This window comes from Sus scrofa, chromosome 2 (assembly GCF_000003025.6).
Source record: "Sus scrofa isolate TJ Tabasco breed Duroc chromosome 2, Sscrofa11.1, whole genome shotgun sequence".
Classification (NCBI taxonomy): Eukaryota; Metazoa; Chordata; class Mammalia; order Artiodactyla; family Suidae; genus Sus; species Sus scrofa.
This window is the reverse complement of record NC_010444.4, coordinates 73,961,554-74,032,445: the sequence shown is the minus strand read 5'-3', so window position 1 is coordinate 74,032,445 and position 70,892 is coordinate 73,961,554. Positions and strand designations below refer to the sequence as shown.

Here is a 70,892-nt window from a genome sequence, read left to right as displayed (position 1 = left end):
TTCACCGCATCAGTTTACCCTTCCTTCCACAATTTCTCTGTAGCTGGTGCTGCTGTTCAATAACATTTTGTCCACAGCAGAACTTCTTTCACAATTGGAGTCAATCCTCTCAAACCCTCTCCTGCTTTATCAACTAAGTTCATGTAACATCCTAAATCCTTTGTTGTCATTTCAATAGTCTCCAAAGCTTCTTCCCCAGGAGTCGATTCCATCTCCTGAAACCACTCTCTCTGCTCATCCATAACAAGCAACCCTTCATCTATTAAAGTTTTATCCTGACAGGGCAGCAGCTCAGTCCTCTCTTCGGGCTTCTCTTCTAATTCTAGTTCTCTTACACTTGCCACCACATCTGCAGTTCTTCCTTCACCAAAGTCTTGAGCCCCTTAGAGTTCATCCAGGACGCTTTGGAGCCGACTTCTTCCAAATTTCTATGAAGGTTGATATTTTGACCTCTTCTCATGAACGACGAATGGTCTTAATGGCGTCTAGAACAGTGACTCCTTTCTGAAAGGTGTTCAATGGACTTGGCCCAGCTCCATCGGAGGAACCACTGTCTATGGCAGCTATCGCCTTACACAATGTATTTCTTAAAGAATAAGACCTGAAAGTTGTAATTGACTCCTCGATCTGTGGGCGGCAGCTTGGCTCTTGTGTTACCGAGTTCATACTGCTCACGACCGGACAGGCCAATAAATCCAGAGAGGAGGTGTTGGGGCAAGAAATAGCGACATTATTTGGAAAGCCAGTGCACGGAGAAGATGGTGGATTAGCGTCCCAAAGAACCACCTTCTCCAGTTAGAACACAGGCTGCTTTTATCCTAGGAGGGGAGGGGGTAAGTTCCGGTTCCGGGTTCTTGTTAATTTCTTCCTCCCTGCAGCCACTCACAGGTGGGCCTGGTCAGGAGGGTTCCTGCCAGTTAACAAAGGTGTTTTAGCTTAACACTCATTACATGGGAAGCAGGGTTCCCAGAGATGGGTCATTATGTGCAATTTAAGCAACATAACTTTAGTGATTAACTTGGACTAGAATACAAAGCATCTTCCATATTAGTGTGTTAACAGGCATGAAAACGACATGAATCTCGTTGTCTATCTCCACCAGAGGGCTTGGGTGACCAGGTGCATTGTCAGTGAGCAGGAATATCTTGAGAAGAACCTTATTTTCTGAGTTGTCAGTCACAACAGGGGACTTGAAATATTCAGTAAACTGGGAGTTCCCTTCCTGGCTCAGCGGTTAATAAATGTGACTAGGATCCATGAGGATGCGGGTTTGATCCCTGGCCTCGCTCAGTGGGTTAAGAATCCAGCATTGCCATGTGCTGTGGTGTAAGTCACAGACACTGCTAGGATCTCATGTTGCTGTGGCTCTGGCGTAGGCTAGCAGCTACAGCTCTGATTGGACCCCTAGCCTGGGAACCTCCGTATGCCTCAGGTACAGTTCTAAAAAGAAAAGAAAAAAAAAAAAAAAAGAAATAAAAAATTCAGTAAACTGGAGTTCCTCCTGTGGCTCAGTGGTAATGAACCCAACTATTATCCATGAGGATGCAGGTTTGATCCCTGGCCCCACTCAGTGGGTTAGGGATCCAGCATTGCTGTGGCTGTGGCATAGCCCAGCAGCTGTAGCTCTGATTGGACCCCCGACCCAAGAACTTCCATATGTTGCAGGTGCAGCCCTGAAAAGACCAAGGAAAAAAGTAAGAAATATTAAGTTAACCATGTTTTCAACAGATGTGCTATCATCCAGGCTCTGTTGTTCCATTTATAGAGGACAGGCAGAGTAGATTTAGCATAACTCTGAAGGGCTCTAGGATTTCAGGGATGCAAATGAGCTCTGGCTTCAACTGAAAGTCATCAGCTGCATCAGCCCTAACAAGAGAGTCAGCCTGTCCTTTGAGGCTTGGAAGCCAGGCGTTGACTTCTCCTCTCAGGCTGTGAAAGTCCTGCATGGCACCCTCTTCCAACAACAGAAGGCTCTTTCACCTTTACTGAAACTCTGTTTAGTGGAGCCACCTTCCTGGATGCTCTGAGCTGGATCTTCTGGATAAACTGCTGCAGCTCCCACAGCAGCCCTCGCTCCTTCCCCTGCTCCTTTCTCCTAGGGAGACGGCTTCCTTCATTCAACCTCATGATCCAGCCTCTGCCAGCTTCTCACTTTTCTTTTTTTTTTTTTAAGGGCTGCACCACGGCTTTTCCCAGGCTAGGGGTCCAATCAGAGCTGTAGCTGCCGGCCTACATCACAGCCACAGCAATGACACCAGATCCGAGCTGCATCTGCGACCTATACCACAGCTCACGGCAACACCGTATCTTTAACCCACTGAGTGAGGCCAGGAATCGAACCCACAACCTCATAGTTCCTAGTCAGATTTGTTTCCACTGCGCCAAGATGGGAACGCCTATTTCAAGCTTTTGATTCAAAGTAAAAGACGTGTGCAATAAGATCCTACTGTAGAGCACAGGGAGCTATATATCCAATCTCCTGGGACAGACCAGAATGGAAAAGAATATTAGAAAAATGGATGGGAATTCCCCTCATGGTGCAGCGGAGGCAAATCCAACTGGGAACCACGGGGTTGTGGGTTCCATCCCTGGCCTCGCTCAGTGGGTTGGGGGCCTGGTGTTGCTGTGAGCTGTGGTGTGGGTCGCAGACATGGCTCAGATCTGGCGTGGCTGTGGCTGTGGCTGTGGCTGGCAGCTGTAGCTCCGATTCGACCCCCAGCCTGGGAACCTCCATGTGCCTCAGGGGTGGCCCTAAAAAAAAAAAAAAGAAAAAAGAAAAATAGATGTATGCATATGTATGACAGTCACTTTGCTGTACAGCAGAAACGGGCACAACGTTGTAAATCGGCTATACTTCAACAAAATAAATAAAAATAACGTAAAACATGTGCAACTCTTCCTTTCACTTGAACACCTAGAGGCCACTGTAGGGTTATGAATTGGCCTGACTTAATCCTGCAGTGTCTCAGGGACTAGGGAAGCCCAAGGAGAGGGAGAGAGATGGGGGAATGACCTGTAGGTGGGGCAGTCAGAAAAAAAAAAAAAAAAAAAAGCACACACAACATCTATGCATTAAGTGCACCACTTCATTTTTAATTTATTTGTTTTTGAGAGTTAGGTTTTATTTGGGGCAAAATTAGGACTGAACCCAAGCCTGGGAGACAGCATCTCAGGTAGCCCTGAGAAACTGCTCCCTAAGTGCACCTTTTTTTTTTTTTTTTTTTAGGGCTGCACTTGCAGCATATGGAGATTCCCAGTCTAGGGGTCCAATCGGAGCTGTAGCTGCCGGCCTATGCCTCAGCCACAGCCACAGCCACAGCCACGCGGGATCTGAGCTGCATCTGCAACCCACACCACAGCTCATGGCTGCTCTGGATCCTTGACCCACTGAGCAAGGCCAGGAATAGAACTCTCATCCTCATGGATGCTACTTGGGTTCGTTAACCACTGAGCCACGAAGGGAACTCCCAGTGTGCTTTTTTTTTCCCCACTAAGTGCACCATTATATATGGGAGCGGTTTGTGGTCCCCCCCCAAACAATTACAATACTGACAGCAAAGGCCACTCATCACAGGTCACCATAACAAATATAGTCATAATGAAAAATTTTGAAATTGTGGGCAATTTACCCAAATGTGACACAGAGACACAAAGTGAGCAAATGCTGTTGGAAAAATGGCACCAACGGACTTGCTCAACGCAGAGTTTCCCCAAACCTTCAATATGTAAAAAACACGGATATCTGCAAAAGGCAATAAAATGAAGCACAGAACAACATGGTGTGGTGTGCTGATTAATTTATTGAGTGCCTACTGTGTGCCAGGCACAGGGATCAGACAAAATGCATGTCCTTCCCAAGAAGGCTGATAATAATCTGTGCAATGAGTAAGTGACTTACATTTGCCTACAAGTACTAAGTGTTATGGAAAAATAGAGCAGGGGGATCTGTGGGTGCCTTAAAGAAGCCTCTATTGAGAGTGTGACACCTGAGCAAAGACGTGGAGGAGGTGAGAGAGGGAGCTATGGAGGAATCTGGAGGAAGGACATCATGCAGCTAGCACAGTCCATGCAAAGGCCCTGGGGCAGCACCATGCCTGGTGTGTTGGAGGAACAGCAAGGAAGCCAGTGCGGCTGGAGCGGAATGAGTGAGATGGAGGAGGTGAGAGCTAGGAGGCGACAGGAGCAGGTCGTGCAGGAAGACCTTGTGGGCTTTTCCCCCTGGGAGGCTGCACCCTGGAGGGCTGTGGGCAGAGGAGGGGCGGGACCTGACTCATGTGCTCACACGCGCCCTCTGGTGGCTGCGAGGAGGACAGCCCGTGGGGCGAGGTTGGGAATCTGGGGATCAGGGTGTGGGTGACCTCGCTGGTACAAGTGCAGGAGGAGAGAGCAGTGGGTGGCTTCTGGGCAGATTTTCTTTTTTTCTTTTTTTGTCTTTTTTGCTATTTCTTTGGACCGCTTCTGCGGCATATGGAGGTTCCCAGGCTAGGGGGTCTAATCGGAGCTGTAGCCACTGGCCTACGCCAGAGCCACAGCAACGCTGGATCCGAGCCGCGGCTGCAAACTACACCACAGCTCACGGCAACGCTGGATCGTTAACCCACTGAGCAAGGCCAGGGACCGAACCCGCAATCTCATGGTTCCTAGTCGGATTCGTTAACCACTGTGCCACGACAGGAACTCCAGGGCAGATTTTTCGAAAGCAGAAGCAGGAGTGTTGGCTGATAGATCAGTCGAGGGTGACTCTCAGGTTCGAGTTGAGCGATTGCCAAGATGGAGCTTCCATCAGCAAAAATGAGACGCAAGAGGGGCAGGTTAGGCGGGGAGGGTCAGACACACCGTGGTGTCCTTGAGTGTGAGACCCTCATGGATTCCCCACATGGAGACGTCAAGGGGTAGCTGAACTCCGAGTCCAGAGCTCAGGGAAGGCCCGGGCTGGAGACAGGACTGTGGACGTCATAGGGGCATAGATGGAGTTCAGTCCCTGAGAGGGGACAAGGCCCTGGCAGGTGGGGGGGGGGGACCAGAGAAGGTCTGTGAGAAGTGAGAGGGAGGGAGGGGGTGTATGGAGCCTGGGGGCCGCATGAGGATGGAGTTTTTAGGAGGAGGGGGTCTGGCCTGGTCAGAAGGCTCTGAGAGAGGGAGGAGGATAGAGAAGGGACCACTGGGCTCAAAGTTAGGGATAGCATTGACCAGGAGGGGGCTGAGGAGTCGCTAATGGGAGGGGGATGAGAGGATGAGTATCCCTGAGGACTTTGTAAATTCCATCCTGGGAGTTCCCATTGTGGCTCATCAGGTTAAGAACCCAACTAGTATCCATGAGGATGTAGTTTTTTCGTTTGTTTGTTTTTTATGGCCACGCCCGGGGCATATGGAGGTTCCCAGGCTGGGGGTCGAATCAGCTACAGCTGCCAGCCTGCACCACAGCCACAGCAATGCCAGATCTGAGTCACGTCTGCGACCTACACCACAGCTCACCGACACGCCGGATCCTTAACCCACTGAGAGAGGCCAGGGATGGAACCTGCAACCTCATGGTTCCTAGTTGGTTTCCTTTTGGCTGCACCACAACGGGAACTCCGAGGATGCGGTTTTGATGCCTGGCCTTGCTCAGTGGATTAAGGATCTGGCATTGCCCTGAGCTGTGGTGTAGATCACAGACGTGGTTCAGATTCTGAGTTGCTGTGGCTGTGGTACAGGTCGGGAGCTGTAGCTCTGATTCAATCCCTGGCCTGGGAACTTCCATATGCCACAGGTACAGCCCTTAGAAAAAAATTTTTTTTTCATTCGGGAACAAACCCTTCAGGAAAAACCTCACCCTGGCCCCCTCAGGGCTGACCCTACCTTCCAGAAGCCCCTTTATTTGCAGAGGCAGAGGAGGCAGGGGGTGGGGGTTGCTGGCTGTGCAGCCAGCAGAAACTTCCTCCTTCTAGCCCCACTGGACTTTCTGTTTCCCGAGAAGCCCCGCCTGGCCAGGGTCTGGGTCATGGTAACTCTGATCTTCAGTGTCAGAGCAATTCCTGGCAAAGACCCAGCACAGTGCCAGACCCTGACAGGAAGCAGATACTTTTAGAAGAAGCAAAAGAAACAGACACTCACTGACTCAGCAGCAGCCATCTGCAAACTTTCACACCAGCACCCAGGTGAGCAACTCCACCCATGTGTATATTTGTTCATTGATCTCACCCACCTGAGACCCTGAGCACACCTCCACCCCCAGGAATGATGCAACTGGAAAATAAGAATAAAAGTAAGGTATCTCATATTTTCCTTCTGCTGTGTAGTTGATTGCCTAATTCCTAGGCAGCCCACTGCTCTAGGCTAGAGACAGGACTAGGGGCATTTCTCATACGCCAGGTCCTAGTGGCATCTGCGACCTACACCACAGCTCACAGCAACACTGTATCCTTAACCCCCTGAGCGAGGCCAGGGATCGAATCCACAACCTCATGGTTCCTAGTCAGATTTGTTAACCACTGAGCCACAACAGGAATGCCGAGAAGAGCAATTTAAAACGGATTTTAAATAGGCTCTTCAGAGAAGATTCCACCCAGAAAGTGACATTTGAGCAGAATCCTGAAAGGAGTGAGAGGAGTGAGCTATGGCAGTATCAGGAGGAAAGACGCACCAGGCAGTGGGCAGGGGCCATGCAAAGGTCCTGGGGCAGGACTGTTCCTGGTGTGTTGGAGGAACAGAGAGGAATGCCTGTGTGGCTGGAGCAGAGGAGGAAACAACAAGTGAGGGAGGGGACAGTGGCAGGTTCTGTAGGGCCCTGTGGGTTCCTGGGAAGGACTTGGGATTTTACCTGGAGGGCTGTGGGCAGAGGAGGGGTTGGCCGGACTCAGGTGCTCACAAGAGCCCTCTAATGGCTGGTAGGGCAGACTGTGGGGTTGGAGGAGCGGCTGGACAGGCTACAGATCAGTCACACTAGTGTCTCTAGGTGATTGGGGAGGGAGAGGGACAACTTTATCCGGATCCTTCTATGGTGCCTTTTGAATTTTGAACCATGGCAATCTATTTTCTGTTCAGTAACTTTATCTTAATTTTATGTATTTATTTTGCTTTTTAGAGCCACACCCCGGCACATGGAAGTTCCCAGGTGAGGGGTCTAATTGGAGCTGTAGCTGCTGGCCTAGCCACAGCCACAGCGATGCTGGATTCAAGCCGCTTCTGTGATCTACACCACAGCTCGTGGCAAGGCCGGATTCCCAACCCACTGAATGAGGCAGGGATCGAACCCGCATCTTCATGGATACTATTTGGATCCGTTTTCGCTGCACCACAACCGGAACTCCCGGAAAATAACTCTAAATATGCCTCTGTTGATAGTGCATTTGTGTGCAGTGCTACAATGATTGTTGGGGAGGCCAGGCAGGTGATATGTGGGGGTCTGTCACCTCTTCTGTGTCTCCCGCAGCAGTGGAACAACCAGACTGCACTGGAGAATCAGATTTTGGAGATTCAAACACAACGCCTCCCTAGTTCTACCCAGGCCAAGCTGCAGCCGAGCATGCGCCGTGCGACTCTGGGCACAGCACTGCCCGCTAAGCAGAGAAAATTTCTAAAAGATCGAATCATCTCAGACATCATTCTAAGCAGGAATGATGCTTACAGAGGTATACCTACTGACCCCTGTAAATAAAACCTCTGTTATTATTCAAGTTTCAGGGTTTTTTTTTTTTTTTTTCTTTTTTTGCTGGTCTAAGACACATGGAGTTCCCTGCCCGAGCCACAGTTACGACCTACACCACAGCTCCTGCAAGCTGGATTTTTTAACCCCCTGTGCAAGCTGCTATCGAACCAGTGTCATGGCACTGCAGAGATGCCTCAGATCCTGTTGGGCCACAGTGGGGACTCCCCTCCATTTTTCTTTAAAGCTGTTGACTTCTTTAAAGTTGCCTGGAGGACACATGTGACTTCTTCCCCAGGAAACACCCCAGGCCCACAGGACATTGATGTGGGAGGGTATCTGGGAAAGTGGTGGCCACCAGGGGGCGCTGGGGCAGCCAAAATTGTGGGGGAGCCCCTGCCTCTGGGTTCATGTGGCCCCCGTGAAGTTGCCCTTCCCTAAGTGGCCTCCCCTCCAGGCCTTTGCCCATGCTGTGCCCAGCTCCAGGGACACTTCCCTGACAATGGCTCATTCCAACTTCTGCCTCTGGTGTCAGCTTACTTCCTCCTTCAGAAAGATTCTCTTCATCCTCCCAGGCTGGTCAAGGGTCCCCTCAGGCCTCTGAGGCCTCCTACATTTCATCATTGGCCTGATTGCCCCTTAACTATCTCTGTCTCTGGCACTGGACCATGAGCTCTGAGAGGACAGAACAGGGGTGTCTTGGGTCACCTGAGGGGGTGACAACTCAGTCTTCACTGTGCCCAAGGACCTGCACACAGTAGGAGCTCAATAAATGTTGGTTAGCCGAAAGGATGGAGGAATCTACATCCTCTCCATTCAGTGCCCAGTGAGCTCCATGGGGCACTGTGTCCCCAGGTCTGTGTCCCCAGCGCCCGTCACGGCCTGTACACAATAGGTGCCCACTAACTGTCAAAAGGGTTTACTGAGCAATTATTCTGTGGCACATCTTGTGCTGGCTTCCGAAAATACTGCAGTGACCAAGACAGATTGGTCCCCAACTCTCTCTGGGTGGGTAGAGTGTGGACAAGAAGCCATGAATTAACAAGTAACAAAATGAACTGGAATAGGAGCTCCTGTCGTGGCTCAGTGGTTAATGAATCTGACTAGCATTCACAACGATGCAGGTTCAATCCCTGACCTCGCTCAGTGGGTTAAGGATCCGGCATTGCCATGAGCTGTGGCGTAGGTCGCAGATGAGGCTCGGATCCCGTGTTGCTATGACTGTGATGGAGGCTGGAAGCTACAGCTCCAATTAGACCCCTGGCCTGGGAACCTCCATATGCCATGGGTGTGGCCCTGAAAAAAAAAAATGAACTGGAATATTGAAAAGAATTTTAAAAATCAAGACCATATGCACAGTCTCCATATGGGCTAGAATCCATGGAGAGAGCCCCCTGGCTCCTTCTCCTGTCCCAGAAGGCTACTTATGAGCTGTGTGACCTTAGATAAATGATGTCACCTCTCTGGGCCTCAGTTTCCTCATCTATAAACTGGGGACATTGCTTCTGGCTCCTGGGGTTGTAGATGAAATGAGCTTATCCAGCACATAAAGCCCTCAGCTCAGGGCTTTAAATATGCTGGGGTGACACAGGGACAGACCCAAGGACACTAGGGCCATTGTACAGGTGGGAAAGATGTGGCCCAGAAAAGGGCTATGACTTGTGACTATGATTGGGGGATGAAAGAGGGACTCACATTCTGAATGTGCCCACTCCTCCTCTCTCCTCTGCCTCTGCCAGGTCCAGCCCCCATCATCACTGGCCTGGACCAGTTCAGCAGACCTCCCCTGGCCCCCAGCTTCTGCCCTCACGCCCTAGTCAGCCTTCCTTGCCCCAGCCAGAGGGCGCTGGTGAGCACCTGAGTCAAGCCCCGCCCCTCTTCTGTCCACAACCCTCCAGGGCTCCCACCTCCCTGGGGGCAAAAGCCCAAGACCTACTGCACCCTCCCCTCCCTGGCGTCACCTCTTCCCTTGCTTCCCCTCCCTCTTTCTGCTCCAGCCACAGGGGCCTCCTTACTGCTCCTCTGACACACTAGGTCCAGTCCTGCCCCAGTACCTTTGCACTGCCTATTTCCTCTGCCCATAAGATCACCTTCCTTCCCAAGCTCTTCCAATCATGACCACCCCCTTCTCTTCCTCCCCATCTTGACTCTAATGCCACCTCCTCCTCAGAGAGGCCCTCTCTGGCCACCTGGGCCAGAGGCACTCCCTTCACTCGCCCTGTTTATTTCTTCCCAAGTCTCTTCACTTTCTGAAATGATCTTGCTTCCTTGTTTGATGACATATTCATCAACCATGAGTTTGATGCTCCCTCCCCTCGGCCTGAGCCTGCGATTGAAAAGAGAGCAGGGCACAGATCACAACTGTCTTTGCCCCTACTGCACCTCCAGGTCTGGGACAATCCTGGCACACAGTAGGAGCTCCATAAATGTTGGTTGACTAAACAAATGGCCTATGCCACGGCAACCGTCCAGTGAATTGCAGCCAACTCTAGCCTCCATAATCAGAAACTGGCTGTTTCCATGACATCACCCCACCCCACCCCACCAGAGAATCTGATCTCTCCAGGTTTCACTTCAAGGTGGGGAGGCCAGAACACAACAAAAATCTGAGCCAGCAGCTCAAAGAGCAAGTGGTGCACGACAGGCTGGGTGACTCACACCAGGCCTGCCCTTTGAGGAAGCTGGCAGCAGAGGAAAGGATACGTGAAGTCAATGTTCAGATCACACTGTTGAGCAAGAAGAGGCTTGCAGCTTCCTGGCTCACCTGGCTCTTCTGGGCTGGACCTTCATTCCCTCCCTTGGAAATCCAACTACTTCACGACAATCTCCCCACTTTCGATCTGTGTGACTTTGGGGACCAGAATTCACCCCTTTGGGCCTTGGTTTTCCCCATATGTAAAATGGAACCAGCAATAGAAGCTTTTCCCTGGGGAAGACAACAATACATTTATTTATTTAGTCTTTTTTTAGGGCCGCACCCAAGGCAAATGGAAGTTCCCAGGCTAGGGGTTGAATGGGAGCTGTAGCTGCTGGCCTACACCACAGCCACAGCCATAGCCACGCATGATCGCAGCCACATCTGTGACCTACACTACAGCTCACAGCAACTCGAGATCCTTAACCCACTAAACGAGGCCAGGGGTCGAACCCACGTCCTTATGGATACTAGTAGGGTTCATTACCACTGAGCCACGACGGGGAATCCCTGAAAATACATTTAGATATTTATTTATTTATTTATTTAGTCTTTTTTTGCTATTTCTTGGGCCGCTCCCTCGGCGTATGGAGGTTCCCAGGCTAGGGGTTGAATCGGAGCTGTAGCCACTGGCCTACGCCAGAGCCACAGCAACGCAGGATCCGAGCCGCGTCTGCAACCTACACCACAGCTCACGGCAACGCCGGATCGTTAACCCACTGAGCAAGGGCAGGGACTGAACCCGCAACCTCATGGTTCCTAGTCAGATTCGTTAACCACTGCGCCACGACGGGAACTCCCATTTAGATATTTAAAGCCTCCAGAATGGATAAATGGTGAGTGTTTGACAAATGTTAAAATTCTACTCTTACTCCATCCTGACCAATGAAATGAGAGCAAATGTGCACAACTATGGCTCATGTCATTCAAAGTTCTCGCTTTAGGTTTGCTTTTATGGCAATAGTAGCCCAGTTTTTATCTTGACAAAGGGCAAGGCAGAGGTCCCCCAGAGGACAACGGCACTGCTGAAGCATTCAATAAATATTTATTACAATTAAAACTCCATTCTAATACCCCCCAGCCCATTCCCCACCACCACTCTCCAAAAGGAGAGAAAGAAATGTGTAAACTCACATCCAGTTCTGGCAACCTGGAGAACCAGAAAGGCAAGAGGCCCATTTTGCACCATTTCCTGAGACCCAAAGGTCTCCCCAGCAGTGTCCTGAAAGTAGCGGATGACCCCTGTTCCACTGCCTCCTGGAGATGGGGGTGGGGGAGGGGCAAGGCTGAAGTCATCGGGTCCAGACATTTGGTCATTGCGTTTCTGGTGACTTGTCCTCGGGCGCCTGGGTCCCTCTCTGGTTCCACATGTGGTTATTGAGCCCCAGTTGTACCATTTGAGCATGGTGGATGATGAGAGGCTGCACCCCAGAGCTCTGAGGGTTCACAGGGGAGGACTGTGACGCAGCCGGAGGCTGTGGGAAGGCAGGAGGCTGAGGGAAGGCAGGAGGCTGCGGGAAGGCAGGAGGTTGCGGGAAGGCTGGTGGGGGCGTGCCTGCCAGCCACGGAGACACAGGCGGTGGCTGAAGGCCAGGCCAGGTGGGAAAGGGTGGTGGGGCTCCCAGGGGCCCCTGTTCTCCAAAAGGCGCTGGGGGTGCAGAGGGCAGCTGAGCCCCAAATGGCATGTAGCTCGCGAAAGCCATCTGAAGCTTCTCCAACTGCGTCTGGTAGGACAGGTAGCTATGGATGTAGGCTGAGCACGCCGCACCCCACGCCGCTGCCTGCTGCCGCTCACCCTCCAGGTGCTGGCTCTGCTCCCGCAGGGCCCGGGCGTCCTGTTCCTTCCTCCACTTGGCTTTGCGGGCCCGCAGCTTCTGGGGCTTGAAGGTGTTGGCCACCTTCCTAGCGAAGATCTGGGAGTGCTCGTCCAGCCACACCAGGCTACTGAGCAGACTGGACGTGCCGGGGCTGAGCTGGGCCAGGGAACTCTCCAGGGGCAGGAAGGGGATCACGCAGTCCTGCCACCCGGGCCGCGTGAGGCTGCTCATCAGAGACTGGTTTGCCTGGTGCTGGCTCAGACGGCAGTCGAAGTTGGGGGTGAGCAGCAGGATGGTGAAGGCCGAGTGGTCCAAGGCGTCCTGCAGGCAGCGCAGCTGGCCGCGCCCAGGTACCTGGAAATCCTCGCAGAAGGTGGCCCCATCGCGCACGCCCAGGGACTCCAGCTTCTCGCGCACGCGCAGAGCGATGTGTTCGTCCGCACCCGCGTGCAGAACCACAAAGTTATAGAATTTCTGTTCCGATAACTCCAGCTCGGGAGCAGGGGGACTTGGGTTGGAGACGGTCGGGGGAGCTGAAGAAAGGGTCGACGGAGAAGGAAAGGGAGGGGACGTCTGCGGTACCGATGGAGTCGGTGGGTGTGGCTGGGCTGTGGGGTAAGTGGTATCTTCTTCTGAAAGGTGGAGGGGCGGCTTCTGGTCTGTGACGTCAGGAGAGGCGTTTCTGGAGGGCGAAGGGAGAGATTTGGGGGCGGCGGGCTCTTCTGTGCACTCCACCGGGTAGTGTGTGCTGGTTTCTGGAGCTTCGGGGGCTTCAGGCAGGCTAGCGGGGCTTGCATCTGCCGCCACCTCGAGATCCCTGGGGACTGGGCTGTTTGACTGCACCGGAGAGTTGGCACCCTCCACCGATGGGGGCCAGCTCATCTCCTCGGGTTCCTGGCAGCCCATAGGGGCAGGCTCGGGGACCGGACTGGCCCGGGGCTCGTCACACAGCTTGCTGGGCCCATGGGGACTGTGGTGCAGGCTGAGGAGCGCCATGGTGGGCGACTGGCTAATTTCCAAGTTGCTGGCCAGGGAAGCCGGGCTGCCAGTGGACCTCAGGGAATGCCCTCTGCTCCAGCCAGAAAGGTCTTCGATGGGCCGCGGATGGCTGCGCGGCGGAGAGGGCAATGCTGAGGACAGCCGGGGGCAGCCCAGATCGGATCGGAGAGCCTGGACGTCCTCCATGTCCCTAAGGATGTCCCACCCGCATCGGTCCCGGGCCTCTTCCTGGAGCTCCCCCAGCTGGTGGTCGTCCCTGGAGCGGAAAGCCCGGAGGGCTGCCCCGTAGGCCTCCTCCCGCATAGAGGCGGGGCACAGTTTCTCCTCCACAAGGAGGTGGTACACCCGGGCAACGGCCCAGGACACGTCTGCTGGCTCCTCTGGGGTCTCGGTGCTGTCTACACCAGCCCACTGGCGGGCCACCAGCTGGGCCACCGCGTCCGCCTTCAGTGCCTCCAGGGAGATTCTAGCCTCTGTCTCCTGGCCCAGTTTTAGGAGCACCATGGCGTGCAGGAGGTCCGCCCCCTGGCAGCCCAGCCGCAGGGTCTTCAGCTTGTGTTTAAGATACAAGAGCTTCCCCTGGCCTGCTGCACTTAGAATGTTGAAGGCGCCAGAGAGTGACGGGCTCGTGTTGGCCATGGGCACAGGTGGGTGCAGCCTCCAGCGGCAGGAGATGCACTGAGTGATGGAGGCATGTTCCACCTGACGCCTCCCTGTGCTACAAGCCCGGCAGCCCTACCGGATCACGGTACCAGGTCTCCTGGGGGCTGCAGAGCAGACCTGTGAAGCAGAAAGACACAGTTATCACCAGAAAGGGGGTCTCCAGGAGGCAGCCCAAACCTCCCTCCGCAAAGTCACACAGCCAGTGACAGAGCTGGGATTTACAATCCGAGCTATCTGGCTCTAGAGTCTGAGGCTTGTGCTTAACCACAAGACTACACTGCCTATTAGGATGATAATAAACCCACTTATGAGATTGTTTTAGGGAATGAACTGTGTTAGCATAGGGAATGTTCTGAACCCAAAGGCTGGAAGCCAACAGGCACTCGATACATGTTTGCTCAGGAAGAGGCAGCCTTCTAGATGTCCCCAATGACCCCACATCCTGGAATTCACAGCCTTGGGTAATCCATCCAATGTTGTTCCAGAGTTCTTATGGCAGAAGTGACAGGGTTATCACTTGTGACGTTGGGTTTTAAAAGACAATGACTTCCTTATAGATGGCCAAAAAACACATGAAAAGATGTTCAACATCACTCATTATTAGAGAAATGCAAATCAAAACCACTGTGAGGGGAGTTCCCGTCGTGGCGCAGTGGTTAACGAATCCGACTAGGAACCATGAGTTTGCGGGTTCGGTCCCTGCACTTGCTCAGTGGGTTAACGATCTGGCGTTGCCGTGAGCTGTGGTGTAGGTTGCAGACACGGCTCAGATCCTGCATTGCTGTGGCTCTGGCGTAGGCCGGTGGCTACAGCTCCGATTAAAACCCCTAGCCTGGGAACCTCCATATGCCGCGGAAGCGGCCCAAAGAAATAGCAAAAAGACCAAAAAACAAAAACAAAAAAAACAAAAAAAAAACCACTGTGAGGTACTGCCTTGCACTGGTCAGAATGGCCACCATCAAAAAGTCTACAAACAATAAATGCTGGAGAGGGTGTGGAGAAAAGGGAACCCTATTACACTGTTGGTGGGAATGTAGATTGGTGCAACCACTGTGGAAAACAGTATGGAGATTCCTCAGAAAACTAAAAATAGAATTACCATTTGATCCAGCAATCCCACTCCCAGGCATTTATCCAGAAAAAACCATGACTCAAAAAGATACATGTACTCCAGTGTTCATTGCAGCACTCTATACAATAGCCAAGACCTGGAAGCAACCTAAATGTCCATCGACAGAAGACTGGATAAAGAAGATGTGGTACATATAACACAATGGAATATAACTCAGCCATTAACAGGAATTTGCAGCAACATGGTTGGACCTAGAAATTATCATGCTCAGTGAAGTTAGATACCAACATCATATGCTATCACTTACATGTGGAATCTAAAAAAAGGACACAATGAACTTGTTTGCAGAACAGATACTGACTCACAGACTTTAAAAACCTTATGGTTTCCAAAGGAGACAAGTTGGGGGTGGGGGAGGGCTGGGGGTTTGGGATGGGCTATAAAATTGGGTTGTGATGATCATTGTACAACTATAAATGTAATAAAATTGAGTAATTTTAAAAAAGCACAATGGCTTCCTTCTTGGTCACTCTCTGTCACTCTGTTGGGGCGGGGGGTAAACCACTGTTGTAAGCTGCCCTCTGAAGAGGCCCACATGGGAGAGGAACTGAGGCTTCTGGTCACCAGCCACATGGGGGCGCCATCTTGAACTCCAGCCCCAGTTGAGCTTTTAGCTGAGACAACCCTGGCTGACAGTCTGACTGCAACCTCATTAGAGACCTCCAGCCAGAACTATCCAGTGCATCTGCCCCCAGATGCCTGATATTCAGAAAGTGTGAGATAATAAATATTTATGGACTTCCTGTTGTGGCTCAGCAGTAACAAACTCAACTAGTATCCATGAGGCACACGGGTTTGATCCCTGGCCTCGCTCAGTGGGTTAAGGATCTGGCATTGCCGTGAGCTGCAGTGTAAGTCACAGAGATGACTCAGATCCTGCATTGCTGTGGGTATGGCGTAGGCTGGCAGCTGCAGCTCTAATTGACTCCCTAGCCTGGGAACTTCCATTTGCCGTGGGTGCAGTCCTAAAAAGAAAATAAATAAATACATACATGCATAAATGAGTAGTTTTGAAGCCATGAAGTTCTGGGGTAATTTGTGATGCAGCAGTAGCTGATACAGGTAGCATTTATTAATGTGATGAACCCAGCTCTACGCCTAACACTGCTGCCAAGCGCTTCAGAGGCTTCTTCTTCCTCTCTTCATTTCTCTGGCTCCCACTTCAGGCTCTTTGCCTGTGCTGTTCTCTCTGCTTGGAACACCTTATCCCCAGACCTTTGTCTGGCTGATGTTAAGGTCATCCTCAGCCCTCCAGTACAATGGTACCACCTCAGGGAGCCCTTCAAGACCACTCCAGTTCTCCATCCCAGTCTTTCTTGCCCATGTCATCCTGTTCCCCCAACAACAGAACTGGCAACGGGGTGAATTTTTCTGTGTGTTAAACTTTTCACATTTTCTTTCTGCCTCCCGACTGCCGTGGGCATCAGAGGGTGTAGGCTGAATCTTTCCCTACACTGCAGGGTTGTGGAACCATGGAACAGAAGCCTAACAATTACTTTTTTTTTTTTTTCCTTTTTCTGGCTGCCCTGCAGCATATGAAATTCCAGAGCCTGAGTGAATGCAGCTGCAGCCAACACTGGAGCCTTTAACCCACTCTGCCAGGCCAGGAATCGAACCTGCATTCTGGTGCTGCAGAGACGCCAAAGATCCCTGAGCCACAGTGAGAACTCCCCAACAATTACTTGTTGAATGAAAGACTCAATGCATGTGTGAGGCAGGCATGCATATCCTTCCAATAGTGCCAATAAGAAAAGAGCCACAGGAGTTCCCTGGCGGCTCAGTGGGTTAAGGAGCCAGCATCACTGCTTTGGCTCAGATCATTGCTGTGGTTTTGATCCCTGGCCTGGGAACTTCCACATGCCTTGGATGCAGCCAAAAAGAAGAAAGAGAAAGAAAACAGGCATGGAGAGAAGGTCTTTCCCAAGCGCACAGAACAAAGACACCAGGGTGCTCAAGGACCATCATGTTCAGACTTGGGAAAAGCACAGCCTCACGCCAGATCCTGGAGGCTGAGAACACTTTCTGTCTCTCTGCTGGGCTGGGCTGAGGTCCATTGCCTTCTCCGTCCGGGTGCCCACAGGAGACCACTGGAGCCAAGAACAGTGCTCCTTCACTGGGGATAGTTCTATCCCCCCAGGGGATGCTTGGTGACATCGGGGGATGTTTCTAGTTGTCAAGACTGTGGGGGAGTTTCCGTTGTGGCGCAGCGGAAATGAATCCGACTAGTAACCATGAGGTTGCGGGTTCGATCCCGGGCCTCACTCAGTGGGTTAAGGATCTGGCGTGGCCGTGAGCTGTGGTGTAGGTCGCAGATGCAGCTCAGATCTGGTGTTTCTGTGGTTGTGGCGTAGGCCAGCAGCTGTAGCTCCGATTCGACCCCTAGCCTAGGAACCTCCATATGCTGTGGGTGCAGCCTTAAAAAAAGCCAAAAAATAAATAAATAAATAAATTCTGTGGGGAAAGGTGCTCCGCACAGAAGTTCCTGCTGTTGGGGTAATGGGATCAACAGCATCTTGGAGGCACTGGGATGCAGGTTCGATCCCTGTCCTGGCACAATGGGGTAAGGATCCAGCGTTGCTGCAGCTGTGGCTGAGGTCACAACTACTGCTTGGATCTGATCCCTGGCCTGGGAACTCCATATGCCTCGAGGCAGCCAAAAAAGAAAAAAGAAAAAAAGAAAGTGCTTTTGGCATTGAGTGGGTGGGGGCCAGGGACACCCACAGTGCCCAGGATGGCCACCAAGAGAATGACCTGGCCCCAAACATTGCTAAGTGCTGACGTCAAGGGATCTTGGTCTAGACCACGAGCTGATTCATGTGCATCAACCTCCCATGCTGATCACATCACAGACTGCACAGGATAAATGACTCGGCGTTTTTTAAAAATTCGCTGAGCATTTGTCATGTGGCTTAGACCTAGATAGATGACTCTAGGAAGGCCAGAAGCCGAGCAGAGAGAGCCTGGGAGAGCGGGTGCCAGGGGGCGGAGGCATGAGGGGAACGTGACTGAGCAGAATGAGCAGGAGAGAAGCAGCCAAGAAGGGGCAGGGAGAGAGGCAGCTTGGGGGCAGGGGGCACATAAGGAAGTGAGCGGCTGGCTGTTTCGAAAATGGAAGCTGCCCGACATGCTGAGCTGTTGATTGTGGGGGGTGGGGGAGAATGACGGAGACCCCCCCCCAAATGGAGCTGACTTCCTAGCATGGGGAGCAGACGGTCACCAAAGACATGAGTGAAATTCATGGTCTATCACGGTGTAAGCACTCTGGAGAAACAAAAAGAAAAGGAGAGTCATGGACTCTAAGAATCATGGGTGGGTGCAGGCAGGGTTAAATGATGCGGTTTAGGAAGGCTTTGATGAGAAGAGAGATTTCAATAGGACATAAACATGGGGAGAGAGTGGGCACATCCTGAGGGATGAGAGATACAGGCCAAGGGATCAGCATATGCAAAGGCCCTGGGGAAGGATGGTGCCTGGCCTGTTGGAGGAACAGGAGAGAGGCCCATGTGTCTGAAGCAGAGGGAGTGAGCAGGGGCAGAGGAAGGAGCAGAAGGCAGGGAGGGGATGGGACAGGTTGCGCAGGATCCTGTGAACCTGGGGAGAGTGGGGGGCACAGGGGCGGGGCTGGGAGGACACCTGGGTTTTAACTAAAAACCCAGAATCACCTCTACCTGTATCAAGAAAGATACCTGTTGCCAAGAAAGAAAATGGTGAGACCACATCTGCTAATTATTTAAGAGAAGCCAGAAACACATTTTTTTCAAGAATCTGCTCAGTTGTGTCACGTTAGCAATCGATTCGAAAAAAATTTTCTGTGGCTGCGCCTGCAGCACACAAAAATTCCCAAGCCAGGGATAGAACCCATGCCACAGCGGAGACCGGAGCCACAGCAGTGACAGTGCCACTGAACTTATTAGGAGAGAGAGAATAAAACAAGCATACTCTTCCCTTTAGGAACTGGCAGTCCAGTATATTAATTTAATCTATCTACATAATACATATGTATGTCAACAAAGTGGGTATATGATTTTAGGGCCACGTCCTCGGCATATGGAGGTTCCCAGGCTAGGTGTCCAATCGGAGCTACAGCTGCCAGCCTACACCACAGCTCATGGCAATGCCGGATCCCTAATCCACTGAGTGAGGCCAGGGATCGAACTAGAAACCTCATGATTCCTAGTCAGATTAGTTTCCACTGTGCCATAATGGGAACTCCACGTTATGCCTTTTAATTGGCCCACTGGCCTTCTTGCTGTTCTTCAAACTTGCCAGGCACGGTCCTACCTCAGGGCCTTTGCACTGGCTGCTCCCTCTGCCTGGAACAGTTTCTCTCACAAGTCCTCACAGCTCACTTCTTACCATCCTTCAGATTTTTGGTCAAGCCTGCCTTGATGACACTGTGCACAGCTGTTCCACTAAATAATGTTTTCTTGGAACACAAGCATGCTCACTCATTTACACACGGTCCTTGCTGCTTTCAGGCTACAGTGGCAGAGCTGAGTAACTGCAACAGAGACCACTGTGCCACGAGGGAACTCCAACATTTTTTCGTTTTTAATTCATTAAAATGGAAAAGCTGGAGCAGCCTAAAATATTTCCCCCCTGTTAAAACCAACTTTATTTTGGTAGGATTGGATGTCACTTAAAGTGTTAAAACTGTAGCATTTGGGAGTGGTGCAGTGGGTTAAGAATCTGACTGCAGCAGCTCAGGTTATTGCTGAGGCTTGGGTTCAATCCCTTGCCCAGTGCAGTGGGTTAAAGGATCTGACATTGCTGCAGCTGCAGCGTAGGTCACAGTTTGGGCTTGGAGTCAATCCCTGGCCTGGGAACTTCCATACGCCTCAGATGCAGCTTTTTTTTTTTTTGCTTTTTAGGGCCACACCCGAGGCATATGGAGGTCCCCAGGCTAGGGGTCGAATCGGAGGTGTAGCTGCCTGCCTACACTGCAGCCACAGCAATGCAGGATCCGAGCTGCATGTGTGACCTACACGACAGTTCATGGCAACGCTGGGTCCCTAACCCACTGAGCGAGGTCGGCAATCAAATCCTCAACCTCATGGTTCCTATTTGGATTCGTTTCCGCTGTGCCACAATGAAAACTTCGGATGCAGCCATTAAAAAAAAAAAAAAAAAATGTAATGGCTGAATTGAGATCTGAAAAAATAACATACCAGATCTTGAAGAATTGGTACCAGAAAAGGTATGTAAGGGGCACTGCTATTTTGGAACCAACGCCGCTTGGCTCTAGAAGGTCTCCAAAGTGTATCATCAGAAAGTCCAGCTTATATGGACTGAGAAACAACCTTATCTAATTTTTGTTTGTTTTTGGCCATGCCCAAGGCATGTGAAAGTTACCAGGTCAGAGATTGAGCCTGTGTCACAGCAGCAACTCGAGCCACTGCAGTGACAATACTGATCTTTAACCTGCTGAACTACTGGGGAACTCCTTATGTAGCTTCAGCTGAGCCAGCCCTGGTGAAACGAGCTCACAGCCAGAGTACTCCTGGAGGAAAACGGAAGACAGAAGACGCTGCCATAATGCAGCAGCAAGAGAAAGGCAAAGTGTATAGTTTTTCCTATCTCTGATGTGAGCTGGCTGTTAGCAACAAAATGGGATAAAAACAACAGTGATCTTATGTTCAGGTGGGACCACAAGTCAGCCAAAACTTTTTGAAGTATCGACTACTTGAGGAGTCCCATGCTGTGGCGCAACGGGATCGGTAGCATCTCTGGAGCTCGGAGACACAGGTTCCATCCCTGGCTCAGCACAGTGAGTTAAGGATCCTGTGTTGCTGCAGCTGTGGCGTAGGTGGCAACAGTGGCTCAGATCTGATCCCTGGCCTGGGAACTCCCTACGCCATAGGGCACCCGAAAAAAGAAAAAAAGCAAAGCATAAACCTACTTGAAATATCAGAAATCTCCCTCTATAGCAGTGAACCTCAGATCAACTTTTTTTTTTTTTTTTTTTTGTCTTTCCAGGGTCGCACCTCGCATATGGAGGTCCCCAGGCTAGGGGTCCAATCGGAGCTGTAGCTGCCAGCCTACACCAGAGCCACAGCAGTGCAGGATCCGAGCCGCATCTGTGACCTACACCACAGCTCAGGGCAACACCGGATCCTGAACCCACTGAGCAAGGCCAGGGATCGAACCTGCAACCTCATGGTTCCTTGTTAGATTTGTTAACCACTGCACCATGACAGGAATTCCATCGGATCAACTATTCTTTCCACCTCTCAATGGCTCCTAGGAACAGCTCTGTGTATAGTAACTTTTTTTTTTTTTTATGGCCACACCTCCAGCACATGGAAGTTCCCAGACTAGGGGTTGAATCGGAGCTGCAGCTGTCAGCCTAGGCCGCAGCCACAGCAACACTAGATCCGAGCCACATCTACGACCTATACCACAGTTTGTGGCAATGCCAGATCCTTAACCAATTGAGCAAGGCCAGGGATTGAACCTGCAACTTCATGGATACTAGTCGGGTTCTTAACCCACTAAGCCACAATGGGAACTCCCTATAGAACTTAAAAAGAAAAAATCAGGCGTGTTGACATGCACCCTCCAATTTTTTTTTTTTTTTTTTTTTGGTGTGGCTGCACCTATGGCATATGGAACTTTCCAGACTAGGGGTCAGATCAGAGCTGCAGCTTCCAGCTTATGCCACAGCCACAGCAATGTGGGATCTGAGCCATGTCTGCGACCTATACCACAGCTCACAGCACTGCTGGATCCTTAACCCACAGAGCGAGGCCAGGGATAGAACCCACATCCTCAAGGATAGTAGTTGGGTTCGTAACCCACTGAGCCACAACAGGAACTCCACACCCTCCAATTTTCAACTAATAAAGAGCACAGCTCAGAGTTCCCATTGTGGCTCAGCAGTAACGAATCCGACTAGTATCCAAGAGGATGCAGTTTTGACCCCTGGCCTCACTCAGTAGGTTAAGGATCCGGCACTGCCATGAGCTGTGGTGTAGGTCACAGATGCGGCTCAGATCCCACACTGCTGTGGCTGTGGCATAGGCCAGCAGCTGCAGTTCCAGTTCAGCTCCTAGTGTGGAAACCTCTATATGCCATAGAAATTAAAAACCCTAAAAATTAAAAAAAGAAATTTAAAAAAGCACAGCTGATAAAGGGTAAAGGACAGGCATGAGTGGAGCTGGACGTCAAGTTCTGTTTCCCAGTGTTCACTCTGAAAATTCAAGCTCAGTACTTAGGATCCAAGTCCTATTGTCAGGTTCTACATCAATAAAATCTTAAAAGTGGAGTTCCCTGGTGGCTTAGTGGTTAAGGATCCAGCATTGTCACTGCTGTGGTGCAGGTCTGATCCCTGGCCTGGGAACTTCTGCATGCCATGGGCGCAGCCAAAAACAAACGAAAAAACAAATAAAAAGTTAAAAGGACAAACGTTCAGACTGTGAGAAGCAAACAACTTAGCTGCCAACATAGAACAGAGGAGTCTGTATGAAATTCTCATGTTCTGAGTTCTCCTGGAATCCAGGTATTCAGTGAGAATGGAGTGTCAGCTGCCCTTGTCTAGGAGCCAAAAGCTGCCCCCTCTATGGGACACCCACCTGAAATGACTCCCCTCCAGGGCAAGAGAGGGCAGTTGGTGGGAGCATGCCCGTGGGGTACAAATCTCAGTTGTACTGCTTCCAGGCTGTGACCTTGGACAGGCTACCTGTACACTGGGGCCTCAGTCTCCTCATCTGTAGAATGGGTACAAGGATTAGCCCTCCCTTCGAGGGCTGCTATTAGTTGAGTTAATCCACATAGAAATGTCACAGAGCAGTGCCTGGCATACCATCAGAGCCTTTGGTGACTGATAGCTGCCCACCCCCAGCAGGCACCCAAGCTGGAGGCCCCCTCACTGGACATCCCCACAACAGAGGCTCAGGGCTGGGCTTGTGGAAAAGTAAACAGAGCCAGCCAGACTCAGAATCAGTGAGGCAACCCTGTCCTCACTGGGTATATATCCAGACAAACCTATAACCCAGTGTTCACAGCAGCACTATTCACAATAGCTAAGACATGGAAGCAACCTAAATATTTACTGACAGATGAATGGATAAAGGAGATGTGGTACAGATACACAATGGAATATTACTCAGCCATAAAAAAGAATGAAATAATGCCGTCTGCAGCAACATGGATGAACCTAGAGATTATCATACTAAGTGAAATAAGTCAGAAAAAGACAAATATCATATATAATATCTAAAATATGACAAAAATAAACTTATCTATGAAACAGAAACAGAATCACAGACATACAGAATAGATTTGTGGTTGCCAAGGAGGAGAGGGAAGGGGGGAGGGATGGAGTGGAACTTGGGGGTCAGCAGATGCAAACTATTATATACAGGATGGATAAACAATGAAATCCTACTATATAACACAGGGAACTATATTCAATATACTGTAATAAACCATAAAGGAAAAGCATATAAAAAGAATACAGGAGTGCCCGCTGGAGTGCAATGGGATCCAGGGTGTCTCTACAGTGGTGGAGACATGGGTTTCATTCCCAGCCTGCCACAGTGGGTTAAGGATCCCAATATTGCCATAGCTGTGGGGTAGGTTGCAACTCTGGCTCAGATTCGATCCCTGGCCTGGGAACCCCATATGCCATGGGGCGGCCAAAAAAAAAAAGGGAATATATAGGAGTTCCGTTGTGGCACAACGGACAAGGAGTTAAGGATCCAGCATTGTCACTGCTGTGGTGAGGGTTTGATCCCAGGTCCAGGTATTTCTGCATGCTGCAGGTGCGGCAAAAAAAAAAAAAAAAAAAAAAAAAAAAAAAGAGAGAGAGAGAGAGAGAAAGAGAACATACATATGTATAAATGAATCACTCTGCTGTACTGCAGAAATTATCACAACATCGTAAATCAACTATACGTCAATAAAATTAAAAATAAAGAATCAGTGAGGCAGGACTGCCCCTGCCTGCACTCCTGGCAAGTTACCTAAAGTCACACAGTGTTTCTTCTCCATCTCCCCGCCTGCCAGCCTGAGCCCCGATGCAGTGACTGTGCCAGCTGTGGCCCCCTCCCCAGATGCTGTTCCTTGGTGTGTCCCCTGTGCATTCAATCTGCCCTGGCTAGAGGCCACCTCAAGCTTCCAGAAACCTGGCTCCACCTTCCATGGCCTCCGGGACAAAGTCCACTTGGCATCTGACAGTGGGTGCCAGGGCTAGGGGAGGGGAGCACCTACAGGGGTGGGGATCTGGGTCCACCCCCTGCCAGCTGGCAGGACCTGCTTCTCAGCCTCTGTTTCCTTGTGCATAAAACGAGCAGAGGAGTTCCCGTCGTGGCGCAGTGGTTAACGAATCCGACTAGGAACCATGAGGTTGCGGGTTCGGTCCCTGCCCTTGCTCAGTGGGTTAACGATCCGGCGTTGCCATGAGCTGTGATGTAGGTTGCAGACGCGGCTCGGATCCCGCGTTGCTGTGGCTCTGGCGTAGGCCAGTGGCTACAGCTCTGATTCAGCCCCTAGCCTGGGAACCTCCATATGCCGTGGGAGCGGCCCAAGAAATAGCAACAACAACAACAACAACAACAACAACAACAAAAAAAAAAAGACAAAAAAAGACAAAAAAAAAAAAACGAGCAGAAAAGCAGCCCTCCTCATGAGCGACAGCTCAGTGTAACAATATAAAAAAAGCCTACGAATCAGAAATAAATACTGGCAGAATCTCTTTTTTTTCTTCTTCTTTTATATTAGTTCACCACATTGGGATTATGCCCACACCTTCCTCTCTTATCGATACTCTTGTGGAGTGGATATTAACCGAATGCCTACTCTGTGCCAAGAGCTGTTCTAGATGCTGCTGCTGAGCCCCCGCCCCCCCCCCCCCCCGGCCCTCTCAGAACTCCAGAGACCAGGAATGAAGGAGAAAGTAATTTGCAGAGAATAGAAAGAGCTGTCGAGGACATGAGCCAGGGTCAGGGAAGGCAAAAAGGACTGGGGGAAAGGCTGCCAAGGACTGGGGATCAATGGAGGCCTCTGGAAGTGACAAGTGAGCTGAGACCTGAAGGAAGTGAGGTTGTAACTCACATGCAGGCAGATCCAGGGAAAGAGACTTTCAGGCAGAGAGCTGGGCATGTGCAAAGGCCCTGGGGCAGGACCATGCCTGGTATGCTGGAGGAACAGGGAGGAGGCCAGTGTGTCTGGAGCAGAGTGAGGGAGGGGGAGAGAGGGAGGAAGGGAGGGAAAGGAGGGGACAGGGCAGGTCATGCAGGGTCTTACGGGCTATGGTGAGGACTTTGACTTTTACCCTGAAGGAGATGGGAGCCCTGGAGGGCAGTGGGCAGAGCAGTGATGGAAGGGACTCAGCTGCTTACAGGTGCCCTCTGGCTACTGCAGGGAGGACAGGCTATGGTGGGGGCCAGGGGGCGAGGGCAGGAGAGCTGGGTTTTGTGGGAGGACCAGGGTGGAGGGGACCACTGGCTCTGCTAAGCAATGATGGGAGCCAGACTGGATGGTGGTCTCCAGGAAGGAGATCCAGTGGATGGATGTGTGGATAATTTGGAGACACAGGAGGGGAGCAGGAGGGGGAAAGGATTCCTGGACATTTGAATGTGTGAGATGAGGAGGACATGGGAGCGGCTGGTTTGGGATTGGGGGAAGAAATCAAGAATTGTTTTTGGTTTTTTGCTTTTTTTTTTTTTAGGGTGGCACCTGCAACATATGGAGGTTCCCAAGCTAGGGGTCCAGTAGAAGCTACAGCTGCCCGCCTACACTACAGCCACAGCAACACAGGATCCAAGCCACGTCTGTGACCTACACCACAGCTCACGGCAATGCTGGATCCTTAACCCACTGAGAGAGGCCAGGGATTGAACCCGCAACCTCATGGTTCCTAGTTGGATTCGTTTCCACCGCACCACGATGGGAACTCCAAGAATCGTTTTTGACAGGAGTCACTTGATCAAGTCCTCCCTGCAGACCCCCATCCCTCCCACTGCCCCCCTCACTTCCTCTGATCCAGCCACACTGTTCCTTCAACACACCAGGCATAAGCCTGCCTCAGGACCTTTGCACTGGTTGTTCCCAAAGCCTAGAGTACCTCTCCCCAGATACCCACACTGCGGGCTCCCTCGCCTCCTTCAGGTCTGCCTGAAGGATGTCACCTCCTCACCAAGGTCAACCGTGGACACCCTGCTTAAAACTGAAGCCCATCCCCCACACTCCTTGCTTTATTTCTCTCCTTTCAAATTCCAGCCACCTGACACTATGGATTTATCCTATCAACTCTGTTGACTGTGCACTGCCTCCTACCAGAGTGAGCACCACTAAAACAGGGACGTTCATCTGTCTTGTTCCCAGCTGTATCTCCAGGGACAGGCACACAGTAGGTATACTTACATAAATAGATACGTATACCTTATAAATACTTATTGGCTGAATAAATGAATAAGTGGATGGAATAGTATCCGGCACACAGTAGGCACCTAATAAATGTTTCCTGTTTGACTCCTCCCTCCCCAAGAAGATAGTCTAATCTGCTCCCACCAGGACTGGCATATAGCAGGGACAAAATTCACTCCTTTTGGCTAAAAAAGAAATGTTCCAATGAGACCCGGAAGCCAAAACATAGCCAGACTGTCTCTGAAAAACATCAGGAGACTGAAGGGCATTTATTCAATAAATGTTTGCTGAGCACCTACCATGTGCTGGGCACTGTGCAAAGGAGGGGCAAGGCTGTGAGCTAAGATTATTTTGACTGCCTGTTTACCAGTGGGAAAGGGAGGCACAGAGAGGTAAAGTGATTTCGCCTGGGATCACACAGGTAGAAAGTAAAGCAGCAGGAATTTCAACCAGGCAGCCTGGCTGTGGGGCCCCTGCCTTTACTCACTAAGCACCTACTATGTGCAGTCTCCTTCCTAAGCCTGGATCTGAGGAATCCTCAAGCCTGGCCAATGGAGATGGCACCAGATATCTGCCCTCTGCATTTGGCACACACCCCTGTGACAGGCCACGCTTTTTACCCCATGTGGCTCCATGAGGACACTATTTGGCCCCTACTGTGTGCCCAGCATACTGAACAGTGTCTCCCCCACACAGCAGGTGCTCCATAAACGTTCTTTGAAGAAAGAATGAACGTCCCTTATTTGGAAGACACAGAGGCCCAGGAAGGTTCGAGAGCCTGTAGCACCCACCAACCCCTCCCCCCCAACTCTGGCACCTAGACACCAGGCTTCCAGCTTTCCTGGGTCACACTGGGGTGCCCCCTCCCCCAGACCCCTGTCTCAGCCACAAGGAGAGGGAAGGAACGCAGGTGCCAGGAAGAAGGCCTGGGGCCACCGGGCTCCGAGTGGTGCCAGAAACCAGTCCTGGATAGTCTGTCTCCTGGGCAGGTACCGACCAACCCAACCCCGTACCCCGCGGGAAAAGATGGGGAGTAGGGGGTGCTGAAGATTCCAGATGGGACACTTCGGACCGAGGCAGCGCGCTCCCGCAGGGGGAGCCCCCCCCCAACCAAGGCCCCGGAGGGGCTGGGGGAGGGGCGGGGGGCGGCGATCGCGGGCGAGAGGAACAGGGGCTGGAACAGACAGAGCGCCCAGCTCGGGGAAGAAATCAGAAATGTGGAGAAGGAATGGGGTGTTGGAGGGGAAGACCTGAGTGTTGGGGGAGGATTCGGGGTGACGGGTAAGAGCTGGGGGTCTGGGGAGGACTTAGGTCAGGGAAGGGAACTGGAGTATTGAGGGGAGCACTGAACACGCGGAGGGAGGCCGGCAGAAGTTCCAAGTGGGGGCAGCTGGCCTCGAACGCCGGCGAGGGGCACCGGGCCCCCTGTTGGCCTGCGGGGGTCCCCCGCCCCTCCCCGGCCGGCCCTCACCCCTTTCTCACCTACCAGGGAACCATGGAGACGGCCGCCGCGCTGCTGGAGTCCTCGGGGCTGGGGCTGGTGGCCTGACGGCCCGACGGCCCGACGCCCCGACCGCGGTGCGGGCAGCAGCCGAGGGCGCGCCGGAGGTTGGAGGCGCGCGGTCTCCGCCTGCAGCCTCCGCCTGCCCCTTCCGCGTCCGGGGAGGAGAGAGGAAGGAGGTGAGATCACGCTTTCCCAGCGGGACCGGGAAAGTCCCCGAGACACCCCAAATGACACCCTCTCTCCCTCTGCCCGCTGCCACGTTGGGCGCTGGGGACCACAACAGGGGCCCAGAGGGACAAAAGCCCTGCCCTCGGGGTCGCACAGTCTAGCAAGAAAGAACCACAATTTAAAAATTAGTTCATCTCAATTAGTAGTTAATGTTTACCAGGAAATCGAACAGAGGGGATGGGATAATTGGGGTGTGGAGGGGTGCAGGAATCATGGCCTTCCCGGAAGGGTTTGGGGACGCCCATGTCGTTGGAAGAGGGGCAGCAAGATGGCATATCTGGTTTGTTGTTGTTTGGGCCTAACCTTTGCAAGTGGAAGTTCCAGGGTCAGGGATCGAACCTGGAACCTGAGCCACAGCTGGAGCCACAGCAGTGGCAATGCAAGACCCTCAACCCAATGAGCCACCAGGGAACTCCAAGATGCATGATGGCATATCTTTTTTTTTTTTTTTTTTTTGGTCTTTTTGTCTTTTTTAGGGCCGCACCCACGGCACATGGAAGTTCCCAGGCTAGGGGTCCCTTTGGAGCCACAGCTGCCGGCCTACACCACAGCAACACAGGATCTGAGCTGCATCTGCGACCTACACCACAGCTCACAGCAATGCCAGATCCCTAACCCACTGAGCAAGGCCAGGGATCGAACCCACAACCTCACGTTTCCTAGTCAGATTTGCTTCCGCTGTGCCACAACCGGAACTCCCAAGATGGCATATCCTGAAGCTGCAAACAACCACTCCTAAAATTCACAGGAGGAGTTCCTGCTGTGGCACAATGGGATCTGGCTCAACGGGATCTGCCCTGTCTTGGGAGCACTGGCACCTGGGTTTGATCCTGGCCCACCATAGTGGGGTAAGGATCTCATGTTGCCGCACCTGCAACTTAGGTTACAACTGTGGCTTGAATCTGATCCCTGGCCTGGGAACTCCATATGGCTCAAGGCAGCATATGGAAAACAATGGAGAAAAAAAATTCACAGGAGTCTCAACCTTTTGGGGGTCCTGGACCCAGCGCTTGCAAATACATTCAGCATAATTAAGCCACAGTGCACCGAGTCCAGCATACTTTTAGGGGCCTGAAAAAAGAATTTTTTTTCATTTCTTTTAAAATCAGAAGAAAAAATGAATATAAGCCAACTTGGATTATATATGTCTTTATACCAACGCAGTTGTAAAATGTAATTTAATATTTTTAAATGCAGGAAGGGGCCCACAAAAGACATAAGTAATGTCTTTGGGCCCCTTTGTCATCTGGAACCTCTAGTCAAAATACTATTTGTAATGGAAAACAAATTTATGGTTACAAAGGGGAAAGGGGGTGGGGGGATAAATTAGGAGTTTGGGTTTAATAGATACACACTATTATACATAAAATTTTTAAAAATGGAATAAACAACAAGAGCCTACTGTAGAGCACAGGGAACTATATTCAATATCTTGTAATAAACTGTAATGGAAAAGAACCTGAAAAAATATGTATGGGTGTATAACTGAATCACTTTGCTGTACCCCTGAAACTAACACAACATTGTGAATCAACTATACTTCACTTTTTAAAAAAAATACCATTTGGTAGATGCATAAAACCCAGTACAAGAAGTTACAAGAAAGGCCACTGTGTTGAAATACAGTTATTAAAGTGTTTTAAAAAACTGCTTAGCAATCCATCCTTGGATGAATGGGTAAACAAAACAGGGTCCACCCACACAATGGAATATTATTCAACCTTAAAGAGGAAGGAAATTCTGACACATGCATGAAACTTATGTCCAGTGAGATGAGCCAGACATGGAAGATCAAACACTGATTCCTCGAATAGAAAGTCCTTAGAGGAGTCAGATCCAGAGAGACAGGAAGTAGATGGTGGAGCCAGAGGCTGGGGGAGGGGAAGGGGACAGAGTTTCAGTTTAGGAAGAAGGGATGGAGATGGATAGTGGGGATGGTTGCACGACAGTATGAATGTACTAAATGCCGCTGAGCTGTACTCCTTTTTAAAAAAAAAAAAATTATTATAGTTGATTTACAATGCCAATTTCTGCCGTACCGCAAAGTGACCCAGTCACACATATGCATATATTCTTTTTCTCAGTTGTTCTTCCATTATGTTCTATCCCAAGAGACTGGATAAGCTATACTCTTAAAAATGATTAAAAAGTAAGTTTTATGTCAAGAATATTTTACCACAACAAAACATTGTTTTCAAACCCTTGGCGAGGCAATCATTTCAAAAAGACTCTTGAGAGTTCCCGTTGTGTCGCAGTGGTTAACAATCTGACTAGGAGAATTCCTGTCGTGGTGCAGTGGTTAACGAATCCGACTAGGAACCATGAAGTTGTGGGTTCAATCCCTGGCCTTGCTCAGTGGGTTAAGGATCTGGCATTGCTGTGGCTCTGGTGTAGGCCGGCAGCTATAGCTCTGATTAGACCTCTAGCCTGAGAACCTCCATAAGCCGAGGGAGCGGCCCAAGAAATGGCAAAAAGACAAAAGACAAAACAAAACAAAACAAAAACAAAAACAAAAAAACAATCCGACTAGGAACCATGAGGTTGCAGGTTCAATCCCTGGCCTTGCTCAGTGGGTTAAGGATCCGGCATTGCCCTGAGCTGTGGTGTAGTTCACAGATGCGGCTCGGATCTGGCGTTGCTGTGGCTCTGGCGTAGGACAGTGGCTACAGCTCCAATTAGACCCCTAGCCTGGGAACCTCCATGTGCCTTGGGTGCGGCCCTAGAAAAGGCAAAAAGACCAAAAAAAAAAAAAAGACTTGAAATAGCACTATACCAAAACAAACATAGCTTAGGGTTCTTTCTCTGTGTGTCTCACCAAATAAGCTAACAAGGGCTATTAATCACAGCGATTTCTCATCCCCTCAGTTCAGAATTGAGAAAATGGGAACTATAGGTCAGAGCCAGAGAAAACAAAGATAGGAGGGTTTTTTCCCCATCCGTTCATTGGACACCCTGAATTTTATCACTGGGTGCCTGGATTCCAGTTCAAAGTTCAAAGTTTCTTGGGAGGAAAATGCAAATAGAAGTTATCTGGATGCAAAATGCTCCCGCCCTCCCCAGCCCTACCACAGGGCCTCACTTAGTGCCTGTCTCCTGCAAGGGAGAGACTTTATTGAATGCTTACTGTATGCCAGGCAGGCATGGCTAGGTTCTGGGGATGTATCGGGGTTGGGGTAGGGGAGAGAAAGAAGTGGTGATGCCTTTGGAGCTGGAGAGGGAGAGGGCTTTAAACCCACCTTCCCATGCCTCTCCCCTCATCACCAATTTTGGAATGTCCATTACATGCGTGTCCCCATGCCAAACACATCTTGGTGGCCCTCTGATCCTTGTCTTTTTTATAGCTGCTCCCATGGCATGTGCAAGTTCCCAGGCCAGGGATCAACCCCGAGTCACAGCAGTGACTATGCTGGATCCTTAACCCACTGAGCCACCAGGGAACTCCCTGATCCATATCTTAAAACAACCCTTCCAGGTAAGTTTGAACATGCCTGTTTTATAGGTGAGAACACTGAGGCTCAGAGAAGGTATGAGGGCTGGAGCATCCTGGCTTCCAGGGGAAACCAGGGGCTACAGATGGATACATTTGACCACCTGCAGACAGGTGTAGTTGTGCATCTCCCTTCTTCAATTAAAGAAATAAAAGTTCCAGTTGAGGTCCACATTCCTGTCCAATTTCTCTCCTTCCTGCTCTCACTTGGGAGCCCATTCACTCTCTTTTCTGCTTTTCACACATGGATACATTTCCCTGAAAGTCGTCTTTCGTATTCTTTGGTCTGGCTTTGCTTTTTATGCAGACTGGCCAGAAGTCAGCAAATTTTTTTTCTGCAAAGGACCGGAGAGTAAATATTGCTGATCTTATGGGCCGTAGTATCTTTATTACAATCACCTGACACTGCCTTTATAGTCCCAAAGCAGCCACAGGTGATGTCAATAAATGGGCGTGGCACTGTCCATAAAACTGTTTTTATCAGTGTCTTTTTTTTTTTTTTTTTTTTTGTCTTTTTGTCTTTTCTAGGGCTGCACCCTTGGCATATGGAGGTTCCCAGCCTAGGGGTCTAATCGGAGCTGTAGCTGCCAGCCTACACCACAGCCACAGCAATGCCAGATCCTTAACCCACTGAGCAAGGCCAGGGATTGAACCCACAACCTCATGGTTCCTAGTCGGATTCGTTAACCACTGAGCCATGACGGGAACTCCTCAATTTACAAAACCAAGTGGCAGGCTAGACAGTGGCCACAGTTTGCTGACCCCAGACAGATAGTTTCTTTCTTTTTTTTTTTTTTTGTCTTTTTGTCTTTTTGTTGTTGTTGTTGCTATTTCTTGGGCCGCTCCCTCGGCGTATGGAGGTTCCCAGGCTAGGGGTTGAATCGGAGCTGTAGCCACCGGCCTACGCCAGAGCCACAGCAACGCAGGATCCGAGCCGCGTCTGCAACCTACACCACAGCTCACGGCAACGCCGGATCGTTAACCCACTGAGCAAGGCCAGGGATCGAACCCACAACCTCATGGTTCCTAGTCGGATTCGTTAACCACTGCGCCACGACGGGAACTCCCACAGATAGTTTCTATATTTAGCTTTATTCTGTTGACGATGTCTCCAATATTTTTCCAAGCCAATAAATATAGCCTAACCTTGCTCTTTGGCTTGTTTGGTGGCCGTGCCTGAGGCATGCAGAAGTTCCTGGGCCAGGAATCAAATCCGAGTTGTAGCGGTCATAGAGCCACAACAGTGACAACCTAGATCTTTAACCACTGGGCCACCAGGGAACCCCCAACCTTGTTCCTTTTTAAGTGTGTTATGGTCTCACTAAGCGTGGCTGTATTACAGTTGCTGAGTCCACTATCACTGGGTACACTGGTTGCTGCCACTCTTCCCCCCAAGCAGGCATCGACACATTCTAGGGAGGTGGTTATGAACACAGTTCGGGGGAAGGGAGAGCCTCAGTGCTGGGTTCAGATCCTTTCCTTACTCTGACACTTATCAGCCATGAGGTGGGATGACAAGTGAGCCGGCTGAGGCGGGCCTCAATTTCCCTCCCTTGTAATCTGCTTCTTGGGCTTGATAAAAGGATTCAGTGACTTGGTTGACAGCATTTCTCAAGGGTGGCTTCGGAGAAAGGGAACTTCTGGGACTTCTCAGACGTGGAGAAGACACATTCTCACTCTTACTAAACACTGACGGATTGCTGTCCAAAATAGTGTGGCTATTTTCACTCCCATCCCCCGGCTGGAAGTGAACAAAAAGGCCCATTTCCTCCCTCATTGACCGCGTGTTACTTTCTCTTTCTTGATTTACGCTGAAGTGTCATTCATGGGCACCAAAGTCTACTAAAGCTTCACTGGACAGCTCAGTGGGTTTTTGCATATGGACACACTCCCTGTAGCCATCTCGATGTATAGAGGTCATTTCCAGCCCCCAGATTCCCCGAGGGTCCCTTCTCTGTCCCTACCCACCAGGCAACCTCTCTTCTGGTTTCTGTCCTCATAGTTTCATTTTGATTTGGAAACGTCATCAAAAGAGAATCAGTGTGTGGAGTTCCCTGGTGGCCTAGTGGTTAAGGATGCTGTGTTGTCACTGCCACGGCTCTGGTTTGATCCCTGACACAACCGGAAAAAAAAAGTAAGCTGGTGGAGAGTTCCTTGATGGTCTAGTGTTTTCACTGCTGTGGCCTGGATTCCATCCCTAGTCTGGGAACTGAAATCCCACATCAAGCTGCTGCATGCTGGGGCTCAAAAAGAATAAGAAATACACAAAATGTGTTCTTAGCTCATGAGCCATGCCAACAAACAAAAAGTCCTTGGATGGTATTTGGCCCTCAGGCCATGGTTTGCAGACTTTAAGTCTAAATCACAGTGCCTGATACACAGCAAATACTCATTACTAAGTGTCCAGAGGCAGGTTTTCTGTAGCATCTAGCTTTTTTTCCCACACCAGCAGCCTGCAGAAGTTCCTAAGCCGTGGACCGAACCTGCACCACAGCAGTGACCCAAGCCACAGCAGTGACAACGCTGGATCCTTAAATGCTATGCCAGCAGGGAACTCCTGTGGCATCTCATTTTGAATTTGTAACTGCACCTTCTTTTTCTTACCATTTCCTTCAAATGTTTAATCTTCTTTTTTGAGATGTAATTGACATACAACATAGTGTTCATTTTAAGTGTACAACATAATAACTTGATATATGTATATATTGTGAAATGATCACAGTAAGTCTAGTTAGCATCCATCACCTCTCATAGCCACAGATTTTTTGTTTCTTGTGATGGGAACTTTTAAGACTGAAATTGGTACAACATTGTAAATCAACTATACTCTAATAAAAAAGAAATTTTTTTTGGAGTTCCCCTCGTGGCCTGGTGGTTAACGAATCCAACTAGGAAACATAAGGTTGCGGGTTCGATCCCTGGCCTCGCTCAGTGGGTTAAGGATCTGGTGTTGCCATGAGCTGTGGTGTAAGTTGCAGATGAGGCTCAGATCCGGCGTTGCTGTGGCTCTGGCGTAGGCTGGCAGCTACAGCTCTGATTAGACCCCTAGCCTGGGAACCTCCATATGCCACAAGTGGGGTCCTGGGGGAAAAAAATCTTTTTATGTCTTTTTAGGGCCGTACCTGTGGCATATGGAAGTTCCCAGGCTATGGTCAAAGCAGAGATGTAGTTGCTGGCCTATGACATAGCCACTGCAACGCCAGATCCTAGCCACGTCTGCGACCTACACCACAGTTCACGGCGACACCAGATCCTTAACTCACTGAGCGAGGCCAGGGATCAAACCTGCAACCTCATAGATGTTAGATTCATTTCTGCTGAGCCACGACTGGAACTCACCAATAAAATTATTTTTAAAAAAAGAACTTTTAAGACCAACTCCCTTAGCAACTTTCAAATATGCAATGCAGTGTTGTTAACTGTAGTTACCATGCTTGTACATTACAATCCCAGACTCATTCACTTTATATAACGAAGTTTGTAGTTTTTGACCCCCGCCACTCATTTTCCCCATCCCCACCCTAAATGTTTCATCTTCAGATCCAACAAAAGTGGATACATCCAATTATTTTAACCATCTACTGTGTATATGTTCACCACACACTAGGCATTAAGAACACTAAAAACAGGAGTTCCCATCATGGCTCAGCGAAAACGAATCTGACTAGTATCCATGAGGACGCAGGTTCAACCCCTGGCCTTGCTCAGTGGGTTAAGGATCTGGCGTTGCCATGAGCTATGCTGTAGATCACAGACGTGGCTCGGATCTGGTGTTGCTGTGGCTGTGGTCTATGATGGTGGCTACGGCTCCGATTGGACCCCTGGCCTGGGAACCTCCATATGTCGCGGGTGTGCCCCCTCCCAAAAAAGAAAGAAACGGTGCCATTTGGAACAACATGGATGGACCTAGAGATGATCATACTAAGTAAGTCAGAGAAAGACACATATACGATATCGCTTATATGTGGAATCTAAAAAACAACACCTATAAAATATCCACAAAACAAAAGCAGACTTGCACACATAGAGAATAGACTTGTGGTTGCCAAGGGGGAGAGAGGGTTGGGGAGAGAAGGATTGGAAGTTTGGGATTAGCAGATGCAAACTATTACATATAGGGAGGGTAAACAACCAGGTCCTACTGTAATGCACAGGGAACTACATTCAATACCCTGTGATAAACCATAATGGAAAAGAATATAAAAAAGATTGCATGCATATATGTATGTATGAATGACTCTGTGTGTGTATTTATATATATATATATATTTATATATATATATATCACTTTATTGTACAGCAGAAATTAAAGCTAGAGAGGCAAAGGGATCAAACGGGAGGGACTGAGGAGCTGGCCAGTGGACCCAGGTTCCATCACCAAGTTGGAGTTCAGTGTCGCCAGGCCAGCTGCCTGTAAAGTGGGGATACCTAACTCGCAAGACCAAAAGGGTTTGTGTGTGCAGCGGGTGGAAAGGCCCTGGGCCACAGTGGGTAGAGAATTCAGTTCTAGTGTTTTCTCTGTGAATATTAGCACAGCAGTGGAACACGGCCAGAAATGGACCAAAATTCAGGAAAATGTTCAAGCTGGGGTCTATTCAGGGCAGCCTTGAATTCCTTGAACCCCATACGAGTTCCCTGCTGCTGCTGTAACACTGGCCACAAACACAAAGGCTGCAAACACCACTCGCATACTCATTGGACAGTTCTGGACATCAGAAGTCTGACATGAGTCTTGTGGGGCTGCTCAGGGTGTGGGCAGGGCTGGTTCCTTCTGGAGGCCCTGGTGGGGCCAGGAAGAGCTTGTGAAGATACTTAGGGCCCACACAGATAATCCAGGACCATCTCCCCATCTCTACATCCTTAAATTTTTTTGGGGGGGCACACCCTGCAGGCAGCTTGATGTGGGATCTCAGTTCCCAGACCATCTATTCTCCTTGTCTGCAAGTCTGCTTTTGTTTTGTAGATATAGGTTTCATTTTTTAGATTCTACATATAAGTGATATCATGTATTTGTCTTTCTCTGACTTACTTAGTATGATCATCTCTAGGTCCATCCTCGTTGTTGCAAATGGCACTATTTTTTTGGGGGGGCACTCGCAGCATATGGAGGGATCAAAACTGGACCCCAGTGGTGAAAGGGCCAAGTCCTAACCACCAGGCCACCAGGAAACTCCCTCCAGATCTTTTGTTGAATCCCATCTGCAAAGTGCCCTTTGACACATGATGGAACATAGTCACAGGGCCCAGGGATCCAGTCGTGGACATTTTTGGGGGGTCATCTTGCCACATGGTGCCCCCACACAGGGGGTAGGCCCAATCCAGGAAAAGCAACAGACTTCTCACTTTTGCTGGCTTCCCAGGATGAGACACTGGGAAAGACTCTGGCATGTGGGCAGAGGGAGATGAAAGACCCCTCAGGCCAAGCAAGAGCATCTCTGACAACCCAGATGAGCCTTCTCCAAGGCCCTGGGCACCGACCTTCAAGCCTAGTAGCAGGTCCAGCCCTGTCCTGTTCATGCCCTTGGGAGCAAAGCAAAGAAGGGGCTGAGGTGACCACACAGATATCGGAGTTGCTTAGCTGCTGAAAGAAAAACACACACACACACACAACCTGGATTTTGCTGCAAGTAAAATTTATTAAGCTCCAGGCAGCCACCTGGCCAGGCAGGCCTTAGCACTCTTCTGTTCTAGAATGAATGTCAGCTGTTCTGGCCCCACCCCATCCCCAGGAGGCCCACTTTGGAGAAGCTCACGTCCCTTAGCTAAAAGCTGATATCCAGGGCCCTTGACGTAGAAAAGCAAGTGGGATATCAAAAGTATACCCCTGGCTTTTAAGGGAGAAAAAAAAATTTGACAGGGGGAGCTTCTAGAAAAAATTTTTCTGGACCGCTCATCCTAATGACTGCTGCGGGGCTTAGGATGTGCTTCCTCCAAGCTCCAAGAGGGTGAGGGACTGGTCAGTTTTAAGGACCTCTGTTTTCCAAGGTGGCAGCTGCGATGAGCTGGGAGGAATGCACAGAAGCCCGTGTTCCCAGTGGGGTGTCCCATGCGGCCTGCCAGCCCCTCAGGGAGGACTGGGCAATCCGAGCCCCTCTCCTGTCTCTTCTACTTCTTCTCTTCTGGGGCTTTCTCCACAACTCCGGGGGCAAAGGGTCCCACCAGCCACATGACGGGTGTGTTCTGAGCCACATAATCCACCACGTGGTCCAGGGCCTCTCGGGCCCTGGCCACCTGCTCGCGGCTCTGCATCAGGACGTTGCTGGACAGGTCCTGGAAGGAGTGCATCCCGGAGAAGGTGGCCTGGAGGTCCTCCACTTGGCGGCGAGCCTGCAGCGCCTGCTCCTTCACGTGGGCGGGCAGCCCCTGGAGGCTGGCGCCCAGCGAGGCGCAGGTGGTCTGCAGCTGCTGGGTGACGTCACGGAACATGGTGAATGTCTGGGACTCAACCTGCTGGCAAGGGGTGGGGGCGACAATCAGGACCGTCTGAGTTGGGGGTAACTGGATCCAAAGCCTGGGGCAGGGAGAAAAAATGGGGGTTCTACTGCCCACCTTGGAGAGGCCATCGAGCCTTGGGCTTCAAAATATTGGTTTTTTTTTTTAATTTTATGGCCTCACCCATGGCATATGGAAGTTCCCAGGCTCAGGGATTGAATGAGTCGCAGATGGCGACCTATGCCGCAGCCGCAGCAATACCAGATCCTTTAACCCACTGAGCCAGCGGGGATTGAATTAGCACCTCCGTAGCTACCCAAGATACTGCAGTGAGGTTCTTAACCCACTGCACTACAGAGGGAATTCCCAAAACCAGCTCTTTGAGCTGCAAGAAAATCACCAAATTGCAAAACAGGCATAGACATTTTTCCAGAGAAGATATACAGATGGCCAATAAGTGTGTGAAAAGAGGTCCAATCTCATTAGTCATCAGGGAAGCACAGCTCAAACCCACAATGAGAGAGCCCCTCACCCCTACTGCGATGATTAGAGTCAAAAAGACCGATAACAGCAGGTGTCGGTGAAGATGGGGGAGAAACTGGAACTCTTGCACACTGCCTGTTGAGTGGTCACTTTGGAAGATGGTCTGGCAGTTCCATGAAATGTTAAACTGTGGTGTTAGCACACCCACTCCTAGAGACCCACCCAAGAGAAGTGAAAACACATGTGCATGCAAAGACTTCCACACAAATGTTCAAAGGGGCATTATGGACAGCAGCCTCCAAGCGGAAACAACCCAAACGCCCACCAACTGGCCAGTGGAGACACAAAATGCAGTCCATCCACACATTGGAACATTCTTCAGCAACATTCTTCAGCCATAAAAAGAAGTGAAGCACTGACGCTCACTACAATGTGGACAGACCTTGAGAACACGATGCTCAGTGAGAGAACACACAGTGTGTGTTCCCTTGAAATGAAATTCCCTTGAAATGAAATACCCATGGAGACGAAGTACATTTGTGGTTGTGGAGGAAGGTGGAAATGGGGCGTAACTGCTATTGGGGGCGAGATCTCTTTTTGGGGTGATGGGAATGTTTTGTTTTGGCCACCCTGAGGCATAAGAAGCTCCTGGGCCAGGGATCAGATCCCAGCCACAGTTGCAACCTATGCTGCAGCTGCGGCAACACTGGATCCTTTAACCCACTGCCAGGCTGGGGATCGAACCTGCGTCCTGACATTGTAGAGACGCTTCAGATCCTGTTGCACCACAGCAGGAAGTCCCAGGGAATGTTCTGAATGAGTTGTGGTGTTAGTCACACAACCTGTGAGTATACCAGAAATAACAACTACTGCCTTGTACACTTTATTTTGGCCAAGCCGAGGCATGCGTGCAGAAGTTCCTGGGGCCAGGGACTGAATTTGAGCCGTAGTAGGGACCCAAGCCACTACAGTGATAGTTCTGGATCCTTAACCCACTGTGCCACAAAAGAATTCCATCAATAAAACTGTTTTTGGAGTTCCCATTGTGGTGCAGCAGAAATAAATCCGACTAGGAACCATGAGGTTGTGGGTTTGATTCCTGGCCTTGCTCAGTGGGTTAAGGATCTGGCATTGCCATGAGCTGTGGTGTAGTCATAGATGCAGCTCGGATTCTGCATTGCTGTGGCTGTGGTGTAGGCCAGCAGCTGTAGCTCTAATTCTGCCCCTAGCACTTACGTGTGCTGTGAGTGCGGCCCTAAAAATCAAAAAGTAAAATAAATAAACAAAACTGTTTTAAAAAAAAATTTTTTTGGCGTTCCAGTTGTGGCTCGGTGGGTTATGAACCCAACTAGTATCCATGAGGATATGGGTTTGATTCCTGGCCTCGCTCAGTTGGTTAAGGATCCGACGTTGCCATGAGCTGTAGTGTAGGTCACAGATATGGATCAGATCCTGAATTGCTGTGACTGTGGTGTAGGCTGGCAGTGGTAGCTCTGATTCTACCTCTAGCCTGGGAACTTCCATAGGTTTCAGGTGAGGGCCTAAAAAGCAACAAAAAAAAAAAAAAAAAAAAAAAAAGGGAAAGAAAAGAAAAGAAAAAAGAAAAGGTTTTTAAAAAACAAGAGGCCTGGAACAACTTTCTAGGCAGAAAATGGAAGCTGTGAGGGAAACTGCAGTTTAGATCAGGTCCTTGACGCCCTCAGTGCGGGAGGAGATCAGAGCAGGCTGGGTGGCAAGACTGTGCCCTGAGTCCTGTCAGCTGAGGGCTCTGACCTTGAACTTGGCAGGCAGGTGCCTATAGAACCAATATCTATTTTCTGGCTGCTGCCTTTAGGAAAGGGGGGGAAGGGAGGCAGTTTTAGGCGGTTTAAGTCTGAACGCTGAACAGTCCTGCATTTATAGAGATATTCATGATATCTTTATAAATATTATTTTTGTAGCACTTAGTATGTGCCTTATACATCGACTCCTGTGTGTATATGCGTATATATCTAAATAACTCACATACCAGAAAATTCACCTTAAGTGTACAGTTCAGTGATTTTTTTAGTATATTCATGAGGTTGTGCAAGTGCTGCCTCTAATTCCCGAACATTCCATCCCATCAAAAGAAACTCCCTCCCCATTTCCCTGCTCCCAGCTCCTAACAACCACTAACCCACTCTCTGTCTCTCTGTATGTGTCTGTTCTGGATGTTTCCCAGCCGTGGAATCGCACACTGTGTGTCCTTCTGTGTCTGCTTCTCTCACTGAGCATCGTGGTCTCAGGGTCCATCCATGTGGTAGGGAGTATTGGTGCTTCTCTCCTTTTTCAGGCTGAGAGATGCTCCCGTGAGTGGAGGGACCACATTTGTTTATCCGTCATCTGTTTATGGACAGTTGGGCCATTTCCACTTTTTTGGCTGTTGTGACTTGTGCTGCTGTGAACACACATGTTCGTTTCACCTTCACACCCCTGCAGAAGGTCCTATATCCCATTCACAGACAGGGAAACGAGGCCTAGAGAGGTTAAGCTGAGAAGCTGTAGTGCCAGGACGGTCCCAAGAGTGAGAGACGATGGCTCAGAATGAGGAGGGAAAAGTTACATACAAGAGACTGATGCTTGGGATAGACTGGAGGGGCCAGAGAATGTTCATTTGTGAGAAGCTGTCACCCAGAGCTAGGCGGGCGACTATGAAGAATGCAATGGGATGCTGGGATGGGGGAGAAGAGGAGTAAATGGAGCATGGCTTGGAATTCAGCAGGTTACGATGCATCCTGATCAAGTGTCTCATAGTTGAGAAGCAACACCTGCAACCAAGAGCAGCAATCCAGGTGGGCTTCCTGGAGGAGGAGTCACTGGGTCCTGAAGGCAGTTAATGGGAGCTCGTGAGGCTGGGGAAAGCATGCCAGGCAGGTAGGTCTATTGATCGGAGGTGGGGAGAGGGAAGTCAGGGCCCTCAGCACCCTGTGCCCCCCACTGGCCGTGGGTACCTCTGGCTTGGCTGGGTCTTCCTCCCCGCCCTGAAGCCGCTTCTGGTTCCAACTGAGCCACATCTGGTGTAGTTTCTCCTGACCCTCCACCAGCTTCTGATCAACTCCCTGCTTGACAGTTTCCATCTGGAGCAAAGAGAGAGCAGTGAGAGAGAGTGGCTGCCTTGGTGCTTGGCCAAAGCCAGCAGGGCCCCTGGGAACCCACGGGGATCCTGGGAGAGGTGGGATTCCAGGCAGAGCCTGGGGACCTCCTTTCATCCAAGATGGGGAGGGACACTGCTGTTCTCATAAAGGGTCCCCACTGGCTGTGGGCTTTAGGGTCACCAACATGCTTTGCGTGTTCACGGAGTGGTGGTCATGGAGTCTCTGCAGCTCCCCCCACGTGGCCTGTTTCTCCACCCCCTGCAAGTGGGCCCGGCCACATGACCAGCTACGGCCAATGGGACACGAGCAGGTAAAGTGTAAGCACAGGCTTAAAAGGCAGTTGCAATGGAATATGACTCAGCCTTAAAAAGGAAGGAAATTCTGACACACGCTACCACGTGGATGGACCTTGAGAGAAGCAGACACAGAAGGACAAATACTGTCTGATTCCACTCCCAGGAGGTACTTAGAGGAGTCAGATCCACAGAGACAGAAAGTAGATGGTGGGGGCTGAGGGTGGGGGAGTGAGTGTTTCATGGGGACAGAGTTTCAGTTTGGGATGATGAAAAAGTCCTAGAGATGACGGTGGGATGGTTGCACAACAAGGTGAATGTGCTTAATGTCACGGAGCTGTGCGCTTAGACATGGTTAAAATAGTGAATTTTGTTATGTACATTTTACCACAATTAAGAAATTTCAAGGAGTTCCCTGGCGGCCTAGCAGGTTGAGGACCTGATGTCACTGCTCTTTTCACTATGTCACTGCTCAGGGTCAATCCTGGCCTGGGAACTTCCGCATGCCATAGGGGCAGTCAAAAAAATTTTTTTTCAAGAAAGAGATAGTACCTAGCAGAAACTAAGGAAAGAGAAGGGAAAAACCTAGCTGTTTAAAGGACAGAAAAATTAAAAACCTCAGGGGGAAAGATTTGACTGCAAAGAGGCAGGAGGGAATTTCTGGGGATAATGGCAATGTGACACATCTTGAATGCAGCGGTAGTCACATGCCTGTTTATATTTGTAAAACTCCTCAAACTGTACACTTTAAAAAGGGTGATGTTTACTCTAGTAAATGACATCTCAATAAAAGCAACTTTATTTTTGCCTTTTTTGGGGGGCAGGGGGAGGCCCACACCTGCAGCATGTGTTTCCAGGGTAGGGGTTGAATCAGAGCTGTAGCCACTGGCCTATGGCATAGCCACAGCCATACCAGATCCGAGCCGTGTCTGCGACTGACACATCACATGGCAACACCGGATCCCCAACCCACTGAACGAGACCAGGGATTGAACCTGAATCCTCATGGTTACTAGTCAGATTCGTTTCCACTGAGCCACGATGGGAACTCCCAATAAAAGCAACTTTAAACAAAGTGCTCATGTATTCGCACTGTACCTGAGTCTCTAGGAGCCTGGCGGGGGGGGCGGGGAGCCTGAGGCGTCCTGCTGGAGGAGGCGCCCACCCCGCGAGATCCGGCCTCCAGCTAACCTGTCATGGGCTGAACTGTGTCTTCTCCTAATCCCTGTGTTAGAGCCATAGACCCTAGGACCTCAGGATGCAACTGGGTTTGGAGATGGGTCTTTAAAGATGTGACGAATTTAAAATGAGCTTCTTAGGGTGGGCCCTGACCCAATACGACTGGGGTCCTTATGAAAAAGCGAAATTAGGACACAGACACGTGTGGAGGGATGACAGGGCAAGGACACAGAGGGAAGGCAGCCAGAGTTCCCGTTGTGGCACAGTGGTTAACAAATCCGACTAGGAACCATGAGGTTTCGGGTTTGATCCCTGGCCTTGCTCAGTGGGTTAATGATCCGGCGTTGCCGTGAGCTGTGGTGTGGGTTGCAGACAGCTCGGATCCCAAGTTGCTGTGGCTCTGGCGTAGGCCGGTGGCTACAGCTCCAATTCAACCCCTAGCCTGGGAACCCCCATACGCCATAGGAACAGCCCAAGAAATCACAAAAAAAGACAAAATAATAATAATAATAAAATAAAAGAGGGAAAGCAGCCGTCTACATGCCAGGGAGAGAAGCCTCAGAAGGAAAGAACCCTGCCGACACCTTAGACTCCAAGCCTCCAGAACTGTCAGGCAACAAACGTCTGTTGTTTAAACTGCCCAGTCTGTGCGACATTGTCACAGCAGCTCCTAGCAAACACAGGCGGATGTGTGGAATGGGGAGGAATAAGCTGCTAGGTTTGGGGAGGGGTTCATTGGCACTGCTGGCCAGTTCCCCGCCCCCACCCCCATCACCATGGGCCTCACCAGGCTGAGTGCTTGCGACAGCTGCAGCAGGGCCTCCTGGGCTCTCTGCCTGGTGTGCTGTAGTTTGCCTAGAGAGTGTTCATAGGCCCGCTGGCGCAGCCTCTCCGACAGGGAGCCCAGACGCACGAAGTAGCTCTGATCCTGCCGCTGCTGGGCCACCGAGGCCATGTCAAAGCCCTCCAGGGACGTGGCAAGGTGGGCTGTAGGGGAAGGCAGGAGAAGCACCATAAAGGCCTGGGTCTGTAGTTGTAAAAGAATTTCCCTGCCTTGGTTTTCCCCATCTGCAAAATGGGTATGATGGTGACCAAACGTCCCAGGGTTAAGAGTCCTTAGACTAGGAGTTTCCTGGTGTCTCACTGGGTTAAGGACCTGGTGTTGTCACTGCTGTGGCGCAGGTTCCATCCCTGGCTGGGAACTTCTACATGCTGTGGGCACAGTCACATCCACCCCACCTGTGGTTTTGGTATGACCCCTGAATACAACCATTCACATTCATTATACATTGTCTATAGCTGCTTTCAAACTGTAGCAGTGGAGTATGCAGCCTCTTGGCCTGCAGGAGATGAAAATATTCATTACCTGGTCCCTTACAGAGAACAGTTGGCCAGTTCTACACTAACACTCAGCATAAATTAATAAATTAATAGTGGCCAATCTCAGAGGCCTCTGGTGGCTCAGCAGGTTAAGGATCTGGCATTGTCACTGCTGTGGTTTGGGCCATTGCTATGCTGTGGTTTGATCCCTGGCCTCAGAATTTCCTCATGCTGTGGGCATGGCCGAAAAAAAAATTAGTGGCCATCTCTCACAATGTTCTAGGTGCTTCACATGCATTCTTGCGAAATCTTAACTCTATGAGGGAGGCACTGTTACTCCATTCTTACGAATGGGGGAAACTGGGGCTCAGAGAGGTTAAGCAACCTACTGAAAGTCACACAGCTAGGAAGTCACAAGTCAGGATTTGAAGCCAGGCCCCACATTCTTAACCATGATACTTGATGGGAGAAGTCTGAGCTACATGAGAACCATCTTCACAGCAGGGAAGGAAAAGTCAGACTATCTAGTCCAAAAAGTGCTTATGAAGTTACAACAGGATAGAAATCCATCTGCCTTTATTTGATCCTATCTTGTCCCTCTCCCTCTCCCTCTCTCTCATATATATATATATACACACACATATATATATATTTTTTTGGCTGAGGCATGAAGCAGCTTGATGTGGAATCTCAGTTCCCAGACTACGGATTGAACCTGGAAATGGTGAAAGCGCCGAATCTTAACCACCACACCACCAGGGAACCCCCCTGCTCCCTGTAGACTTTAATATAGTAGTTATTAAAGTTTCAGTTTGTAGGTAACCCATCTGGATTTGAATCCAGCCCTACTCATTCACGCTTCGTGAATGGCAGGAGGGTCTACAAACTGGGCCAAATGCCTTTAGCAATAACGTTTTACTGACACACAAGCACATCACCCCCATTCATTTTCCTATTGTCTGCTTTTGTGTTAAAACAGCAGGGCTGCATGGTTGCGACAAAGACAGTGTGGCCCCAAAAGCCAAAAATACCTATTACCTGGACTGTGAAGAAAATGTTTGCAGGAGTTCCCGTGGTGGCACAGCGGAAAGGAATCCGACCAGGAGCCATGAAGTTGCGGGTTCAATCCCTGGCCTTACTCATTGGGTTAAGGATCTGGTGTGGTGTAGGTAGCAGATGTGGCTTGGATCCTGAGTTGCTGCGGCCGGCAGCTGCAGCTCCTATTGGACCCCTAGCCTGGGAATCTCCATATGCCACAGGTGCAGCCCTTAAAAGCAAAAAAAAAAAAAAAAAAAAAAAGCAAAAAAGAAAATGTTTGCAGCGCCCCTGGATGCAGAAGTGATTTGGCCAGTAAGCCTCAGTTTCCTTTCTGTATCACCTGGAGTCAGAGCCACCTAAGATGTGGAATTTGGACTATGCTGTGTTCAAAAAGGCACACAAATGAACAAATGCTTAGCTGTATTTATTATTTGCAGTTGATCTGTTTATGCTAAGTGATAAAGTTCCCCTTCTAAAAGTATCTGGGAAGGTTGAGGGAAGGGAGACTATCAAATAAACAGAACAGGGAGTGTGAACACATGACCAAGATAACTTGAGGAAAGTGCCCTGCTCAGGCGCCAAGAGCAGGGCTGTTCTATGCGAGATCTCTACTTTAATCACCTACATGTGCCTCTCCCTTGCACTGGGCACTGTTCCGGAAATGAAAGACAGGGAAAAATCAAGCAACATAATCCTACAAGGGCTCATCCATCCCCCACTTGATCAAGGTAAGCCTTCAATCAGGGGAATTCAGTTTTTTCTATAAACATTATGAAATTCTGGAAGAACACACTCTAATCCAGGATTAATAAACTTTTTCTGTTATGGGGCCAGCTTTATCAATACTTTCAGCTTTGCGGGCTATACTGTTCCTCAATTAATCAGCCTTGTCATCATTGTCCAAAAGTAGCCATAGGCTAAACATAAATGAATGGGCGTGGATATGTGCCAATAAAACTTTATTTACAAAAGCCAGGAAGAGTAATTTCATGATAATATTTTAAAAACTGAACAAGGAGTTCTTGCTGTGGTTCAATGGGTTAAGAATGTGACTGCAGGAGTTCCCACTGTGGCTCAGCCGTGAGCTGTGGTATAGCTCAAAGACACAGCTCAGATCCCAAGTTGCTGTGGCTACGGCTGTGGCACAGGTCAGCAGACACAGCTCTGATTCAGACCCTAGCCTGGGAACTTCCATATGCCACAGACGCGCCCTTGAAAAAAAAGAAAAAGAAAAAAGATTTTAAAAAAAGAATGTGACTGCATCAGCTTGGGTCTCTGCAGAGGTGCAGGTTCAATCCCTGGCCCAGCACAGAAAGTTAAAGGATCTGATGTTGCTGCAGCTGCAGCTTGGATTCAATCCCTGGCCTGGGAACGTCCATATGCCACAGATGTGGCTGTAAGACAAAACAACCTGAACAAAATAGATAACCAACAAGGACCTACAGTATAGTACATGGAACTACACTCAGTATCTTATAATAACCTATACTGGAAAAGAATCTTGGAGTTCCCTTGTGGCACAGTGGGTTAAGGATCCAGTGCGTCACTGCTGTGGCTCTGGTTATTGGTATGACGCAGGTTTGATCCCTGGCCAGGGAACTTCTGCATGCCACGGGCACAGACAAAAAAAAAAAAAAAAAGACCTTAGATTGTAATGTGTTGTGTTAATCTGCGTGTTCAAACCTATGGGTAAAAACTCCCTCTTTGCTGGTGGAGGGTGCTGGTGAACCAGCCCATGATGCCAAAATAAATAAAAAGGGGGAAAATTAGCCACTTTCCCTGCTTTTCCTCTATAAACAGTACTTTGGGCATCACAACTGCAACAGAGCACTTTGTCTAGGGACATTTTCCAGCTAACAGAGAGACAAGTGCTACTCGGAAGAGCCACACGTTGCAATCCCCATGGGAAAAAAAATAGAGACTGGAGATAAAGATCAGGAGATGAGCACCCATCACGAACCACATTTATATGAAGTTCCAGAAGAGGCAAAGCAGTGGTTCTCACCCAGGGCTGATCCTGCCCCCAAGGGACACTGGAGACATCTGTGGTTGTCACAATTGGGGGTGCTCTGGCATTGGTAGGTGGGGGCTAGGGATGCTGCTCCACACCCCGAAGTGCCCAGCATGGTCCCCACAGAGGATAACCCTGCCCCCACGGCCACAGTGCCACTGTTGGGAAATCCTGATCTAGTCTGTCTTCAGGTTTTTCCAGTTGCCCCGAATGTTTGGTTCCTCTTGGCCAAACCCCTGGCCAAGAGGCTGCTCCCTCTGGATGGAGCATGGTGTCTAGTAATGTATGGTGGGCACTGGAGTCTGCAATGCTGGCACAGCTGGAGGTGCCAAGCATGTGTGCAAAGGATGGCCATCTCCAAAAGGTGAGGCCAAGGCCAACTGCCAGAGCTGTGGGTATGAGACTGCCTGACTGGCTGCTTTGTCTCAACAGTTTCATCCCCAGTTTGTTTAATTCTATTCATTCCTGCCACCATCTGGTCCAGCCCCGTCATCACTCCTCTGGACCAGCACAGTGCCCTCAGCCCTGGATCCCCAGCTCTGCCCTCGCAGCACGGTTTGTTCTCCCTGCAGCTGCCACCAGAGGGCACATGTGAGCACCTGAGTTGTGTCCTGCCCTCCTTTGCCCATAGCCCTCCAAGGCTCCCATCTCTCTCTGGGGAAAAGCCCTGCAAGGCCCTGCTCAACTTCCCTCCCTCCTCCCTCTCTCCCCCTCCCTCACTCTGCTCCAGACACCGCACAGCCCCCTCACTGTTCCTCCAACACCCCAGGCAGGGCCCTGCCCCCAGAATCTGTTTTCCAGGCATCTCTGCCCTGACATCAGCACGCCTCCTCCACACACATCTGGGCAATCGTCACCTCCTCCAGAAACCTCTCTCCTTTAACCTAGTTTCTGCACACTTTAGACTGTAGGTTCCATGAGGGCAGGACTTTGTTCACTGATGTACCCCTAGGACCTAGAAGAGGGCTTGGCAGCTGGTGCTCAAGGAAACTTGGAACAAACAAATAGATGCCCAGGGTGGGGGGATGATAGAGGTGTCTGAGTGATTTTATTTGGGGATCTGAGCACCTGCTGCGCGCCAGGCACAGATCTAGACATGGGATACAACTTTTACTTTGTGGACTTGATGACCAGTGCCCAAGAGAAAAAAACAGAGCCGGGCTGAGGAGGTTTCAGGACTCTATATGACTGATGGATGGTGTGATCTTAGAGGCATTGTGGGGATGTGGCATCTGAGCACAGGGCTGGAGGTGAAGGTAATGGGTATCTGAAAGTCATGGGAAGGGAGCTCCTGGTAGAGGAAACAACCAGTGCAAAGGCCCTGGGGTGGAAACACGGTCAAAGATGGCCAAGGAGGGCATTGTGGCTGGAATAGAATGTACGAGGGCAGGCTGGTAAGTACAAGGTGGCCTCATACAGAATTTGGGCTCTTATCCTAGGGAGGTGGGAACCCTGAAGGCTGTGGGGGGAGGAGGGGCTGGACCTGAGTGCTCACGGGCACCCTCTGGTGGCTACTTCAGGGAGGACAGACACTGGGAATCAGAGAAGAGGGGATTTAGCTGGTCCTGCCTGGTGAGTGACAGGGGCTAAGACGGATGGGGAGAGGTGGCAGGAAGGAGATGAGAGCATGTGATGAGAGGGACCCCATGTCAGGAGGCGGGGGGGGGGGGGGTCCCAGGCCCGCACGGTGTACTCACCCAGCTCAGCGTCCGTCATGGGGAGGTGGTTGTCCACCCACTCCTCCGACTTGCCCAGCACTGTGTCCACCCCGCTTAGCACCATCTGGCCCACGCGGGAGCCCATGACCGAGTGGACGCTGCTGGTCACCATGGACTTGGTCAGGTCCACGCCGCTCTGCACAGCACCCCGGGTCACATCCACTGCCTCAGTCACCCGGGAGGCTACTGTGTCCTTGGCGCTGGACACTGTGTTTGACACAGCTTCTCGGGCTTCCGACACCTTGGACGACACAAGCTCCTTGGTGTCTGCTAGGACCTATGAGAAAGGCCAGCCTCAGCATCTCCGTTCTCCCTTTGTACCTGGGTATCCCTACGCCTGCACCCCAACTTCCGATGGGCTGAAGGGAGGAGTTCCAGCTCTGGGGGGGACACTGAAGGCTGGATGCAGTTAAGGTCACATGCTCTGGAGCTGGACAGCCTGGTGAGAGGCCTTGGCTTGGAATGTCCTAGCTGTGTGGCCTTAGGCAAGTCACCCTACCTCTCTGTGCTTCTATTTCTTCTTCCCATGGTGTTATGGGCTGCATAGAGTTGAAGCCCTAACCCCCAGGACCTCAGGATGTGACTGTATTTGGAGAGAAGATCCTTAGTAATTAAGAAAAAATGAGGCCATTAGAGTGGGTCCTAATCCAGTCTGACTGGTGTCCTCATAAGAGGAGATTAGGACACAGGCACAGAGGGGAGACCACGTGAGGACACAGGAAGACAATGGCCATCTACAAGCCCAGGAGAGAGGCCTCAGAAGAAACTGGCCCTGCCGACACCCTGATCTCTGACTTCCAGCCTCCAGACTTGTGAGGAAATGAACATCTGTGGTTTGAGTCCACGCCCCTGCCCCCGGCTGTGGCACTCTGTCACAACTGGCTAAGCCCCAGGGCTAGAACAGTGCTAGGCTGAAGCACAGAATCAGCGCAACAGCAGAAACTAGAGACACACCTGAAAGAGACCACTCTGATCCCACACTAAGAACCATAATCTTGTCTGGGTAGGTGGTCAGGGTGCTAAATCCCCCAGGACAGTGCTACTCATCCTGGTGATTCTGTCCCCAGGGGACACTGGGGACATCTACAGTGGTCACAACCAAGGGTATCAAGTGGGGGGGGGGACAGGGTGCTAAGTCCCTACTCATCCCAGATGGTTCTGCCCCCTGGGGACAGTGGGGACATCTTGGGACATCTATGGTGGTCACAACTGAGGGTGCAACTGGAATCAGGTGACTGAGGGTCAGGAATGCTGCTCAACACCCCTCAGTGCCTGGGACGGCCCCCTACAGAGAATGACCTGGGTATCCATGGCATGTGGAAGTTCCCCAGCCAGGGATCAAACCTATGCCACAGCAGGAACAATGTCCAGTCCCTAACCACTAGGCCACCAGGGAACTTTCGCATTAGCTACCTTAAACTCCCCATAGCAAATGGGTGATGTGCCCAAAACATTAATCTTTTCTGGATCCCTGAAGCTAGCATTAAAACATTAAGAATCTGGAGTTCCCATCATGGCGCAGTGGTTAACGAATCCGACTAGGAACCATGAGGTTGCAGGTTTGGTCCCTGCCCTTGCTCAGTGGGTTAACGATCCGGCGTTGCCATGAGCTGTGGTGTAGGTTGCAGACGCAGCTCGGATCCTGCGTTGCTGTGGCTCTGGTGTAGGCCAGTGGCTACAGCTCTGATTCGACCCCTAGCCTGGGAACCTCCATATGCCGCGGGAGCGGCCCAAAGAAATAGCAAAAAAAGACAAAAAAATAAAAAAATAAAATAAAACATTAAGAATCTTACTATGATAGGAGTTCCCACTGTGGCACAGTGGAAACAATTCTGACTAGTATCCATGAGGATGCGGGTTCGATCTCTGGCCTCGCTCAGTGGGTCGGGGATTGAGCATTGCCATGAGCTGTGGTGCAGGTCTCAGATGTGGCTCTGATCCCGTGTGGCTATGGCTGTGGTGTAGGCCAGTAGCTGTAGCTCCGATTCAACCCCTAGCCTGGGAACTTCCATATGCTGTAGGTGTGGCCCTAAAAAGCAAAAAAATACAATAAATAAAATAAAATCTTACTACGACAAACAATAAAGGAAAAGCATTTTTTTAAAAAGGGAACAATAGCATTAAAAAAAAAAAAAATCAATGAAGAGTTCCCGTCATGGCTCAGTGGTTAACGAATCCAACTAGGAACGATGAGGTTGCGGGTTCGATCCCTAGCCTCACTCAGTGGGTTAAGGTGCGGATTCGATCCCTAGCCTCACTCAGTGGGTTAAGGATCTGGCATTGCTGTGGCTGTGGCGTAGGCCAGCGGTTACAGCTCTGATTAGACCCCTGGTCTGGGAACCTCCATATGCCATGGGTGAGGCCCTAGAAAAGGCAAAAAGACAAAAAAAAAAAAAAAAAAAAAAAAAAAAAAAAAGTCATTGAGATTCAACACTTGGTATGAACCAGGCACCATTCTGAATCCTCCAGTGATGAACCCACTTCAGCAAACCTCCATGACAGATGAGCATACCCATTCCGCAAAAGAAAGCAAGGCTGAGCAGCTTATCTGAGGGCTGTCCAGCTGCTAAGGGGCAGAATCTGGATTTTAACCTGGTATTTCAATTCCATCACCTCTCGACTGGTTAAAGAGGGTCAGCAACTTTCTCTAGGAAGGCCAGATAGTAAATATTTTTAGTTTTGCAGCCAGAGGGGCTCTATCCCAACTACCAAACGCTCCGGGGTAGAGCACAAGCAGCCACAGATGACGTGTAAGCCACTGTCTGCACCACTGTGTGTGCCAATAAAACTTTATTTACAGAAGCAGGCGGAGGGCCTCTGGAATGGCTTTGCATTGCATCCTTGGGGAAGCAGCTCCAGCATCCAGCAGGTACTCAATGATGCATTCCTGGTGTTCCTGAGTCTAAGTCCTTAAGCAGATCTCTATGCCTAGAGCACCCTGGAAAACTGAAAACCATGATCTTATCCTAAGTCGGCACTCCCCTCACCACCTAGATCCTCCTACTTGTGAGAATCAGTCTCTTTTGCAGGGAGAGGATGTGATTGTCAGGTCTGAATGCCAGCACTAAGCTCACTGAGCACACAGTGGAGCTGCTACCTAGCTCATGCTGGCCTGGGTTCAAATCCCAGCTGTGACAACACCACTGTCCCATGAGACCAGGGAGAGCTACCTCTGCCCAGAGGGGGACCTCACAGGGCCCAGAATCAAGAGTGCCTCCTAAGCTTGTTCAATAAGTGGTGCTGGGAAAACTGGACAGCCACATGGAAAAGAATGATATTAGAACACTCCCTAACACCATACACAAAAATAAACTCCAAATGGATTAAAGACCTAGATATAAGACCAGACACTGTAAAACTCTTAGAGGAAAACATAGGCCAAACACTCTCTGACATAAATGACAACAACATCTTCTCAGATCCACCTCTTAAGAGTTTCGACAATAAAAACAAAGATAAACAAATAGGACCTAATCAAACTTAAAAGTTTCTGCACAGCAAAGGAAGCCCTAAACAAAACGAAAAGACAACCCACAGAATAGGAGGAAATCTTTGCAAATGAATCAACTGACAAGGGATTCATCTCCAAAATTTATAAACACCTTCTGCAGCTCCATACCAAAAAAACAAGCCTATCAAAAAATGGGCAGAAGATCTGAACCGACAGTTCTCCAAAGACATGCAAATGGCCAAAAAAACACATGAAAAGATGTTCCACATCACTCATTATTTGTCAAGCCACATGACTGACAAATCCAGATCCTTAACCTGCTGCCACCTGGGAACTTCTAAAGTCTTTAAAATAAGGGAGTTCCCTGGTGGCGCAGTGGCTTAAGGATCTGATGTTGTCACTGCTGCGGCTTGAGTTACTGCTGGGGTGTGGGTTCAATCCCTGGCCCTGGAACTTCCACATGCCATAGGCATGGCCAAAATAAATCCAATCCAATCCAATAAAATAATTTAAATTAGTGATTGAGTTCCTCAGTCACACTGGCCACATTCTAAGGGCCCAGCAGCCACATACAGTTGTTGGTTTCTGTGTTAGAGGATGCAGAGAAAGAACATGTACAGAGAAAGTTCTACTGGACAGAGCTGGGCTAGGAGGATCTTCTTTAAGGGGAAGGGTAGGCCTCTGAAGAGGTGAGTTTAGAACTGAGACCCGAAAGATTGGTCCATGAATAAGGAACAGCACATGCAAAGATCCTGGGGTAGCACTGAGATGCATGTGGTCACTGAATGTGCTGCTCTCGCCTCCCCAGAATGAAAGTTCCATGAGGGCAAGGGCTCTGTTTCTATCACGAAGTCTGGTACACATGGGCACTGGTGTGACTGAGCAGGAGGACAGAGGCCAGCGCAGATGGAATGGAGCAAGTGAGGTGGGGGGGGGGGGCAGCAGCAGCAGGGCCAGATCTGGTTGGGGCCATGCCAAAGGCTTTGGCTTTTGCTCTGAGCAAGGTGGGAAACAAAAGGATCTGGGGACACCTGCCTGGCATTTAGAATGTTCCTCCAGCTGCCCAATGCAGGCTGCGGGGTGAGGTGGACAGAGGTGGGATGGGGGTGCAGGGGAAACTGTCCCACTCATCTGCTCTGGTTAAGGTGGGTCCACAGACAGTACCCAGGTAGGCCCTACCTCGGTTGAGCATCCCCTCCGCCCCCCAGGGCAGAGGTCAGTCACCTTCTCCGATGGCTGCTGCAGGATGGGCAGATTTTCCTCCAGCTTGTCCAGTCCCCTGTGGGCGTATTCACTGGCTGATGTGACTAGGATTGGGGGTGGGGGCAAGACAGAGTAGCTGATGGTTACTGCGCATGTGGGGCCCTCCTCCCCGGGGGTCCAAGAAAGCCCACAGATCACACACCCCCGCCCCGCCCTGCCCCACTACAGCCCGGAGTGGGGGGGTCGCTGCTCTCCCCAGGCTTCACTCACGCTGGGGTTCCAACTTGGACAGGATGGGCTGGGCCCCGCTGACAGCAGCCGCCGTGAGGGTCTTCACGCCCTTCTCGGCCACGTCGCAGACGGTCTTGACGTGGGGGTGGCTCTCCTTGGTGGACGTGTAGGCAGCAGACACCATGTGGCATGTGGAGCTGATGAGTGGCATTCCGGCCACGCGGTCCACCACGCTGGGCTATGGGAAGAGCAGCTCCAGCCTGAGCTACCGGGGAACTGCCTGCCCCCCCGCCTCGCTCTGTGCCCACGCGGTGGAGCAAACCAGGAACGCCAGGGCTGCCTTCATCTGGGCCCCACAGCCCCTTATTTTGACCGTGACCCTGACATCCACTGTGCGCCAGGCAGTCACAAGACACAAGAACCCCAGTGTTAAGAAATTCAGGGTTTAAAACGGAGGTCAGGAAACTCTGGCCTCCAGCCAAGTCCAGGCCACCACTTGATTGATTTTATTTTATTTCATTTAAGAAATTTTTTTGGCCATGGCATGCAGAAGCTCCCAGGCCAGGGACGGAACCTGTGCCACAACAGCGACCCAAACCACAGCAGTGACAACGCAGGATCCTTAAACCACTGAGCCACCAGGAACTCCCATTTAATCCAGTTTTAAGTGCCTAACTTAGTGGCATTAAGTCCATTTACATTGTTGTGCAGTCATCCCCACCATCCATTTCCAGAATTTTCTCATCGTCCCAAACTGAAACTGTCCCCATTAAACACTGACTCCTCATCCCCCTAACCCTGTCATCTACTTTCTGTCTCTATGGATTTAAGTCCTCTAGGGACCTACTAAGTGGGGAATCATACAAGATTTGTCCATTTGTGTCTGGCTTCTCTCACTAACCTGTCTTCAAAGTTCAGCCACATTGCACTGAGTTTCAGTACTTCACTCATTTACACCGCCGAATAAAATTCCATGGTACCTAGCTTTAAAAATAAAGTGTTAGTGGCACATGGCCACACCCATTCATTTACATACTGAATATGGTGCCTCTTACCCTACAAGAGCAGAACTTAGTGGTCAGGACAGCCCTTCTGAGCCTCAGTTTCCCCATCCATAAAATGGGAAGTCATTTCTGTCCTAAAGGAGTGGCAAGGATGACCTGAGTGAAGATGTGGGCAAGATGTAACTCTCACAGGTGCTACTTGTACAGCTTGTGCGTTTTTTGTTTTTTGGTTTGTTTTTTTTTTTCATTTTCTTGGCCAGAGATCAAATTCCCACCACTGCAGTGACAATGCCAGATCCTTAACCCACTGCACCACAGGAGATCTTCTACAGCTTGTGTTTGAGTTCACTTATTTGCCAGTCCATGGAGAAGGGAGTATTTTTCCAATTTTACAGAGGGTAAACCGAGGCTTAGAGAGGCCAAGAGAGTCACCCAAGGTCACAAACCCAGCCAGTGGTGAAGTTAGACTTTGGATGCAGGCAGTCCTCCTCCAGGGTTTACCCAGGAGGTCTCCTCAGAAGTTCATCACAAATTTCCCATGCCATCCAGCAATTCTGCTCATAGGAGTCTACCCTAAAGACAGGAAAACACATGTCCACATAGGACATGTATACAAATGTTCATGGCAGCCTTATTCATTATGGCCAAGAAGTGGAAACAACCCCAATGTTGACCAATTACTCTATGGATTAAAAAAAAAATGCGAGGAGTTCCCGTCATGGTGCAGTGGTTAACGAATCTGACTAGGAACAAGGAGGTTGCGGGTTCGGTCCCTGCCCTTGCTCAGTGGGTTAATGATCCGGTGTTGCCGTGAGCTGTGGTGTAGGTTGCAGATGCAGCTCGGATCCCACGTTGCTGTGGCTCTGGCGTAGGCCAGTGGCTACAGCTCCGATTAGACCCCTAGCCTGGGAACCTCCCATATGCCTCAGGAGCGGCCCAAGAAATGGCAAAAAGACAAAAAAAAAAAAAAAGCGGTATAGAGCATGTTTTAAAAAATAGGAGGTCTCTGGCCTAGCAGTTAGGGATTTGGCCTTGTCACTGCTGTGGTTCGGGTTTGATCCCTGGCTTGAGAACTTCTGCATGGCTTAAAAAAATAATAATAGGAGTTCCCATCGTGGCTCAGTGGTTAACAAATTTGACTAGGAACCATGAGGTTGTGGGTTCGATCCTTAGCCTTGCTCAGTGGGTTAAGGATCCGGCGTTGCCGTGAGCTGTGGTGTAGGTCACAGATGTGGCTCAGATCTGGTGTTGCTGTGGCTCTGGCATAGGCCAGCAGCTACAGCTCCAATTAGACCCCTAGCCTGGGAATCTCCATATGCCACAGGTGCGGCCCTAGAAAAGGCAAAAAGACAAAATAATAATAATAATAAAATAAAGCACCAGGGAAATGCAAATCAAACTACATGAGATACCACCTCATACCCCATACTTGTTGGGATGGCCACCATCAAATAAACAGAAATTAACAAATGATGGTGAGGATGTGGGGAAACTGGAACCCTTGTGCGCTGTTGGTGAGAATGCAAAATGGTGCAGCCACTATGGAAAACATTATGGTGAGGCCTCAAAAACTGAAAATAGAATTACCATATGAGCCAGGAATTGCCCTTTGGGGACTAGACACAAAGGAACTAAAAACAGAATCTCAAAGAGAGATTTGTATACCCATGTTCAAAGCAGCATTATTCACAGTAGCTACAACATGGAAGCAACCCAAGTGTCCATTGACTGATGATGGATAAACAAACTGTGATCCACCCACACAGTGGAGTATGGTTCATCCTTAAAAAGGAAATGCTGACACTCACTACAATGTGGATCAACCCTGAGGACATTATTAATGGGTACAGGGGTTCCATGTGGAGAGATGAAAAAGTTCTGGAATTAAATAGTGGTGATGGTTGCACATGGTGAATATACCTAATGCCACTGACCTGCCTACTATAAAATAGTTAAAATAATTTTGTGGGTTTTTTTATTTTCCCCTCCCATGGCAGGTGGAAGTTCCCAGGCCTGGGACTGAACCCACACCACAGCAGTAACCAGACTCCCAGTAGTGACAACGCTGGATCCTTAACCCACTGAGCCATCAGAGAATTCCCAAATAGTGTATTTTTATCTTAGCACAATTTTTAAAAAGGAATGAAGCACATGGGAGTTCCTGTCATGCCTCAGTGGAAATGAATCTGACTAGCATCCATGAGGAGGCACGTTCAATCCCTGGCCTCGATCAGTGGGTTAAGGATCCAGCGTTGCCGTGAGCTATGGAGTAGGTCGCAGACACGGCTCAGATCCTGAGTTGCTGTGGTTGTGGCATTGGCCGGCGGCTACAGTTCCAATTCGATCCCTAGCCTGGGAACATCCATATGCTGCCAGTGTGGCTCTTAAAAAAAAAAAAAAGAAAGAATGAAGCACAAGTACATACTACAACACAGATAAACTTCAAAAACATTATGCTCAGTGAGAAAAGCCGGATACAAAAGGGTCTCATGTTGTATGTTTCCATGCACATGAAATGTCTAGAACAGGCAGTCATAGAGACAGAACCTTAATGAGTGGTTCCCAGGAGAAGGGGAGATGGGGAGTGACTGCTATGGGGTCTCTTTTGGGGGAGATGAAAAATGTCCTGTGTGCCGGGGATGGCTGTCTAACTTGATAGTTTTCTAAAAATCATTGAATAGGATTCTTCAAAAGGGTGATTTTTTTTTTTTTTTTTTTTTTTTTTGTCTTTTTGCCATTTCTTTGGGCCACTCCCGAGGCATATGGAGGTTCCCAGGCTAGGGGTCAAATCAGAGCTGTAGCTGCTGGCCTACACCACAGCCACAGCAACGCCAGATCCTTAACCCACTGAGCAAGGGCAGGGATCGAACCTGAAACCTCATGGTTCCTAGTCAGATTCGTTAACCACTGCGCCACGACGGGAACTCCAAAAGGGTGAATTTTTGTTTTTATTTTTTTTCTTTTTAGGGCCACACCCACGGCACATGGAAGTTCCCAGGCTAGGGGTCAAACCGGAACTTCAGTTACCAGTCTACGTCACAGCCACAGCAGCAATGCCAGATCCGAGCCGTGTCTGTGACCTACACTGCAGTTTGCAGCAATGCTGGAGCCTTAACCCACTGAGCAAGGTCAGGGATTGACCCATATCCTCACGGATACTAAATCAGGTTCCTGAGCCACAACAGGAAATCCAATGATGAATTTTATGGTGTATGAATGATAACTTATTTTTAAAAAGCTGTTCATTTATTTAATTTTTTTGGCCATGCCCCCTGGCATGCAGAAGTTCTGTGCAGGGATCGAACCCATGGCCATAGCAGTGATCCTAGCTGCCACAGTAACAACGCCAGTTCCTCAGCCCACTGTGCTACAAGAGAGCTTCAAAAGGCTGGTTATTAAAAGCAGACTTTAGGAGTTCCTCTGATGGTGCAGCAGGTTAAGGATCTGGCATTGTCACTGCTGTAGCTCAGGTTCAATCCCTCGCCCCCAAACTTCTGCATGCTGCAGGTGTAGCCAAAAATTTTTAAAATAATAAAAAATTTTAAAAGGATTTTGGAGTTCCCACTGTGGCCCAATGGGATCAGAGGCATCTCTGGAGCCTGGGATGCAGGTTCAATCCCCGGCCCAGCACAGGGGGTTGGGGGTGGATCTGGCATTGCTGCAGCTGCAGCTTATCAAACTTGGCTCAGATCTGATCCCTGGCTGCAGAACTCCACGTGCCTCAGGGCAGCCAAAAAGGAAAAAAAAAAAAAAAAGGAGGGGGGCCTTTATTTAAACTGGGAAGAAACAGTGGAAATAGAAACTGACCTCCTAGAAGGAGGACCCAAAGGAAAGCTGCCAAGAAGGTCTGCCTGCGGGGAGTCAGGCAGTTTCAAACAGAGCTGTACCCCTGTTCTCCCAAGAGTCCCTGCAATCCCCAGTTCTCCCACGGCCACCTGTTAGTGGGGCGGGCGCCTGTGAGGGGCTGGCACAGTGGCTCTCCCCAACCCACTTGGAAGGGTATCTCTGCCAGAGCACCACCATGTGGGAAGCCTCAGCCCATAGCTCCCAGACCTTCCTCACCTGCTGTACCGGTTCTTCCGTGGTCACCTGGGTGCTGCTGGCACTGGCTTCTGTCTCGCTGGCAGACATTTCTCAGAAGCAGGTCCTGTGGACAGAAAGACTAGTTAGGGTACAGCCTGCTCTGCCCTTCCCTCCAGGGGGAAGTCCAGGTTCACACCTGCCCTCTGATCACCCTCCACCCCCATTTCCTAGAGCCCTGCCTTTCCCTCCTTAACACACACCTGTAAGCCTGTTCCAAACAGGTGCTGATTCAGTGGAGCAGGGTCGGGGGGCAAAGTCTGCATTTCTAACAAGCTCCCAGGTGCTGCTATGCAGCTGATTCCAGGGCCACGTCTCAAGGGGCAAGGTCTGCTCACAGCCCTCCAAGGGCTCACCTATATTAATACTGTGGGGAGACACCGATGGTGCAAAACCCCTGGAGAAGGCAATTTGTCGATTGCCACTGGGCTGCAAGAAGCATCTTCCCTTTGACCCAGAAACCTCACTGCAGGGACAGTTCCACACCTGTACTGCCACGTGGACAGCGGTGTCAGCCACAAGGCACTGGAAACAACAGGGTTGCCCAACAGAAGGGGACTAAAGAAAATAACTCTGGTACTTCAGGGCAATCAGCTGAAGACTGGAAACTTACATGTAATTGACACAGAACAAGATACTATTATTATTTTTTTTTTTTGTCTTTTTGCCTTTTCTAGGGCTGCTCCTGTGGCATATGGAGGTTCCCAGGTTAGGGGTCTAATTGGAGCTGTAGCCGCTCACCTACACCACAGCCACAGCAACGCCAGATCTGAGCATCGTCTGAGACCTACGCCACAGCTCACGACAACGCCAGATCCTTAACCCACTGATCGAGGCCAGGGATTGAACCTGCAACCTCATGGTTCCTCATCAGATTTGTTAACCACTGAGCCATGACGGGAACTCCAGAACAAGATACTATTAAGAGAGGAAAGGTGTGAGTGGGGCTAAAGTTTTTGCTTGTATTTGCACAGAGTCTTTAAAGAGACACAAGAAACTGTTAACAGTGGCCACCTTCAGGTAGGAAGATCGGATAACTGGGGAAGGCCTCTGACTTTTAAGCCAGGTAGATAGTATTACCTGTTCAAAAAACAGTTAAGCTTAAAAAAAAAAAAAAAAAAAAAAAAAAAAAGGAGTTCCCTGGTGGCTCAATGGGTTAAGGATCCAGATTTGTCACTGCTATGGCTCAGGTAGCTTCTGTGGAGCAGGTTCAGTCCCTGGCCTGGGAACTCCCACATGCCACAGGAAAAAGTTAGACCATGCTTGGCCCCTCTGCAGACCAATCAAGTCAATCTCAGGGAAATGGGAACAGCAAGGGAGAGCTCCCTGGGTAAGCCTAATGCACACATTTGCAGGCTCAATGGCCTCAACAGTTGTGCTCCATTTTCCTGGCCAGGTGAGATGAGATGGGCAGAGTGTTGTCAGATTAGATTTCAGGAGTCCCAGCTCTACCCATGCTGTGCTACATTGGGCAAGGAAGGTCTTCTCCCCTGCCTCAGTCCTTTTGTCTGTAAAATGGGGCTAAAGGTAGTACCTGCCTTAAGGCTGGTTCCTCAGGTCGTTCTGGAATGAGCCTGTGGAGAACCCCTGACCTTGAGTCTGTGAATTTCCTCCCAGACTCCATGTTTCACCATCCTGCAAGTGGAACTCAGCTAACCGAGCTTTTGAGAGCATCAGTTCTGGAGTCTAAATGGAGCTTTAGGAGTTCCCTGGTAGCCTAACAGTTCAGGATTTGGCATGGTCACTGCTGTGGCTCAAGTTCAGTCTTCGGCCAGGGAACTTCCACATGCCGTGGGTGCAGCCAAAAGAAAAAAAGTAAACTGGGTTCTAACCCTGGATTTACAACTCTGAAGCTAGAAGTTGGGAAGGCAGCCTCCTCTCTGAGCCTCACTTGCCTCACCTGTGAAATGTGGATAATGGTTCCTAGCCTAAAGTCCCTGTGGACTGGAGGAGAGGCTGCACATGCGGCACTTAGCTTGGTATCTGGCACATAGTAGGTGCTCAATAAACAGATCCATTTCACACCACTCTGTCTGTCCCATAGAAACGGGTGAAGCCAGCCAGGAATGAGCTTCTGCTTGGTAGGAAGGACCTCCCCCCCAAATGGGAAGTGGGGCAAGGAGGCACACCTACCCCTGGTGAATATCACCTGAATCCTGTTCTCCCCCTCACCTTCCCTTGAGCCTCAACTCTCCTGGGCAGCTCAAAGGTCCTCTTTCCCATGCCTTTTTTCCATCAATCCCTCTGGAACCAGTTGAACCAAGGGCTGCCGTTGCAGATGTCAGCACACCCATTTCAAGTCCTGGGGATCAGCAACGTGCCTGCAGCTGACTCCAGCTGCCAGAGGGAGAACTGGCCGAAAGTGGCGGAAGTCACATAGCCCTCCAGCCGCAGCCAGGACATACTAAGATCCAACTTCCAAAGTTCCCAGAAACTGCGGACGTAGGCTCAGGCCCTTCTCTCACAAAGGTCGCAAGGATTCAGATAAGGGGTAGGGAACTTCCCACTGCTACTTTGTGCAATCCAGTGGCCACACCCACCCAGGAGAAGGGGGCGGAATTTGCCCAAGACCTCGCCGGGGTCAGCTGGGAGGCCGGAAGGAGGGCTGGGGAGGGGCTAAGTCCCCAGGGGGCAAAACCACTTGAAGGGGAGGGGGCTTTGCCAGGCCGAGGGATTGGCACCCGGTGCGGGGAGGAAAGGGGCCCCTCTGAAGACCCAGGGACAGCGGAATTCCTGTGCGGAACCGGCTGCAGCCTGTCTCCAAGGTGCGTTTGTAAAGCAAGAGGATGTGGTTTGGGACGGACTTAGCCCCCTCTTGATCCTGCCACTTCTAGTGTGTGTGTGTGTGGGGGAGCTCTTTCGTGCTCCCTCGCCCCCACGAAAGTCCTATATATTGAGAGGGAAGAATCTGAAAGTCTGAGCCTGTTCCAAAAGTTGGATTCTTCTGAGGGAGGGCTGTTCAGCCCAGGTTGGAGACCCCTCCCCAGGCCGCGGAGATAAACAGAGCACCCTGGGAAGGCCCTCTCCGCCCCTTCCTCCCCAGAGGCGTCCCAGGCTCAGCAGCTCCCAGCCTCCCCACCCCATTCGGGGACCCCGCCTCTCACCGCGGTCAGCTGGACGTCCAGGGTGCAACAGCAGCTACTTCAAGGCCAGCTCTAAAACCGTCCTGGGCCAGGACAAGGCGGACCTTTATACTCGGGGGCGGCGAGGGGGGGGGGTGAGCGCCCGGGAGTGACGGGCCGGAGGACCAATCCGGTTGGGGGACTGCCCACCACCAGGCCACGCCCCTCGCCCCGCTCTAGACGTTGGAGGCTCAAGTGTTGCCTGAGAAGGGACGGACGGACCTGGCGGCTGCGCGTGCCCTCCCAGCAGTGTCTCCAAGGTGGGGAACGACCCTAGTACGACACCGGATCCAGCCAAGGGACGCGCCCTCCCCACCAGGGACCTTATGAATTCTGGGACTTAAGTGCAGTCCTGGCGATCCCCACCCGCTTTCTCCTGGGACCAAACTGAGGCTGTGAGAACTCAGAGATCATTCAGTGATGCTTCCGTCGTGTCAGGGACCACACCCCACCCCTGGGCGGGAGGAAGATGGAGCCGAGCCAGACCCAGCATTATTACCAACGTGCTCTGACCTGCGTCGTAACACTTAATCATACCAACACTATGCATTCCTTTATTATCCCCATTTTGCAGATGAGAAAACTGAGGCCCAGAGACAGCCCAGGGCAGTGCAGAGGCCAACTCATGGATTTCTGACTCCTGGATCAATCTCTTACTGGAGTTGCTTCACTTGGATTCCCGATCCCCTCCAAAAAAAAAAAAAACCTCCTTTATTTTCTTGGTCTGTAAACCAAGGTCTCAAATTCAGATGGCCCCAGGGGCCAGACAGGAGGTAAATGCCTCTGTTAAAAAAAGTGGCAGCATGCCCCGCCTAGAGGGAGCAGAGCCTTACTGTGGGGGAGACTCACCCAGAGATTCACAGAGCCACAGGGATTCCAGACTTTGGACAAAGTGTTCAGCCTCTTTAAAAAAACTTCTGAGGAACCAAATAAAACCCAGTGGAGCCATAGCCAGTCTAGGGCACCAGTTTGCCACCTCTGCTGAAGTATGTGGGTTGGGGTGGGACTTCTAGAACTTCCAGAAAGAACATGGAAAAAACTACTGTCTGTGACTAAGTGCCTTTTTTTTTTTTTAGAAGGTCTACACTAGCGCTGTGTGACGAGCTTTCTGAGATGTGGGGCATGTTCTAGAACTCTGCACCACCCAATTAGTGACCATTGGCACATATGGCTGTTGCCCATCAAGAAGCTGAACATACATACTTAAGTAACACAGCTTGTCAGATTCCTAAGTGAATCTGAGGCCCCCAAATGATTAAAGCAGATACACAGAATTATAACAGGTAAAATTTTCATATTTGTGGGCAGGCCTTTTTTCCTACTCATTTGTTCATGTTTCTACTTCATTCAGCAATTCCTACTGAGCTGCTGTGCTGAATGAGAGCGCAAGAGTGAATAACATAGATTCTGGCCTTGTGACACTCACCACCCAGTGGAGGAAGGGCAAACAAACAAAAATGAGTGGAATGTGTAATGGGTCAGGAGATGGTAAATGCTACTGAGAAAAGCAGAGGACTAGAATTGAGAATGTGGGGACTGCACTTTTTAATAGGGTGGTCAGGGAAGCTTTTCAGAGTGCCGTTTGAAAACAGAAATGAGGAGTCCTCATCGTGGCTCAGCGGAAACGAATCTGACTAGTATCCATGAGGATGCAGGTTTGATCCTTGGCCTCGCTCAGGGGGTTAAGGATCCAGCGTTGCCGTGAGTTGTGGTGGAGGTGGCAGACGTGGCTTGGATCCTGCGTTGCTGTGGCTACAGTGTAGGCCGGCAGCTATAGCTCTGATTGGACCCCTAGCCTGGGAACCTACATATGCCCTAAAAACTGCATATGACTGCAGCCCTAAAAAAAAACCCAACAACAACAAGAAAAAACAAAAACAAAAAACGCAGAAATGAGGGGGAAGGGAAGGAAAGGGAGCCACATAGAGGTCTAGGGAAGAGTGTTCCTGATGGTGGTAATAGCTTGTGCAAAGGCCCTGAGGCTGGTCCATATGCCTGGTGAGCTGAAGATGCATCCAAAACCCAAAGTGGCTGAAGCCAAGTGAGGAGAGAGGGAGAGCAGGAGGAGAATGAGTCTGGAGTATGTAGAGCTCAGAGAGGTGAAGTGACTTGTCCAAGGTCACACAGCTGGAAAAATCACCTGGAGATATGCCTAGTAGCTTTCTGCTTTCCAGTGGCCTTCAGTGCTGGGATGTGGCCAAAATATCCCTGGTCAAGGGGATGCAACTCAGTTCTGATTTGGAGAAATCAAGTCCTGGTGATTTTGCCCCACATCTTCTGAACAAAAGGAGACTAGCCATGCTCACTGTCTGCCCTGGTATCAACCCCACCTCCAGTACCTTGTGAGCAAGGTCAGGGGCACATGTGTGCATCGGGGAGGGGAAAGAAAGATTACTACACCTTTGGCTCTTAGGAACACTGCCCCTTCCTCCTGGAAGCCTTCCTGCCTGCCTGAAAGCTATGATTGCCAGATAAGATACAGGATGGCCCAAGGACATTTTTTTAATTAAATTTTTTCTTTGAGATAAAAGTTATGCAGAGAGCCCATGTACCTTTTACCCAGTTTTCCTCAGGGGGAGCATCTTTCAAAAGTAGTGCTGAACAATATCAAAATCAGGATATTGGCACAATCTATCTATCTTGTGCAGATTTCCCCAGTTTACTTTTGCGTGCATGTGAATGTATGTTTTGTTCTATGCAATTTTATCATGTATGTGGGTTCACGCCTCGACCATCACTGTTACTATACAGAACAGTTCCATAACTCTAAGGATCTCTCATGCAACCCTTTTTTTAAATCACACTCACTTCCTTCTCTCTCTCCCTCATTAACACTTGGCAACTACTAATCTGTTGTCTCTTTCTATAATTTTGTCTTTTTGAAAATGTTATACAAATGGAATCATGGCGTATATAACCTTTTGGGATTGGCTTTTTCACTCAGCATCATTCTTTGGAGAGTCATCCAAGTTGTTGGGAATATCAAGTGTCAATAGTACCTTGCTTTTATTTCTGAGTAGTGTTCCTTGGTATGGGTGTACCACAGTTTATGTACCACTCAGCCATGGAGAACACCAAGGTTTCCAGTTTGGGGCTATTAGGAATAAAGCTACTGTTAATATTTGTTCACAGCTTTGTTTGTTTGTTTGTTCTTTTTTGGGCTGCACCTGTGGCGTATGGAACTTCCCAGGCTAGGGGTCAAATAGAAGCTACAGCTGCCAGTCTATGCCACAGCCACAGCCACAGCAACATGGGATCCAAGCCACATCTGTGAACTACACCACAATTCACCATGGCAACACCAGATCCTTAAACCACTGAGTGAGGCTAAGGATTGAACCTGCATCTTCATGGGTACTACTCAGGTTCATTACTGCTGAGCCAAGACCTGGGGAACTCCCTTGTTCATAGGTTGTTGTGTGAACAAAAATTTAGCTGGGATAAATGCCCAAGAGTGCAATTGCAGGGTTGTATGGTAAGTGCATATGTAGTTTTCTAAGACTCTGCCAAACTGTTCTCCAGAGTGGCTGTAACATTTTACTTTTTTTTTTTTTTTTTTTTTTTTTGTCTTTCTGCCTTTTCTAGGGCCACTCCCGCGGCATATGGAGTTTCCCAGACTAGGGGTCTAGTCGGAGCTGTAGCTGCTGGTCTACGCCAGGGCCGCAGCAACACGGGATCCGAGCCATGTCTGCGACCTACACCACAGCTCACAGCAACGCCTGATCCTTAACCCACTGAGCAAGGCCAGGGATCGAACCCGCAACCTCATGGTTCCTAGTCGGATTCGTTAACCACTGCGCCATGATGGGAACTCCATATTTTACATTCTTATCAGCAATTTATGAATATATCCAGTTTCTCTGCATCCTCGTCAGCATTTGATGTTTTCGCTATTTTTAATTTTAGCCACTCTGACAGGCGTCCCAATTAAATTTGAATTTCAGGTCATCAACAAATACCCTTTTAGGGGGTTAAAGTGTATTTTATGCAATATTTGGGAATACACTGATACTAAAAAATAATTCGTTGTTGGGGTTCCTGTTGTGGCTCAGTGGGTAAAGAACCTGACTATTATCCATGAGGATGCAGGTTTGATCCCTGCTCAGTGGGTTAAGGATCCAGCATTGTGGCAAGCTGCAGTGTAGTTCACAGATGCAGCTCAGATCTGGCGTTGCTGTGGCAGTGATGTAGGCTGGCAGCTGCAGCTCCAGTCCAACCCCTAGCCTGGGAACTTCTATATGCTGAGGGAACATTCCCCCCCCGCCAAAAAAAAAAGATTCACTGTTGCTCTGAAATTCAAATCAAGCTTGGCATCCTATTTATTTTGTTATTTTTGCTAAACCTGACAACCCTACCCCCAAACCCATGTGCTTTTCTCTGCCCTTTCTCTGCCCCAGACCTCGTAAAAACTCTGTCGCTTTTGAGGCTTGGAAGAGGAGGGGGCCTTGAAGACCAAATCTTTCCAAGAGCCCTCAGGTGGGAGGTAAGATATAGCTGCTGCTTTTCTGAGCCATTTCATTCTGTTATTCAGAGGCTTGATGATTTTGATTTTTTTCTGTTTCTTTGGATAAGGAAGCTGAGGATTCAAAAGGTGATATAATTTGCCCTGGGACGCAGGGCCAGAAATGGGTGCCTGCAGAATTTGTTTTTTGGGGTTTTTTTTGGGGGGGTTGTTTTTTTTTTTTTTTTTTTTTTAGGGCCACACTTGCAGCATATGGAGGTTCCCAGCCACAGGTTTGGATCAGAGCTACAGCTGCCGGCCATGGCCACAGCCACAGCCACACATCTGTGACCTACACCACAGCTCATGGCAACACCAGATCCTTTAACCCACTGAGCAGGGCCAGGGATCAAACCCGTGTCCTCGTGGATACTAGTCAGGTTCCTTACTGCTGAGCTGCAAGGGGATCTCCTGGCTGCATGATATGGATTCAAAGTCTTTGTTTTGGGATCACTGCCTGCTGCCTCCTCTTCCTTCTCCCCTTCCTCCTCCTCCTCCTCCATTTCCTCCCCTCCATCCCCTTCCAGTGGAAAGGCTCTGACAAACCACCAGATCTTTCCCACTGAAGCCTAGGAGAGGGAAAGGCCGACAAGCATTGTGCCACAAGGTGGCACTGCTGGTCCCAGATTGGTATCTTGGTCAGTCTGCCCTCTGACCCTTCCATCCATCCATCCACCCACTTATCAAGTAGCCCCTATTATGTGCGAGCCAAGCCAAGCCTGGCCTGGTGGTGAGGACCCAATGATTCACTAAATATTCAGTCATTCAGCAAACAATTAATAAGCACCTGCTGTGTGCCATGATGGTGCTGAGCAGCCATGGGGACCCAGTCTTGACCTTTGCCTTCATGGCACTCAGAGTCTAGTGGGGAGACCTGTATGGGAACAGCAGGGCTCCATTTGGACCTTCATAGGCCTGAGGCACTTGTGCCATTGCAGACACCTATCTTCATGAAAAAATATTACAAATGATCTCTTACAATTGTGTTGGCATTATTTTATTCATTTTTTCTTCTGACTTTAAGAGAAATTAAAATGAAACGATTTTCAGAGTTCCCTGGTGGCTCAGTGGGTTAAGGATCTGGCATTGTCACTGCTGTGACTCAGGTTCAAAACCTGGCCCAGGAACTTCATGCTGTGGACATGGCCAAAAATGAAACCTTTCCATGGGTTCCAGAAAGTGTTGTGGGGAGTTACCTTGGTGGCATGGTGGGTTAAAGAACTGACACTGTCACTGCTGTGGCTCCCATTCAATCCATGGCCCTGGAACGTCTGCATTCCCCAGATTCAGCCAGAAAAAAAAACAAAAAACAAAAACAAAACAGAGGAGTTCCTGTCGTGGCTCAGTGGAAACAAATCCTACTAGGAACCATGAAGTTGAGGGTTCAATCCCTCGCTTCACTCAGTGGGTTAAGGATCTGGTGTTGCCATGAGCTGTGGTGTAGTTCGCAGATGCGGCTCAGATCTGGCGTTGCTGTGGCTGTGGCATAGGCTGGAGGCAACAGCTTCAATTAGACCCCTAGCCTGGGAACCTCCATATGCCGCAGGTGCGGCCCTAAAAAGACAGAAGACAAAAAAAAAAAAAAAAAAAAAAAAAAAAAGTGTTGTATACCATAAGTCTCTTGTGTCTGATAACAAGTTGGCTGTGGTAACTGGGTGGAAAAAAATGCAGGTGGTCAGGGCTGTGCTGGTCCACAGGCATGGTGAAGCCCAGAGGAGGCACTGGACTTAGGTGTAGGGGTGGCCTTGGAAGGCTTCTAGGAGGAGGTGATATCTAATCTGAGGCCTGAGAGATGAATGGAGTCAGTCAGGTGAAGATACTGGGGAGTCGTTCTAGGCAGAAGGAACTGAGAGAGTGATGGTGCAGAGGGTACAGAGTGAGACTTGGGGGTAGAATGTGGCCAGGGGCTGAAGAGTATCAGGGAGGAGAGACTGAGCTAGACAGGTTGGCAGGGTCAGACTGACAGAGTCCTGAGGACACTGGGGAGCTTGAGATGGTTCAGAAGCAGGGTCAGCAGAAGCATGTTAGAGCATTCAAAAGTGCTCTTGGGCCATCCTGTGGATAAAGGAAAGCTTGGCGAGAAAAACAAGCTCACCCGCTTCAGGTAAGTCTTAAAAGGTGGAAAGCAGGGGTGCAGGAGGACATTCTAAGCACAGTGATGGTTATTCATCCAGGAAGTATTAATTAAGTGCCTCTGGTGTGTCCTGCCTAGGGTACGGCAGGCAGTGAGCCAGACAGAATATCCCTGCCCTCATGGAACTGACATCCTTGTCGGGGTAGCAGACCAACACTCAACACACTCAACCCAGGGTGTATTAGAAGGTGATAGGAGTTGTAGAGAAAAATAGAGCAGGAAAGAAGGATGGGGAGTTAGGATGGTTTGAATTTTTTTTTTTTTTTTTTTTTTTGCTTTTTAGGGCCGCACCTGTGGCATATGGAGGTTCCCAGGCTAGGGTTCCAATTGGAGCTGCAGCTGCAGGCGTACACCACAGCCACAGCAATGCCAGATCCTTTTACCCACTGTGTGAGGCCAAGGATTGAACACTCATCCTCATGGGCACTAGTCAGTTTCATTACCGCTAAGCCACAATGGGAATCCCAGTTTGCAATTTTACATAAGGGAGACCTCACGGAGGAGGTGACAGCAGAGACCTGGGGGAGAGGAGGCTGTTGGACTAACTGTGTGGCTCTTGGGAGGAAGTATGCTCTGGGCAGCAGGAACGGCCTGTGCAAAGGCCCTGGGGCAGACCCTGCCTGGTGTGTTGGAGGAACAGCAAGGAGCTTGTGTGTCTGGAACACCAAGTGAGGGGGAGTGAGGGAGGAGGGGAGGGCAGGGCAGGGACGGGGACAGTTGGTGCAGGGCCTCGTGGGCCACGGGGAGGACTTGGACTTTTACTCCCAAAGGATGAGGGATGGAACCTGACTTGGGTTGGGGTGATAGGCCATACCTGGGGACCTCAGAGAACAGGTAGTTTTGGGGAAACCACAACACAGTTGAGGAGAGGGGGGCTGGAAGTTGGGAGCAGAGGTCAGAGCCAGGCTGGGGAAGGGGCTTCCAATGTTAAGCAGAGGTTTTAGGCCTTTACTGGGAGCAGTGGGAAGCAACTGTCAGATTCAGAGCAGGGGAGGCCCTGTTCAGGTCTCTGAGGATGGAGGGGTGGAACCTTTGAGAAGAAGGGTGGCGGAAGGTAACTGGGGGGCAGGCAGGGACTCATGGCCCTGTCTGCTGGCATGGGGGCAGAGAGGGATTAGACAGGTCATGGTTTGGAAGGTGAGGCTGACACGGGCTTCTGGCTGGGAGTCCTGTGTGAGGGTTGACAGCTGGGCCATCGCTGAGGCTGGGACTAGCAGAGGAACAAGTTTAGGGGGACCCCGGTAAGCAGTTTTGCCTCCCCCCGCCCCAGCCACTGGCCTAGGATTGCAGAGTTAGCAATTAAAAATATAGGACCCCTGGGAGTTCCCTGGTGGCCTAGCAGGTTAAGGATCCAGTGTTATTTCTGTGGCTTGGATTCGATCCCTGGCCCAGGAACTTCTGCATGCCATGGGCAGGGCCAAAAACATTGGACCCTCAGTTAAATGTGAATTTTAGATGCTCAGTGAATTTTTTTTGAGCATAAGTATGTCCCAAGGATTGCAAGGGACATACTTCCGCAGAGGAATTACTCATTTACCTGCATGACCTGTATTTTTTCTGGCAACCCTACCCCAGCCAGGACAGGCCTGCCCACATCTTCCCTGACATCGCAGCTCCGGCCAGTGGATGGACAGCCTGACCAACTGTGGCCCCAGTGAAGGCAAGGTTTTGTCTCCTTGGCCTGCTCACCATGGGAAGCTGGGGGTCTTTTTACATGCAGGCCCTGGCCCGTCCCCGCCCCCCCAGCCTGCGTGGCGCCATCTGTCCACTGCCCCCTGCGCCGCTTGGGGGAAGGGAGCTGCTCCCAGAGCCACTGCCCCCTGGGCGGGCCCCTTGCAAACCAGGCGAGTCCCACTGGACACCCCCAGCCCCAGAATGCAGGGCCAGGAGTCCAGGCAGCAGGAAGGTCTCCACGTGGCCTTTGTCCCCCTCCATCCTGGTGGCCCATCCAGCTTGGAGGCGGACATCAGACATCCCCTGGCCTTTCTGTGAAGTTCTGCCGGCTGAGCGGACAGACTTCCTTGTCAGAATGTACCGGAAGGACAGATGCCTAGGAG

General features: G+C 50.2%; 2 protein-coding genes across 8 annotated transcripts; both read right to left on the bottom strand.

The window, feature by feature from the left end:
• TICAM1 (toll like receptor adaptor molecule 1) lies at positions 11,346-27,880 on the bottom strand. Of its 2 annotated transcripts, none has more exons than XM_021079827.1 (2): positions 23,897-24,248; positions 11,346-13,918 (listed from the first exon to the last, which is right to left on the bottom strand). In XM_021079827.1, the coding sequence occupies exon 2, from the start codon at positions 13,775-13,777 to the stop codon at positions 11,636-11,638; it is 2,142 nt and encodes a 713-aa protein (XP_020935486.1). In that variant the 5' UTR covers positions 13,778-13,918; positions 23,897-24,248; the 3' UTR covers positions 11,346-11,635.
• Positions 37,132-62,297, bottom strand: PLIN3 (perilipin 3). 6 transcript variants are annotated; one of them, XM_021082016.1, is made up of 9 exons: positions 62,183-62,278; positions 59,061-59,145; positions 54,896-54,978; positions 54,034-54,232; positions 53,785-53,867; positions 49,089-49,386; positions 43,810-44,009; positions 41,407-41,532; positions 37,132-37,969 (listed from the first exon to the last, which is right to left on the bottom strand). In XM_021082016.1, exons 4-9 carry the CDS (start codon positions 54,203-54,205, stop codon positions 37,625-37,627), a joined length of 1,224 nt encoding a protein of 407 aa, XP_020937675.1. In that variant the 5' UTR covers positions 54,206-54,232; positions 54,896-54,978; positions 59,061-59,145; positions 62,183-62,278; the 3' UTR covers positions 37,132-37,624.

Excerpts from the sequence above, each read along its gene's own strand:
- TICAM1 (XM_021079827.1), bottom strand. The coding sequence starts at position 13,777 with ATGGCCAACACGAGCCCGTCACTCTCTGGCGCCTTCAACATTCTAAGT.
- PLIN3 (XM_021082007.1), bottom strand. The coding sequence starts at position 59,129 with ATGTCTGCCAGCGAGACAGAAGCCAGTGCCAGCAGCACCCAGGTGACC. Across the intron at positions 44,010-49,088 it reads CATGACGGACGCTGAGCTGG|CCCACCTTGCCACGTCCCTG; the intron begins GTGAGTACACCG and ends CTTCCCCTACAG. Across the intron at positions 37,970-41,406 it reads AAGACCCAGCCAAGCCAGAG|CAGGTTGAGTCCCAGACATT; the intron begins GTACCCACGGCC and ends ACCCCTTGCCAG.